Source organism: Nomascus leucogenys, chromosome 8 (genome assembly GCF_006542625.1).
Source record: "Nomascus leucogenys isolate Asia chromosome 8, Asia_NLE_v1, whole genome shotgun sequence".
Taxonomy (NCBI): domain Eukaryota; kingdom Metazoa; phylum Chordata; class Mammalia; order Primates; family Hylobatidae; genus Nomascus; species Nomascus leucogenys.
The window spans coordinates 27,362,755-27,434,140 of record NC_044388.1 but is presented as its reverse complement, the minus strand read 5'-3'; the positions used below and the strand labels follow the sequence as shown (position 1 = coordinate 27,434,140).

General features: G+C 48.2%; 1 protein-coding gene and 1 non-coding gene across 3 annotated transcripts; both read right to left on the bottom strand.

Moving 5' to 3' along the window:
- Window positions 1-2,180: 2,180 nt before the first annotated feature.
- Window positions 2,181-2,287, bottom strand: LOC115836431. The gene has a single exon (XR_004031515.1). It is a non-coding gene; the product is annotated as a U6 spliceosomal RNA (small nuclear RNA).
- Window positions 2,288-15,622: 13,335 nt separating this feature from the next.
- SLC39A14 (solute carrier family 39 member 14) lies at window positions 15,623-70,857 on the bottom strand. Of its 2 annotated transcripts, none has more exons than XM_012508566.2 (9): window positions 70,704-70,857; window positions 33,331-33,609; window positions 29,814-30,000; window positions 26,113-26,282; window positions 23,416-23,538; window positions 22,352-22,540; window positions 22,026-22,233; window positions 20,459-20,643; window positions 15,623-18,745 (listed from the first exon to the last, which is right to left on the bottom strand). In XM_012508566.2, exons 2-9 carry the CDS (start codon window positions 33,592-33,594, stop codon window positions 18,599-18,601), a joined length of 1,473 nt encoding a protein of 490 aa, XP_012364020.2. In that variant the 5' UTR covers window positions 33,595-33,609; window positions 70,704-70,857; the 3' UTR covers window positions 15,623-18,598. The 2 variants fall into 2 exon arrangements, with proteins under 2 accessions (XP_012364020.2, XP_030672811.1); XM_030816951.1 differs by lacking the exon at window positions 70,704-70,857 and adding an exon at window positions 45,354-45,540.
- Between the last annotated feature and the right edge of the window lie 529 nt (window positions 70,858-71,386).

Here is a 71,386-nt window from a genome sequence, read left to right as displayed (position 1 = left end):
ACACAGGGAACTTGTCTTGCTCTCTACGGGAATCCATCTCAACTGATTCTGTAATAGAATCAGCTATTCTCAGGGCATAAAGGCTGGGAGTGAATAGGGGCTAACCCTCCGCTGCATCAGCTTCTTAACTGGTCCCTGAGTCTTTGGTCTTGACCTCTTATCTTAATCCATTGTCCACACTGACCCCAGAATCAACTCTTTTTTTTTTTTTTTTTTTTTTTTTTGAGACAAGGTCTCACTCTGTCCCCCAGGCTGGAGTACAGTGGCATGATTACAGCTCACTGCAGCCTCAACCTCCCAGGCTCAAGCAATCCTTCCACCTTAGCCTCCTGAGTAGCTGAGACTACAGGTGTACACCACCACACCCAGCTATTTTTTTTAATTTTTTGTAGAGACTTGGTCTTGCAATGTTGCCCAGGCTGGGCTCCAACTCCTGGCCTCAAGCAGTGCTCCTGCCTCAGCCTCCCAAAGTACTGGGATTACAGGTGTGAGCCACCATGCCCAGCCCAGAGTCAACTTTGTACAGAAAATCTGACTATTGACTCTGCTCCTCATCTCCCTTCAGTGGCTCCCTGGCGCCCTTGGGATCGGGTTCAAACCCTTTAACCTGGCCCAACAGCTGCTTCCCAGCCTGACCCTGACTCACCTCTACAGCTTCTCTCTGTCCGTAGCCCCATGAGACCTTTCAGGCCGGCCACTTGAAACCATTTGCTATGTTTTTTCAGGGCTGCAGCCCTCTAAGGAAGGATGGGATGTGAAGAGCAAGGAAGAAGGAAGGTGTCCTAGGTTGGGCAAAGCTGTACAGAGGCATGGGGTTGGAATATAGTGGATATGTTCAGGGCTCCACTCCTTTGGATATTTGATCCTCGTAGCCTGGAAACACCCTTCCCTCTCTACTTTGACTCACAAGTTCAGCCATGGCCTTAAGATCCAGCCCTGTTATAATCACCTCTCTGAAGCCTTTCTTAATCCATCCAGGTAGAGGTAAAGCCTTCCTCTGTGGACCAAGAGCGTTTTGTAAACAAATCAACCACCTAATGCATGGTGGATATTATTTATTCACATGTGGCTGTTTTCCCCACCTAGACTATTAAGGCAGAGACTATATCCAGTTTCTTCTTTTTAAAAAATTGTCATTTATTTATGTATTTTGAGACAGGATCTTCTCTGTTGCCCAGGCTAGAGTGCAGTGGCACCGTCATAGCTCACTGCAGCCTCCATCTCCTGGCCTCTAGCAATCCTCCCACCTCAGCCTCCTGAGTAGCTGAGACTACAGACACACACCACTACACCCAGCTAATTTTTTAATTTCTTTTTTGTAGAGATGGTGCCTTGCTATGTTGCCCAGGCTGTCTGGAACTCCTGGCCTCAAGCAGTCCTCCCACATCGGCCTGCCTCCTAAAGTGCTGGGATTTACAGGCATGAGCCACTGCACCCAGCCTATATTTCCAGTTTCTAGCATGGCCCAGTAGCTGTTTGTGGATATAATGAATCGCTGATCACCTCCATTTCTTATATGTAGTAATTTAGTATGCCTCAGTAGCTAAAGTTTGATTCAAAAGATAACTGGCCAATTGGAGTATCTAAGAGGCCAAAGACCAAGGATTCATATGGACCAACATTATTATATTACAGGTGAGGGAAATGAGTCCAGAGGCATCCAGCCACTTACCCACTGTCACACAGGTAGTTGAAAGTACAGCTTGAACCCAACTCTGCTCTCAGGATTTTTTAAATTCTTTAAATACATTTTTTAAAAGTAACACATGCCCATGGTTTAACAAAATTAAAGGCTGGGCATGATGCTCATGCCTGTAATCCCAGCACTTTGGGAGGCCGAGGTGGGTGGATCACCTGAGGTCAGGAGTTCGAGGCCAGCCTGGCCAACATGGTGAGACACCCCCCCCATCTCTGCTAAAAATACAAAAAATTAGCCAGGCGTCGTGGCGCACACCTGTAGTCCCAGCTACTCAGGAGGCTGAGGCAGGAGAATTGCTTGAACCCAGGAGGTGGAGGTTGCAGTGAGCCAAGATTGCACCACTGCACTCCAGCCTGGGCGAGTGAGACTCTGTATCCAAAAAAAAGAAAAGAAAAGAAAAGAAAAAAATTAAATACTGCAAAAGCATGTACAAGAAAAGTAAATTCTCACTTCTTTCCCGGACCCTCAGTTTCCTTCTTTTTTTTTCTTTTAATGCTTCACAAATGTATGTGTCATCCTTGCACAGGAGCCATGCTAATCTTCTCTGTATCATTCCTATTTTAGTATGTGTGCTGTGGAAAAGAGCACCCAGCTTCCTTCCTATAAGCAGTTCATTTTTTTTTAGACATTAATTGTAAAATTCCATAGAATGGAATACTATTCAGCTAATAAAAGAGAAATAATTACTGCTACAGGCAACAGCATGAATGAACTTCTAAAATACATTACGTTGAGCAAAAGAAGCAAGCCACAAAATGATATCTACTATGTGATTTCATCTGTATAGGAAAAATGGTTACATGAAATATGATTGAATGGAACATCATGCAGTTAGGAAATATCATATTTTAAATTAGAAAAATATTTGATGACATGAGAAAAGCCTCAGGAGATACTGAAAAGTGAAAAAGCTAAAATATAACCATATATATACAGTATTGTCCCCATTTTTATTAACAAACATGGCTGGCTCAGTTACTCAGGAGGCTGAGGAGAATCGCTTCAACCCATGAGGCAGAGGTTGCAGTGAGCCAAGATGGCACCATTGCACTCCAGCCTGGGCAACAGAGCGAAATTGCATCTAAAAAAACAAAAACAAAAACATAAACATGGCCGGGTGCAGTGGCTCACGCCTGTAATCTCAGCACTTTGGAGGCCAAGGCGGGAAGATCACCTGAGCTCAGGAGGTCGAGACCAGCTTGGGCAATATGGTGAAACCCCGTCCTTATAAAAAATACAGAAAAATCAGCTGGGTGTGGTGGCATGGGCCTGTGGTCCCAGCTACTAGGGAGGCTGAGATGGGCAGATCGCTTGGGAGGCTGAGGTGGGCGGTCTCTGAGGTCGAGGCTGCAGTGAGCCAAGATCGTATCACTGCACTCCAGCCTTGGTGACAGAGTGAGACCCTGTCTCAGAAAAAAAAAAAAAGCAGAAAATAAAAGCCTTAAGCCAGGCATAGTGGTATTCACCTGTAGTCCCAGCTGCTTGGGAGGCTGAGGCAGGAGGATCTATTGAGCCCAGGAGTTTGAGGTCATATTACACTATTTTCTTGCCTGTGAATAGCCACTGCACTCCAGCCTGGACAACATAGCAAGACTTCATTTCTTTAAAAATAAAAGACCTAAAGAAAATATTAATATACTCATTAACAAGTATGAATTAGGTCTGGACTATGTGCCAGGCACTGTGTTAAGGATATAGAAACAAACCAAAACTGACATAATTCATACCCTCACTGAGCATAATCTATCAAGGAAAAAAATGTGAACAGTAGCCATCACTTGGTGGTGTAATAAAAAAAATTTTCTTTATCTTTCCAATTTTCTGTGGTGAGAAAGTATTGCTATATAAATAGGTGAAAATAAGGCCAGGTGCAGTGGCTTATGACTGTAATCCCAGCACTTTGGGAGGCTGAGGCACAAGGATTGCTTGTGCCCAGGAGTTCCAGACTGGCCTGGGCAATAACATAGGGAGACCCCGTCTTTACCAAAAATTTTGTTAAAAAATTAGCCAGGTGGCCGAGCACGATGGCTCATGCCTGTAATCCCAGCACTTTGGGAGGCTGAGGTGGGTGGATCACCTGAGGTCAGGAGTTCAAGACCAACTTGTCCAACATGGTAAAACCCTGTCTCTACCAAAAAAAAAAAAAAAAAAAAAAAAATTAGCCGGCTGTTGTGGCGGGTGCCTGTAATCCCAGCTACTTGGGAGGCTGAGACAGAAGAATCGCTTGAACCCAGGAGCCGGAGGTTGCAATGAGCTGAGATCATGCCATTGCACTCCAGCCTGGGCAACAAGATCGGGACTCCATCTCAAAAAAAAAAAAAAAAATTAGCTGGGCACGGTGGTGAACACCTGTGGTCCCAGCTACTCGGGAGGCCGAGGTAGGAGGATCACTTGGACAAAGGGAGTTGAGGCTGAAGTGAACCATGATCACACCACCACACTACAGCCTGGGTGGCAGAGCAAGACCCTGTTCTAAAAGAAAGAAAGAGAGAAAAAGAGAGAGAGAGAGAAGGGAGGGAGGGAGCAGAGAGAAAGAGAGAGAAAAAGAAAGAAGGAAGCAATTTTCTTTATCTTCACCTATTTATTTAAATGTTTATTTATTGAGACAGGGTCTTGCTCTGTCGCCCAAGTTGGAGTGCAGTGGCATGATCATAGCTCACTGCAGCCTCTATCTCCCCGGGATCAAGTGATCCTCCAACCTCAGCCTCCCAAGTAGCTGGGACCACAGGCATGCCCCTGCCATGTCCAGCTATTTTTTTCTTTTTTTAGAGATGGGGGTCTTCCTATGTTGCCCACTCTGGTCTGGAACTCCTGGACTAAAGCGATCCTCCCACCTTGGCCTCACAAAGTGTTGGGATTAGAGGCATGAGCTACTGTGCCGGCTGCTCTTTTCTTTTAATGGCCTAGTTCCAATAGAGTTAAACATTCATTGCTTTCTCAATGTCTTTTCTGATTAAAACAAAAAGAAACAAAACATCTAGAGCCACTCCATGAAAATTTAAAAAGAAGAAAGCTCTAATTGAGCTCCCTTCCCAAACAATTGTTTTCCATAACAAATTAGATTTAAGTTCATTGCTGGTGTGGCGGTGTTTTTAAACATTAACAATTCTCAGCAATCATTGGAGAGCCCAATTTCATTCAGCTGGTGGACCTCTCCACCTGGCCAGATGTCCACTTGGTGAATTTTATATCCCCCCACTTTTTTTTTACTTTCTGCATTGGTCAGAAGACATAAATATTTGAATAACCAAGATTCATGTTTAACTATCATTTCTACACATTTCTTCAAATCTGGGTTTCCTTCTTACAGGGCTTGTGAGCTTTGGTGTATTTCCTCATGAAACTCCCTAAGCACTTCCTAAACCTTAATTAATGACCAGCTCCTCTGAGACATAATTATGAACACTTTTAATTTAACAAAAGCACAGGGATTCCTTGTTTCCACTGTTTCTGTGAAAGTAATCTGGCGTCAGTTTCTATTTATATGAAGCCATTAAATGTTAAACTTCTGTGTTAAATGCAGTTAAGAGAACTGTAGAATGTTTTAAAAATGAGTAAAATGAGCATTTCTAAAATAGCTACACAAAACAAAAGGTATTTTATAATGTATAATCTGCAATTTTATATGAAAAGCACTACATAGGCCAGGCACGGTGGCTCATGCCTGTAATCCCAGCACTTTGGGAGGCTGAGGCGGGCGGATCACCTGAGGTCGGGAGTTTGAGACCAGACTGACCAACATGGAGAAACCCCATCTCTACTAAAAATACAAAATTAGCCGTGCGATGGTGGTGCATGCCTGTAATTCCAGCTACTGGGGAGGCTGAGGCAGGAGAATCGCTTGAACTTGGGAGGCGGAGGTTGCGGTGAGCCAAGATCGCACCATTGTACTCCAGCCTGGGCAACAAAGAGCGAAACTCCGTCTCAAAAAAAAAAGCACTACGTAAATCATTTATAACATGTACTATATCATATTTATATTTTATCATGCATTTTAATTCATATCTTTCTATGAGTGCATTTAGTTTTGATTAAATTACTTTGGAATGACCTGTCCCTCCCACGGTCTTATGATCTAAAAAGATGACCAAGTCGGCTGGGCGCAGTGGCTCACGCCTGTACTCCTAGCACTTTGGGAGGCTGAGGCAGGTGGATCATGAGGTCAGGCGATCGAGACTACCCTGGCTAACACAGTGAAACCCTGTCTCTACTAAAAATACAAAAAATTAGCCAGGTGTGGTGGCACGCGCCTGTAGTCCCAGCTACTCAGGAGGCTGAGGCAGGAGAATTGTTTGAACACAGGAGACGGAGGTTGCAGTGAGCCGAGATCGCGCCACTGCACTCCAGCCTGGGCAAGAGCGAGACTCCATCAAAAAAAAAAAAAAAAAAAGGAATTGGGAGTCCCAGACCGGCTGCGGGCAGCTCGCCCCTATAATCCGAGCAATTTGGGAGGCCAAGATGGGCGGATCACTTGAGGCCAGGAGCTAAAGACCAGCCTGGCCAACATCGTGAAACCTTATTTCTACCAAAAATACAACAATTAGCTGGGCGTGATGGCACAGGCTTGTAATCCCAACTACTCAGGAGGCTGAGACAAGAGAATGGCTTGAACCCAGGAGGTGAAGTTTGCAGCGAGCTGAGATCATGCCACTGCACTCCAGCCTGGACGACAGAGCAAGACCTTGTCTCCAAAAAGAAAAGAAAAAAAAGAGTTGGGAGTCCCAAAGCTGCCGTCACTTCCTGCTTGTGACTGTTGTTGTTTGTATCATTGCAGAACAGGAGAAAATGGTGGCAACCACTACATAACACAGTTGGTGGTTCCACAGGTAAGATACCAAGGTAAACAGCACTGGCATTCAAGTTGCTTGGGCCAAAAATTTAGAATCAGGAACGCCTTTCCACACACTGTATCCTGTCAACTTCCTCCCCCTACCGTCTATTTTCCTATACAGCAGATCTTTCTAAACTTAAAGCATAAAACTGATTTGTCATTCCTCTGGTTAAAACCCTCATGTGGTCTAAGGGCGGTGGCCCACGCCTGTAATCCCAGCACTCTGGGAGGCTGAGGCAGCAGGATTACTTGAGCCCAGGAGTTGGAGACCAGACTGGGCAACTTAATGAGACCCCGTCTCTAAAAAAAAAAATTAAAATAGCCAGGCTGGTTGAGGTGGGAGGAACTCTTGAGTCCAGGAGTTTGAAGCTGCAGTGACCTATGACCCCATCTCTAAAACAAACAAACAAAAACAAATGTCTTCTCCTTTCCTGAAGTGGTCTAACTCCTGTCAACTTTGAGCTCCTACCAAACTTCTTCCCCCATGTCTGCTGCAGTCCAGACAGACTGGCCTTGTTTCTGCTGTTTACACATACTGGCCTCAAATAGATGAAGCTTATTTCTGTCTCAGCATTCTTTCGTTGGCTGGCCCTTTGGCTTAGAACATTCTTCTACAGTCACAAAGCTCAACTCAAATGTCATCTGGTTAGAGCCCTTTCCTGATCACCTCTATCCCTGTCTGCCTATTCTCTACCTCACTACCCTGTGTTAATTTATCTGTAGGACTTGGTTTTTGTTTATTTCCCCTCACTCCTTAAGGGAAGGATCTTGTTCACTGCTATGTCATGCCATAGCTGGCAAAGTTGGAGCTCAACAATTTGTTGAATGAATGGATTTCATCTTACTCTTGTCTGCAGCAGAAGTTTTTCACCTGGGGCACAGGGTTTTCAAGAGATTATTCCCTTCTCGTCTACCTCCCATCCCCATGCTGCTCCCCATTATAAATGAAATTAAAGGTTTGAGTATATTCACACATGCTATGAGTGTGTATGAGCAATCATGTATTTTTCAGATTCTCAAAGGAATCCAAAGAACAAAATGTTAATTGCTACTAGTACAGAGCTTTAATTTATAAAACACTTTTGCATATTTAGTTCTCATTATGCTTATACCTACCTTATAAGGTAGGCAGTATAAAATTATAATTTCTACTTCATAAAAATATTGAGGTGCAGAGAGGTTAAACATGTTAGGGATCACACAGATAGTCAATGATGGAATTGACACAAATCCATTCTTATGGATGCAAAATCCTGTTTTTTTTTTTTTTTTTTTTGAGATGGAGTCTGGCTCTGTCGCCCAGGCTGGAGTGCAGTGGTTTGATCTCGGCTTACTGCAAGCTCTGCCTCCTGGGTTCACGCCATTCCCCTGCCTCAGCCTCCTGAGTAGCTGGGACCACAGGTGCCTGCCACCATGCCCAGCCAATTTTTTGTATTTTTAGTGGAGACGGGGTTTAACCGTCTTAGCCAGGATGGTCTCGATCTCCTGACCTCACGATCCACCAGCCTCGGCCTCCCAAAGTGCTGGGATTACAGGCGTGAGCCACCACGCCCGGCCATTCTGTGTTCTTTTTGAAGACAAAGACACAATGCAGAACTCTGGGGAAGTAGGTTGGCATTGATTCTTACCTTCGTTTGCTCAAAAATTTCCAAACATCAACACTTTTCCAAGGATTCTCCCATTTAAACTAGTTTGCAAGGCTGCTTTAAGTTTTTCAGTGAAAAAACAAAATCATCAGTTGGATCAAGGCAGTCTTCCATGCAGTCAGTCTCCATTTCAAACAAAATGTTAAAAGAACATATGAACCGGCCGAGCGCAGTGGCTCATGCCTGTAATCCCAGCACTTTGGGAGGCTGAGGCGGGCAGATCACAAGGTCAAGACATCGAGACCAGCCTGGCCAACATGGTGAAACTCCGTCTCTACTAAAAATACAAAAATTAGCTGGGTGTGGTGTCACGCGCCTGTAGTCCCAGCTACTCGGGAGGGTGAGGCAGGAGAATCGCTTGAACCCGGGAGGCGGAGGTTGCAGTGAGCCGAGATCGCACCACTGCACTACAGCCTGGGCAACGGAGTGAGACTCAGTCTCAAAAAAAAAAAAGAACATACAAACCAAGGAACACAAAATTATTTTCTACTAAGCTAAGTTCAGCATAATTAGAAAAACAGATTTGTAGGAATATACCTTAAAGCCAAGTAAAGATGATATTGAGATCTGTTTAGATTTTTATTTTATTTTATTTTTGAGACAGAGTTTCGCTCTTGTTGCTCAGGCTGGAGTGCAATGGTGCAATTTCAGCTCACTGCAACCTTTGCCTCCCGGGTTCAAGTGATTCTCCTGCCTCAGCCTCTCAAGTAACTGGGATTACAGGCATGCACCACCACACCCAGCTAATTTTGTATTTTTCGTAGAGACAGGGGTTTCCCCATGTTGGTCAGGCTGGTCTCGAACTCCTGACCTCAGGTGATCCGCCTGTCTCGGCCTCCCAAAGTGCTGGGATTACAGGCTTGAGCCACCGTGCCCGGCCTTATTTATTTATTTAGAGACGGAGTTTTACTCTTTTGCCCAGGCTGCAGTGCAGTGGTGTGATCTCGGCTCACGGCAACCTCTGTGCCCCTGTTCAAGCGATTCTGCCTCAGCCTCCTGAATAGCTGGGATTATAGGTGCCTGCCACCACGACTGGCTAATTTTTATGATTTTAGTAGAGACGGGGTTGTGTTATGTTTGCCAGGCTGATGTCCAACTCCTGACCTCAGGTGATCCACCCGCCTCAGTCTCCCAAAATGTTAGGATTATAGGCGTGAGCCACCGTACCAGGCCAGATTTTTATTTTTTGTAGATACAGGTCTCACTGTTGCCCAGGCTGGTCTCAAATACTGGCCTCAAGCAATCCTCCTGTCTCAACCTCCCAAAGCACTGGGATTGCAGGTGTGAGCCACCACACCCAGTCTATTTAGATTTTACCTGCCCTTTTAGTTAGACTATTTCACTGAATCATGCATACTGAAAAATCAGTATGATCCCTTTTTTTAAATCAGCTTTCCCAGAAAAGAAAAATGTAAATTCCATTTGCAAGAGGGGGAAAGAATCCTACAATATTTGCAGAATCACTAAATGCTTAAATTGTGTGAATTTGGCAGCGTAAGATATTTCACTTCAAGGGCCACATCTATAGAATACAACCAGACAATGGCTTCAAAAGAGCTTGTTTTTATAAACTTCAAGAAGTTATAGAGAAGATGCCACTTGAAAGAATTGCCTATTCTGGGAGGATACTCAAGATCAAAGAGTTTTTTTTTTTTCTTTACTAGCATTTATGATTAAAGACCTAATCCTTTATTTTAAGCAAGAAAATGATTCACGGGCCGGGCGCGGTGGCTCACGCTTGTTATCCCAGCACTTTGGGAGGCCGAGGCGGGTGGATCACGAGGTCAGGAGATCGCGCCCACGGTGAAACCCCATCTCTACTAAAAATACAAAAAATTAGCCGGGCTTGGTGGCGGGCGCCTGTAGTCCCAGCTACTCAGAGAGGCCGAGGCAGGAGAATGGCGTGAACCCAGGAGGCGGAGCTTGCAGTGAGCCGAGATCGCGCCACTGCACTCCAGCCTGGGCGACAGAGCGAGACTCCGTCTCAAAAAAAAAAAAAAAAGAAAAAAAAAAGAAAATGATTCCCTTTATTGAATTAGTTGTTTTCCTTCTTAAAACCCAAAGGTTGACATCAAATTTTGGGGTGAATGTCCTATTAATTAGCTTGGGTCATTCTTTGATTTTGATGCATTTAAAATGTTAGCCAAATGCAGGAAGACAAACCCTATTTTTTTCTTTTCGAGATGGAGTTTCGCTCTTGTTCTCTTGTTGCCCAGGCTGGAGTGCAATGGCGTGATCTCAGCTCACTGCAACCTCCTCCTCCCAGGTTCAAGCGATTCTCCTGCCTCACCCTCCCGAGTAGCTGGGATTACAGGTGTGTGCCACCACACCTGGCTAATTTTGTATTTTTGGTATAGACAGGGTTTCTCCATGTTGGTCAGACTGGTCTCGAACTCCCAACCTCAGGTGATCCACCTGTCTTGGCCTCCCAAAGTGCTGGGATTACAGGCATGAGCCACTGCACCTGGCCCCGACAAACCATATTCTAAGAAAGCACATTGATCGTGGTGGCTCACGCCTGTAATCCCAGCACTTTGGGAGGCCGTAGTGGGTGGATCACCTGAGGTCAGGAATTCAAGACCAGCCTGGCCAACATGGTGAAACCCCATCTCTATTAAAAACACAAAAATTAGCTGTGCATGGTGGCACATGCCTGAAATCCCAGCTACTTCGGAGGCTGAGGCAAGAGAATTGCTTGAAGCTGGGAGGCGGAGGTTGCAGTGAGCTGAGATCACACCACTGCACTCCAGCCTGGGCAACAGAGTGAGACTCCATCTCAAAAAAAAAAAAAAAAAGAAAAAAAAAAAGAGCATCTCATTTAGAATTACTTCATCAAAAATACTCCTTGTTCAGGAGCCTCCTCTGGGAGGTTCCTGATGGCTTTGTGTCACACGAATGGATTCGTGAAAACCTGTATGGATTATTGCCTGAGTTTATTCTTAGGGAACCTCAGGGTTCCACACATCTATAAGTAAACTGGTTGTAGAAAAACATCTAGAGTCCGGGTGCAATGGCTCACGCCTGTCATCCCAGCACTTTCGGAGGCCTAGTCAGGAGGATTGCTTGAGCCCTGGAGTTCGAGATCAGCCTGGGCAACTTAGTGAGACCTCCTTTCCACTAAAAATAAAAAAAATTAGCCAGGTGTGGTGGCGCATGCCTGTACCCCCAGCTAATTGGGAGCTGAGGTGGGAGAATCACTTGAGCCCAGGAGATTGAGGCTGCAGCCAGCCATGATTGAGAAACTGCACTCTAGCCTGAGTGACAGAGCAAGACCCTGTCTCAAAATAAAATTAAAAAAAAACAACAACAGAAAAAAACAAGCCGGGTGCGGTGGCTCATGCTTGTAATCCCAGCACTTTGGGAGGCCAGGGTGGGCGGATCACCTGAGGTCAGGAGTTTGAGACCAGCCTGACCCACATGGGGAAACCTCATCTCTACTAAAAGTACAAAATTAGCCGGGCTTGGTGGCGCATGCCTATAATCCCAGCTACTTGGGAAGGCTGAGACAGGAGAATTGCTTGAACCTGGGAGGTGGACGTTGTGGTGAGCCGAGATCGCACCATTGCACTCCAGGCTGGGCAACAAGAGCAAAACTCTGTCTCAAAAAAAAAAAAACAAAAACCATCTAGAGCCTAGCAGAACTTCTTGGCTTATGATTGCCAGGGTCAGAACACTTTGGGGTTATTCCTTAACCGTAATTGATGCTACCATCTTGGAATCTGACCCACTGCTGGATCAAGGATTGCTGTTATAAAGGATACTCTGTTAACTCCCTTCCTTCATTAAAAAACAAAAACAAAAACAAAAAACCCTGAAAAGATATCTGGCAAGAATAGACATCTGCTGAAAAGAAATACAACTGTTTTTTGGCTGGCAGTTCTTAGCATACTTAGCTGAAGGCTGATAAAGGACCTGTGGATCACTCCCAACCACTGATTTTTTTTCCACTATTAAAAAAAAAAAAAAAAAAAGGCCGGACACGGTGGCTCACGCCTGTAATCCCAGCACTTTGGGAGGCCGAGGCGGGCGGATCACGAGGTCAGGAGATCCAGACCATCCTGGCTAACACGGTGAAACCCCGTCTCTACTAAAAATACAAAAAATTAGCCAGGCGAGTTGGCGGGCACCTGTAGTCCCAGCTACTCGGGAGGCTGAGGCAGGAGAATAGCGTAAACCCCGGGCGGGGGGAGCCTGCAGTGAGCCGAGATCGCGCCACTGCACTCCAGCCTGGGCAACAGCGAGACTCTGTCTCAAAAAAAAAAAAAAAAAAAAAAAAAAATCGGTTGAAAGCCACCAATCACGAATGCAATGTTTTTCCACGCATCAAAAACACTATGTCCACATTTAGTGTGTTTGCTATTTCTTGAAGTGAGTTTTGCCCAAATCTGATCCAAGCATCACTGAATGGTAAAGTGCACAGAAGGAAGAAAGCAGGAGAGAACACTCATTATAGCATTTTTTGAACTTCAGTTATTTCACCTTCCACCAAAAATGTCCTAGATGGCTTAGCTGATTAAGAGTATTACAAAGAGATGGCTAAGGTCAAGGTTTTAATCTACTTAATGGCCTGTTTACTTTGCTTAGCTCTGTTCCATGCGGGCCACAAGTACACCTCTCTCAAACTTACATTTCTAAATAAAGGTGGACCGAGTAATAAAGCATAAGCGAAACCATCACCGATGACTGGAAGACACAACAGGAACTGCTTGCCATAGAAAGGGAGCATCTCCACCAACACAGAACTTAAAGACATTTCATTTAGTCTTTTTTTTTTTGAGATGGAGTCTCACTCTGTTGCCCACGCTGGAGTGCAGTAGCACGATCTCGGCTCACTGCAGTCTCTGCCCCGGGTTCAAGCGATTCTCCTGCGTCAGCCTCTTGAGTAACTGAGATTACAGGGGCACACCACCATGCCCGGCTAAATTTTCCATTTTTAGTAGAGATAGGGTTTCACACCATGTTGGCCAGGCTGGCCTCAAACTCCTGACCTCAAGTGATCCACCTGCCTTGGCCTCCCAAAGTGCTGGGATTACAGGTGTGAGCCATTGCACCTGGCTCATTTAGTCTTTTCATTCATTCTTTCCATATGGTCAGTGCTGACATGACAGAAAGAAACCAGATACGGCTTCCACCCAGAAGGAATTTGGTATGCAAAGAACAGCAATTACAATGCAAGTCCTGTAACTGAGGTATGCAGAGACAGACTCCTGGAAAGGCAGGAGGGGCTGTAGGCAGAAAAGGACATCGAGGTGTCAGGAGCTGAAGGGCAGTGTGAATGTCATTTTCAACAGCAAATGGCGTAGTAGTGAGGGAATGCAAATTAAACGACCAACACGAGCCACTTCATATATTATTCTTGTTTTAACAAAGGAAGGACTAACAGGCATTTGAAAATCTCTAATGGAGGTAGTCATAAGATTGAACCAACTTTTTATCTTACTGGTCATTTCTGTTGTCAAAGAAAAACAGATCCCTGACCCTACAACTAAATTGGAATGAGAATAGCTTTAGCATTTTAAGTCTCATTGACAGAGGACTGTTCCCTGTAAGATACAGAAATGTGGCTTAAACAAACTAAGCACATGTTACCAGTTTCAAGTTTATATAAGAGAAAACAGAGTGATAGAAAAGTCTTCTTGGAAACACCACAATTCTTTTATCATGCAACACAGTGAGATCACAGCCTCCGAAAGAGATAAACTAATCAATTTTGGCCAGGCTTGGTGATCTGCGCCTATAATCCCAGCACTTTGGGAGACCAAGAGTTCAAGGCTAGCTTGGGCAATGTAGCAAGATGTTTCTATAAAATAAAAAAATTAAAAAATTTATCAGGCACGGTAGTGCTCGCCTCTAGTCCCAGCTACTCAAAAGGTTAAGGCAGGAAGATTGCTTGAGCCTGGGAGTTCAAGCTCACTCTCTCTCTCTAGATAGATATAAAACTATATCTATAGATACAGTTATCGATCTATGTAGGAAGATAGATATATCTAGAGAGAGAGAGAGAGAGAAACCAATTAGTTTTAAAGTGAGTATAGGCCAGGCGCGGTGGCTCATGCCTATAATCCCAGCATTTTGGGAGGCTGAGGCAGGCTGATCACCTGAGGTCAGGAGTTCTGAGACCAGCCTGGCCAACATGGCACAACCCCATCTCTATTAAAACTTCAAAAATCATGGCCGGTGGCTCACGCCTGTAATCCCAGCACTTTGGGAGGCCAAGGCGGGGGGATCACGAGGTCAGGAGATCGAGACCATCCTGGCTAACACGGTGAAACCCTGTCTCTACTAAAAATACAAAAAATTAGCCGGACACGGTGGCAGGCACCTGTAGTCCCAGCTACTCGGGAGGCTGAGGCAGGAGAATGGCGTGAACTCAGGAGGCGGAGTTTGCAGTGAGCCAAGATGGCGCCACTGCGCTCCAGCCTGGGTGACAGAGCGAGACTCCGTCTCAAAAAAAAAACAAAACAAACAAACAAAAAAAAATTCAAAAATTAGCTGGGCATGGTACGGCATGCCTGTAGTCCCAGCTACTCAGGAAGTGAGGCATGAGAATCGCTTGAACCCAGGAAGCAGAGGCTGCAGTGAACGGAGATCGTGCCACTGCATTCCAGCCTGGGTGACAGAGTGAGACTGTCTCAAAGAAAGAAAAGAGAGTACAAAAGTTTGCTTCTTGGCCTGGCACAATGACTCAAGCCTGTAATCCCAAGACTTTGGGAGGCCAAGGTGGGCAGATCAGGAGTTCGAGACCAGCCTGGACAACATGGCGAAACCCCATCTCTACTAAAAATACAAAATTTAGCCAGGCGTGGTGGTGGGCACCTGTAATCCCAGCTACTCGGGAGGCTGAGGCAGGAGAATCTCTTGAACCTGGGAGGCGGAGGTTGCAGTGAGCTGAGATCGCACCACTGCACTCCAGCCTGGGCAACAAGAGCAAAACTCTGTCTCAATAACAACAACAACCGGCCGGGCGCGGTGGCTTAGGCTTGTAATCCCAGCACTTTGGGAGGCCGAGGTGGGCGGATCACGAGGTCAGGAGATCGAGACCATCCTGGCTAACACGGTGAAACCCCGTCTCTGCTAAAAATATAGAAAAAAAAAATTAGCCGGGCGTGGTGGCGGGCGCCTGTAGTCCCAGCTACTCGGAGAGGCTGAGGCAGGAGAATGGCGTGAACCCGGGAGGTGGAGCTTGCAGTGAGCCGAGATCGCGCCACTGCACTCCAGCCTGGGTGACAGAGCGTGACTCCGTCTCAAAACAACAACAACAACAACAACAACAACAACAACAACAACAACAACAACAACAACACCTCCTTCTAAAATCCCAGTCAAACGTTAAACCAGACCTGGTAAAACAAAACTTTGTACGTCAGTGAGACACCATCGCCACCTTGTGTTCAACAGCCTTCATTACATCCACATTTATTGCAAATGATCACATGTGGAATTCTCAACAATTACAGAATATAGCTTTATTTATAGAATCTTACAAATAAAACATTTACAGTCCACATAAGTTAATTTTCTTTTCTAATTTCTTCTCATACACCTGAGTTATTTAAAAAAATACTGTGATGGAACTGCAGAACTGTAAAGGGAAATATGAACAGTAAAATCCTAACCTCTCTTGCAAAAATCAGACAACTTTGTTTTAAAGCAGATGCCCAGCATATTGTCATCTCTTTGGAAGAGGACTTACTATACTCAGCTCTTATGCTACCCAAACAGAGAAGCCTTCTTTTTAAAACCCAAGGTTAAGGACCAGTGAAGAATAGCTCCAGTTTGACGCTAGACACAAAATACCTTTGGGGGCAAAGACAGGGGCAAGCTGCGTGCCGGTGGTGAGGTGAGAAGGAGCAGAACCCCTGTCCCTGTCTCACTGTTCCTGCACGTGACATACACTTTCCTTGCTAACTTATTAATAGGAGCTGGTGCATCTGGAAAACGAGGTTGAAGCTGCTAATGCCAGGGGTGAAAAAGTCCTCCCACTGACTTGCTACTCCTTAGACTTCTAATATGTACAAATGCTTGAAACAGCAAATTCAACACCTAAAAATCAAAAGACATTGCCAATTTTCGACTCATGAGGCAAAGCTGTTGCCACAATCAGTGGCGACTCAAGTCAGACGACGTGAGCGTCTCCACCCCTCCTAAGCTCCGACTAGGACTGACCTCTGTGCCAATTACGGTTTAAAGAGGATTTCCCTTTGTGGCAGCTGTCTATGGAAGGAAATTTCTTAAGGTAATATAGGTGTGCACAAAAAGGGAAAACACCCTATTTCATTTTTCAATTTGTTAAAGATTATAGTTTTGAGCTCCTCTCCTAAACTAGAAATCCACTAACTCTAACTTAGTATTCTACTCCAAGACAAAGGGTATTATGTTTAAGGAAAGATAGGATCTATTGGGAATGCTAAAATTATAAATTTAATACATCAATGCGAGTTAGGTTAAAGCAAAATCTTCCAGAGTCTTCAACTTTGAGTTATTTTCTGCTAGCTCCTGAAAGCAGCTTGAGAAAAATAAAACAGAAAAGACAAAGAACCGTTTAAAAACAGCAATAATAATGACAATATAAAAAGTTAGATTCCAACATTCAAGGAATTGGTTCTTTGGTAAAACTGGACCATAATCCTACCAGGAAATCCGTCCCGATATTTAATCTAGAATCTCCATCACTGAAATTTTCCCTCTTCAGCGTATTCTCAAATGTATTGAGGCCAACAGGCAAGATAAAAACAAAACTTAAAGTATCACCAGCAGTTTTCCTGCTCATGTTCTTTTCAAGAATATTCCTGGTTTGACAGATGTCTCCCAAGAAGAGAAAACAAAATGGATGCTGCTTGTGATTACTGAGAGTGGACAGTTTTTCTATGTAAGAGAAAAGCTCAGGCATTGGTAGTGAACCAGTACTCCTGTCAGCCAAGCACATGAATCGGTTTGCAAACACGGCCCCTGGGCTCCAGCTGTGGGCACCACTAAGAAAGGCTTCTGGAGAGACAGGCTCCCCAAAGTGGCTAAAGAATCTCACATTATCAATATGATAATAATAAATCAATTCACCTAGTGAACCTGGAGAAGAGCTCCCCTTGAAGCCAGAGCTCGGAGGCAAGGGCTCCACAGTGCCTGAGGCTGGCCTACGGTTTTGCAGACAAGTTATCTCCATCCATTTTCTGGAGAGAGTTAGAGCAATTCATATTCAGTTCAATGCAGGATTCAACTTTTTTGCAAGGAAGCAGTAACCTAGACGGGTCATTTAAAACCCATCTGTAGCATAATCATTAGGCCCGCCATTCTGCAAACATCTGCGATGCCCTAAGTGAAGTTTTTGCCCTTACATTTCAGAGACCCCCTATTAGTCATGCTTTGATTTATGGAAGCGGAAAATCCTAAATTTTGCCTGCACTGATTCCATTTCTGATTACCCTTGTCTAAGTACAGCATAAATGGCACCCCATTTCTACAAGTCAGCTTGCCACTCTGCAGATGTCTCAACCCGGGGGAGGATAGTTTGTGCAGTCTCCCCTCTAACACAGAGGTCTCAGATGTGCTCAGAATGTGCTTCTAGGAGGCAGCTACAAAGTCTCTTAGAAGATGGCAGTGGGGAAGAGGAGGTCAAAATCACAGCCAAACCAACTGTTTTCTTGCAGACAGCCTGAGCCTCCATTCTGTCAGTGTTAACCTGAAAGAGGAGGTCCAGGCAGCCACACCGCCACGTTAGCTCACTTGGACAGCCACGAAACACCAGGTGCTGTTACAAAATCAATACCCAGCATCTCAGTAGGAACAAGTGAGCATCCTGACGAGACACACAGCAGTGGTTCTACTTCCTCTCCTATTCAGGATGAACCTTGCCTCGCCTCTCACCCTGCTCATGTGTTCTGACTTCAGGTTCTCTTTGAGAGAAGTAATAGGCAATTAAACAGACTTTGAAAAAATGGGAAGGCTTCCTGTCTCCTGTCTCTTCTACTGGCCAGCTGGAGGTCCAAGGTGCCCAGCTAGAGTCATGGGCCCCACACTATGGATTCAACTCTTGATATTTCTAGCCAAGTTATAACCACTGGCTCTATTTTTGCATTGTTGGGTAAAGGATTCAAAACCTTTCAGCACTGGTTCCAAGAGGAGGCCAAGGTAATCAGAGAAAAAAGTCAGGCTTGTCTTGTAAGCTGCATTCAGATTCCAGAGTCACTGAGAGAAAAGGAGGTGAGGAGAGGGGAAGAGGCACTAGCTAGTGACTGGTTACCAGGGCAGCTTATTCCTAGGATAGAGCATTTTACAAACGGCTGACATTTGAATGCAGGAATACAGTCTGTGTCAGTTTTTCATAGAACGGCCTCTTCCGTGGTGCATTGTGGATGGTGAGTCCTCGGGCTGGCGATCGGGCAGCCCAGGGCCCGACTTCCAGTCCCACAGGCTCTTGGCAGGGCCCTACCCAATCTGGATCTGTCCTGAATACATGGTGAGGACCACCATGATGGTGAATCCAGTCAGGAGGCCCAGGTTCTGGATGACAAACGGAATCAAGACGCTGCCCTTCCTTTCATCCTCTTGACAGACCTCATTCATCTCAGGGAACTGGGAAAGAAGCAAGAAACAACAAAGCTGCAATTCCTTGCTTAATCTTGTAAGCCCAGGGCAATTCAGTGATGGAGATAAAGATCAGGTTGGTTGACAAAGAAAATTTACAGGGCCAGGTGCAGTGGCTCACTAGCGGTCAGGAGTTCGAGACCAGCCTGACCAACATGGTGAAACCCTGTCTCTACTAAAAATATAAAAATTAGCTGGGCGTGGTGGTGCAGGCCTGTAGTCCCAGCTACTTGGGAGGCTGAGGCAGGAGAATTGCTTGAACCTGGAAGGCAAGGCTGCAGTGAATGAAGATCACGTCACTGCACTCCTGCCTGGGCAACAGAGCGAGTCTCCATCTCCAAAACAAAACAAAACAAAAAAAGAAAATTAACAACAGCAGGTACCATGTCTTTACAACTGTCTAGGTAAAACAAAGTACTCAACATGTATGTGGCTCTGGATGAGTTTAGAGGCTGGCTAAAAATACATGTACTCTGATAAAAAATAAACTTTATATTATAGACTGTTTTTTTTCCCCTTTTTTGAGACAGGGTCTCGCTCTTGCCCAGGCTCGAGTGCAGTGGTGCGAACATAGCTCACTGCAGCCTCAAACTCCTGGGCTCGAGCAATTGTCCCACTTCAGCCTCCTGAGTAGCTCCACAGGTGCCTGCCACCATGCCTGGCCTTATTGTGGACTTTAAACACTTGAAGCGGTCTTTTTGTTACCAAGATGTTATTAACAAGCTAGATGCAGTGGCTCACACCTATAATCCCAGCACTTTGAGAGGTTGAGATGGGAGGATCCCTTGAGACCACAAGTTCAAGACCAGCCTAGGCAACATAGAGACCCCATTCTATAAAAATTCAAAAAATTAGCTGGGCATGGTGGCTGGAGCTTGTAGTCCTAGCTGCTTGGGAGACTGAGGGAGGAAGATCACTTCAGCTCTGGAGTTCAAGGTTGCAGTGACCTATGATCATATACTGCACTCCAGGCTAGGTGAGTGAGGCTCTGTCTAAAAAAAAAAATTAAAGAAAAAGACACACCCAATGCATTGAGATAAAAAAAGAAACAAACCAAAGTATTGCTATTATTGTTTTCGGGGTAATATGATTATGCATAATTTTCTTTCCTTCCTTCTGTCTTTTATCTATATACGGCCATTCCATAATAATTAATAAAGACCATAGATCAATTATAATCATTTTCTTTAATGACATATGCTAACAAAAACATAAACTTTTCCTCCTTTAAAATCTAATGCCCCCTTAAAAACTGCTGAATGGTAGGTACACCTTAAACAGATGAACTCTGTGGTATGTGAAAGAAAGCTAAGAAAGCTGTTATTAAAAACAAACTACCGGCCATGTGCGGTAGTTCATGCCTGTAATCCCAGCACTTTGGGATGCCAAGGCGGGTGGATCACCTGAGGCCGGGAGTTCGAGACTAGCCTGGCCAATATGGGGAAATCCCACCTCTACTAAAAATACAAAAATTAGCCAGGCGTGGTGGCGCACGTCTGTAATCCCAGCTACTCAGGAGGCTGAGGCAGGCAAATCACTTGAACCTGGGAGGCGGAGGTTGCAGTGAGCTGAGATCATGCCACTGCACTCCAGCCTGGGAGACAGAGTGAGACTCCATTTCAAAAAAATAAAAATAAAAAAAACTACCTACCTAACATCCCCTTAGCCACCCTCCCATCCAGTGAACTGTGGAACACTTACCATATCAGCCAGAGAAATATACAAGAACATTCCTCCAGCCAGCGCAAAAATCCAGTTGGCAGAGAAGTGGCTGCCGGCCAGGATGCCAAAGGCCAGACCCAGGTAGCAGCAGCAGGCAGAAAGGAAGTTAAAGAAGAGAGCCTGTTGGATGCTCATCCCAGCGTTGAGCAGGATGACAAAGTCTCCTACAGCAGGGAGAATGAAAAGGGGAGGGACAAGGAAGGAAGAGTAAGATGGGCATGGTGAACGCACACCTGTCATCCCAGCTACTCGGGAGGCTCAGCTGGGAGGATTGTTTGAGCTCAGGAGTTTGAATCCAGCCTGGCGACAAAGTAAGAGCCAGTCATACAAGGTCGTGGGAGACAGAGAGCACTGATGACATCAGACTGCTAAAAGTGTGGGTGAAAAAAAATCAAGACAGCCCTAGACTCAAGACAGAAGTGACAAGACAGGCCCTTGAACTTCCTGTTCAGGACCCGTCTCCATTTGCCAAACTGGCCGTATACCCAGCCTAGAGGCTGAAAATCTTTCTCAGGATTTTAAAAATAGATGACCAGCTGGCACTGGCCTCCTCATTTCTCTCTGGATTCATAGTGAAACAGAAGGAACCCCCTTCCTCACAACTACCATGGAAACAAAATCAAGACTGCAAGAAGTTAAGTGTCGAGACCGGGAGAAGTTAAGTGATTTGCCCAAAGTCACAAGTCAACATATGGCGAAGTCAGAACTTGACCCTAAGTCTTCCCTAAAGCCTCTGGAGTAATTACTGGCTTTTTACACGCTCCCTCTGGTCAAACTAAGTCCCTCCTACCCCCTGGTTCATCCACCTGCCAGGCACCTGAGCCTTTGGAAGATTAACAGGTTAGAAGAGAGAGCCTTTACTGAGTGCTCAGAATAGCACCTGGCACATGGGAAGTCCCTCTCACCCTCTGTTTTCCTTTAATCCTCACTGTAATTCTAAAAGGAGGTGCTCTTATTAACCCCACTGTATAGGTGAGAACTGAGCCAGTGCATATGGGGCTAAAAGGAAACAAACACCCCTGTAAAAACCCCATCATTTTGAATTATCTATTTAATCGTTAAGAAATGGTGATTAGGCCGGGTTCAGTGGCTCATGCCTGTAATCCCAGCACTTTGGGAGGCTGAGGCGGGCGGATCACGAGGTCAGGAGTTCAGGACCAGCCTAGCCAACGTAGTGAAACCCTGTCTCTACTAAAAATACAAAAAAAAAAAAAAAAAAAAAAATTAGCCGGGTGTGGTGGCAGGCGCCTGTAATCCCAGCTACTTGGGAGACTGAGGCAGGAGAATCGCTTGAACCCAGGAGGTGGAGGTTGCAGTGAGCCAAGATCACACCACTGTACTCCGGCCTGGGCAACAGTGCGAGACTCCGTCTCCAAAAAAAAAAAAAAAAAAAAGTGATTAGGGTCCATGGAGCTTTAGGAGTGTGTTAAATCACTTACAACAAGCACTGTGAAGACAGGGAGACGGGAGCAAGGAACTAGCAACAGGAAGGGGGCCTGCACCACCACCCGAGGGAGCACCAGTGGAACGGGGGACGCACGCTTACCCAGCTCATGTGGGAACTCCTCACAGAGGATGGCCACCGAGGTGCTGATGCCTTGGAAAACCGACACAGTGAAGGAAGCACCGATGGCCAGGCCGTCGATGAAATTGTGGAGGCCATCGCTCAGAGTGATCATCCAGGCCAGAGTGCCGATGTCAGAGTAGCGGACACCTTTCAGCCAGTAGCAAGCACTCTGGGAAGCCTGCAGGTCCTAGGAGAAAGCACACCCCCGGGGCCCGCAGAGTCAAAGGCTGGACCATGTGCCCTCAAGGTAAGCCTGAGTCAACCTCTCAGAGGCTCCACCAGCAAGCAGCTGGTGGCCCACTGACCTGCACAGAGAGCGAGCCCACAATGACCTTCTCGTCCACCATGGGCGCCTTGCCGTCCAGCTCGCTGTTGCAGTGCTGAGGAATCATGTGGTCCAGGTCCCCATTCTGCAGCTTCTCCATCACCCCCTCCTCCTGGTCTTTCTTGGAGGGAAGCGTCTCAGAGGCATAATGGCTGTGTCCATGATGATGCTGGAGGGGTGACAGGGAGGGATCAGCATGACATTCACCAAAACCACAAACCTGATTGAGCACCTGCTCCAAGGAAGCGCTTCACACACTGGAAGACCTCAGCCTTACCATCGAAGATGACACAAGCAGGTCACGTGCCCAGAAACGTAGCAAAAGCTATTATATAAAGCCATGGTCGGGCACGGTGGCTCACACCTCTAATCCCAGCACTGTGGGAGGCCGAGGTGGGAGGACTGCTTGAGCTGAGGAGTTTGAGAGCAGCCTGGGCAATGAAGCGAGACCCTGTTTCTAATATCTGTATATATAAATCTGCACCAAGTGCGAAGGACCTGGTGTCAGACAGATATCAAAGCTGTCTCCTCGGGGTACATGCTTATTCCAGCAAGGCAGCCACTGCTCAAATATTTAGAGCTCCTCTTTTGCAATGGCTAATCTCACTCAATTCAGCAGCTATTTAGGGAATAACTGCGTGCCAGCCACTAAAGATATCTTTTTGAAACTGTACTATAATAGTCCTGTTTCTCTGCAGCCTCATACTTCATACAGAATGAATGCATGTTGTCATGCTCTTCTCCCCATCCTGTAAAGATACAAATATATTAAGGAAATAATCCAGAACAAAACAAAGGGGATAAACTACTGCTTAGTAGAAGGCACTCTGGCCAGCTCTAGTTTCTGGTCTGGCCTCACTTCTGGCCAAATATCCTCAGGAGGTGAAATGGGATTGTCTCCTCAAGAAATTAGAGTTTCATGGAAATTGTGATATTGGGCTAAGACCATCACCACCACCACCACCACCACCACAATACATCGACATTTTTTTTAGATGGGTGCTTTCCCCAGAAGAGCTTTCTTCAGCAACAAATGGGCCTCACCTCATTTTTCTGCTTAAGAAGAATCTTCAAGATCTTCTCTGTGAAAAAGAAAAGATAAAAGCCCCCAAACACCACTGCAGACTTGGAGACATAATAATCTTCCAGAGGGTTGAAACCAAAAGCCTGTGGACCCAGGAAAAGAAAATGAGTTTTAAAGAAAATAAAGCATCTTTACTGGTCCCCCCTCTTATCTCTTAACTAGTTCCTTGACTCTAGGAAAAGAGAGAGGCATACTGGAGTAACTCTGCCATCTACCCATCCTCTTTCCAGCAAAAATCTAGTCCTTGGTGTTTCCCTGATGTGACATCACTAAACCTGCCAGGTTCTTCTCAAGCTTATTTGCTGATGCAAAAGACTGATCATCTGTAGAGTTTTAATCCCAGAAAGAAAAACCTCCGATATGGTTTTCCACTTTTGATTTCTCTTGGTGCTTTGCTATGAACGCATTCTCTGCCAGCAGATTTCATATTGAAGGAGTAGACACTTGTATTTATTTTCATCTTATCTAGTGTTCCTGGCTGACCTGCCTGTAAACACAAAGGGAGATGGCGTAATTATACTTTCTAAAACGGGAAATCCATTTCCCAGTTAAATAATAAGAATTGCTGCGTCTTCCTGACTGCAGACCTCCAAGTGACCACAGAACCAAGAAAGTGGACTGTGTTATTGCGAGCATCAATTTTTGGGTTTTGTTTTGAGTGCTTTCTGAAATTGTCACTTACCAAAGAGGGAGGGGAGAACCCACTGGGAAGAGGACAGGAGTAGAAATCAAGAGAATTCTGTCCTAGGTTAAGCTCCTGATTTATGGTGGGTTCTTGTGAACGCGTCTAATGACCTGGCCGGGCACGGTGGCTCATGCACTTTAGAGGACCGAGGTGGGTGGATCACTTCAGGCCAGGAGTTTTGAGACCAGCCTGGCCAACATGGCGAAACCCCAACTCTACTAAAAAAAAAAAAAATACAAAAATTATCTGGGCCTGGTGGCACACCTGTAATCCCAGCTACTTGGGAGTATGAGGCAGGAGAATGGCTTGAACCCAGGAGGCAGAGATTGCAGTGAGCCGAGATCACACCACTGCACTCCAGTCTGGGTGACAGAGTGAGACTGTCTCAAAAACAAAAAAAAAGTATCTAAAGACTTGCTCCTATTTTATTTTTAAAATTTTTTGTGGGTACATAGGAGGTATATATATTTACGGGGTTGTTCCTCCATTTTCTGATGGGAAATGGGCCTTGAATAAACTTCAGCCCTCTCATGAATTAGTCCAAAATCAAAGTTGATCCCAATTTCAAGCAACTCTGGGCTGTTTGTTGCCTTTCTGTTTTAAAGGGGCCAAGTTGAATCACCACCCTCCAGGGAAACAACACTTTCATGTTGACTTTCCAGGGGAGTCAAATCATCTTGGGGGAAAAGTGAAGTGAAAATAGGCAACTAACACTTCTCTGCAAAAAGCCACAAAGGATGGTGAATACAAAATCACGGGTTGAGCTTCAGAAATCCCAAAAGCTGGGTTCTCGGCTCAGGGATATGCGCTTTTGTGCAGGTCAGATTCCGACGTGGTAAACGTTACTTGTTCTATCGATGCCATGGAGTTAACCTAAGGATCCACTAGGAGGGAGCCAACTGACATTTCAGAAACCACCAAGTGTTGTAAGAGGCACATGCAGTCATCTCTGCTTCAACTGCGGTTCTGTCCAGGCCTGCGAGACCACCCACAGGGAGACGTCCTGTGCTTATTGTAATTAATGGGTCTGCTGAGGGGATTACACCAAATTAGATGAACCATCAGTTCCTTCTTTTGTGGCAAGTTTTCTCATGAACTTATTAGGCAAAGGTACCGTCAAGGTATATAAAACCAGACAGTGTTTGACTTGCATTGCCTTTGCCCCAAAACTCCCTATGGACAATCTTTTTACTGAGACCTATGGGTTCTGATGATGTGGGGGTTTGTTTGTCTGTTTGTTTTGAGATGGAGTCTCACTCCGTCACCCAGGCTGGAGTGCAGTGGTGCAATCTCGGCTCACTGCAACCTCCATCTCCTGGGTTCAGGTGATTCTTGTGCCTCCCCAATAGCTGAGATTACAGGCATGTGCTACCACGTCTGGCTAATTTTTGTATTTTTAGTACAGACAGGGTTTCACCATGTTGGCCAGGCTGGTCTTGAACTCCTGACCTCAAACGATCCACCTGCCTCAGCCTCCCAAAGTGCTGGGAATACAGGCGTGAGCCACTGCACCTGGCTGATGATGTGTTTTAAACTTCTCTGCACCTAAAGCCTCAATCTGAGCACCACAACTGAGCCAGAGTGAGCTCGCTACACTGCATCTTTTCACCCCACGTCAGACAGACTTTCCACACCAGGCACTCAGTGCTGCCGAAGACTCGCTCATTCCACCCTCACAACATTGTCCTGAGGCCGGTCTATTGCTTTCCCCATTTCACATCTGAAGAAACAGAGGCAGTGCGAGGTCAGTGGTGTGCCTAGGGTTACAGATCCTACTGATAGCAGAGCTGAGATTTGAACCCAGCTCTTCAGCCTATGCTAGGCTGCCTCTCCTAGTTCACGCCTAAGTTCTAGCTTCACTTTCCAAAAGCAAAGGGCCTCCAGGTGCCCTCTCTATGCCTTCTATCCAAACGGAGGTCCTCCCACTGTGCCCGCCGGCGTGCTCCGGGGTGAAGGCCCTGGCTTGCCATACCTCCGGGATGAGCTGGAAGAGGGCGTTGGAGTAGAGGGTTCCAATCGCCAGAGCTATGAAGTAGAGCAGCAGCCTCTTGTAAAAGGTCTTCTTCATGAAGGGCACCACGCTGGCCCCCAGGAGGGAGCAGAGGGAGATGACGGTCACACAGAGGAGACCGTATCCCCACACTGCCATGCGGAGGGAGGGCCAGCCCCACCCAGGACAGGGAGAGAAGGCACACGCCCCATTGCACAGCAACCACCATTTAGGGGGAAGAAGGTGGAGCAGATAGGGAGGTCGCAAGGAAAAGTTTGGTGGATATTAACGGAACAAAAAAGAAAAATCAGAGAGAGACAAGTAGGGAGGGAGAGAGAAATAGAAAATTTGTTAGTGATTCACATCTGATGAAATTTCCTTCAATCAGTTCAGAAGAAAGAGGAATTCAAGGTGGCCTTGGAACCCTGTGACTTCTGCCCCTGTGGCCACTGGTGGCCCCAAATCATTCCTGCCAGTGGTGTGACTGGCAGGGCAGGGTGCTGCCTCGTCACACACCCGAGGTCTGCCCAGACCTATCACAGATGCTGTCCAGGACACACTTTGGACTCGAGGGCTCTCTTTATAGGACATGCAAGCATGTGGAAAGAGGCTGATCACTCTGGGGCTGCGTTTGATTCTGCATGTCCAATTTATACAGCACAGGCTCGGGTGACACCATGACCACTTGGTTTGCTTTTGCAAGATACAACCAAGCCAGATGTGCAGGGCAGAAGGGATGGAGAACGATTAATTAATGCCCAATGCCCAGAAAATTCAGTGTCTTAACCTCTCAACTTCTTTGCTCATTTCCATGTGCTCTGAGAGGGGCTCAAGCATAGAGAACAGAGTTCCAGGAACACCCTGTCACAAAAATATTTCCTTGAACATTTCCCAGTTGTGACACTCCGTCCAGGCCCAAAAGAGGGCAAGACAGAACCAGACCAGGATGAGACACTCCCTGGCAGGCCACAGGGGCGGAGCACACACAAATACAGTATTTCCATTCCAGCAGGTCACAAGGCATTTCATTTCAAATCTTTAAAAAATTAATATATTCCATTGCTGGAGCTGAAAAAATAGCCCAAGTTGAGGCCTCCCCTGCAAAGTGTTTGTCAGATCCATGCAGAATTTTGAGATGGCACCAAGATGGTTCACATTCAACCAGGAAGAACAGGCAAGGCATGGCATCCCATCTGCTGTCTTTTCTGGGTGAGTCTTTTGACTGGTAAAGCCTGAGAAGCAGCTGACATGGGATCTTTGTGAAGGGCAGCATCCACGACTCCCTAATGGGGTCAACCACACGTCTGTGTATCCTCACCCCCCACAGCAGCATCCCTGCCTGAGCTAAAAAAGTGGGCAGACTGTCAACTTGGGTCTTATTTTTATAGCTCCTCTGTGATAACAATTAAACAACAAAATTAACATTTCAAAACAGTCAAGTCAAGGTACCAGGAAGTCAGTCCCATCAGGAAAAAGTCAAGATGCAAGGTACAAAGGGCTGAGTGCCCCTTCCATTTCTCTTGTCATTTTAATTTTGTTTGGTCTTAGTATTTGTTCTATGTTTGGCTCTCTATGCTAGAAATGATGGCCTGCTCAAAATTAAAGAACACTCGCTTTTTAGGCCAATTCTGCATATCACTTGGTAACCTCTTTTCCTTCCATCTCATTCCAGATGGATAAGCTCTTGGTGCCCAGACCTGAGTACTGCCAGGATTTCTCCTTAGAATACAGCGAGTACTTAGCACCAAAGGCATGGACGGCAGTCGGTAGCTGCAGCTTTCCTTTGATGCCCTATGTATCGGGCTTAAGAAGGGAGGGGACACTGTCAGGTCCCCAGGAGGAGGGAAATTGGAAGAACCTTGCATCTGACAGCATCTGCAGAGGCCAGAGGAGGGAGAGGTGGGCCCTGAGATCCAGAGTTAGAAGTCGTTTGTGGCTTTGATACGAGCGACAGGTTCATTTCTCAGGTGGCAGTCATTGGGTGCCTTGGAGCCCAGGGTAGGGGAGGAGGGGATTGGCTCAGCTGCGCCGCCCCAGGGAAACAGGACGCGCACGTTTCTGTTCTACTGCACCTCTGGGATGAGCTGGAATAACGCGTTAGACAGCAGCGTTCCAATGGACAGGGCGATGAAGTAAGTGAGCACACGGCTGAAAAACGCTTTCTCCGTGCAGGGCAGGACGAGGACTCCCAGGAGAGAGGCCAGGTTAATCAGTGACACACTGAGAAAACCAAAGCCCCATACTGTGGAGGAACAAGAACAGACGAGGGCCTCTATTACTGAGGGTGGGGACACTCCTGCTGCCCGGGGCGGGCCCGTTCTGAATTCAGGTGTGATGGGGCAGACCGAGATCCACCAACCCATTAGTAAACATTCGCTGAGTCCATCTCGCCAGATGCTGCAGAGAAGCCTAGGGAAACTCTATCAAAATTGCTATCCAAAAGAAACACCTTTTCCATGGAGAGACGGATGCAAACAGCATGGAAGCCTAAAAACCATACAAGTAGGCCAGGTGCGGTGGCGCACGCCTGTAATCCCAGCACCTTGGGAGGCTGAGGTAGGTGAATCACCTGAGGTCAGGAGTTCGAGACCGGCCTAACATGGTGAAACCCCATCTCTACTAAATACAAAAAATTAGCTGGGCGTGGTGGCGCATGCCTGAAATCCCAGCTACTCAGGAGGTTGAGGCAGGAGAATCGCTTGAACCCAGGAGGCGGTGGTTGCAGTGAGCTGAGATTGCACCACCATACTCCAGCCTGGGCAACAAGAGCGAAAGTCTGTCTCAAAACAAACAAAAAACAACAAAAAAAGCCATACAAGTAAATAATGACAGCATTGAAAACAGGGACTTGTAGTAACACAGACAGTATATTCCGGGTGCCGACACTCAGGCAGCACACGCCGGCCCTATGGGGCTTAGGGCTATCAGGGTGTACACTCACAGCTCGTGGCAAGTCCACTGTGGCTGTAGCAGGGATACCGGGATAGGGAGGGGAAGAAGGATTCAGGGGCCAAGTGCAGCCTCTGGGAGGTCTTAAAGGAAAAACTATAAAACCAAAGTAGGCCAAGTATGGTGGCTCATGCCTGTGATCCCAGCACTTTGGGAGGCCGAGGCAGGAGGATCACTCGAGCCCAGAAGTTTGAGACCAGCCTGGGTAACATAGTGAGACCCTGTCTCTACAAAAAAATTTAAAAATTAGCTGGGCATGGCAGTGCACGCCTGTAGTCCCAGCTACTCAGGAGGCTGAGGCAGGAGGGTCACTTCAGGCCAAAAGGTCAAGGCTGCAGTGAGCTATGATTGCACCACTAGACTCCAGCCTCGGAGACAGAGCGACATCCTATCTCAAAAAAAAAAAAAAAGATTAAAAAAACCAAAGGGTTGGGCCCCCGTGGTTCAACATAAAACAAAAAGCGGACCAAAAAAGGATCCATAGGCCGCTCAAAAAGTCCAACGCTCTGAACATTCGCGAGCTACAGCCCAGGAGTCTGACAATATGCTCGGCCATCCTTGCGAAATACAAAAATTATCCATCCAATCATCGCTCCCGCTCCTGACACTGACAACCTCATCCTGGTCATCAAGGGTAAGGCATTCAGTGAGGAGCAGCAGCAGCTCAGCCCAGGGGTCCTTGTGAGACGAGGGCAAGATGGGAGACGGGCTCCTGCCTTCCTGGCCTGGCTCACCTTCAACAGCGCTCGGCCGCCCCTCCTCCGTCTGCTCATTCTCCTCGTTTTCCTGGTTCTCCGAGGTGCAGGCCCGGGAATCCAGCTGCTGGAGGATGGTGGGGCAGAACTCCTGGAGCTCGCTGCTCCCAATCCGCGACTGTTCGCTGAAATTGTGGGCAGCGAAGAGGTCTCCAGAACTAAAGCACTGAAACACAGGAAGGGCAGGAAGCTGCTCAGACCCCAAAGGTCAGGCCTTGCCCTGCTAAAACAGCAACCTACTCAGCCTTCCCAGAGGAAAAAAAGAAGACAGAAATGTCCAAATTTCAGGGAATTTGTAGATTCATCTAGTCTAGGGTTGAGGGCAAGGTGTTCCCTAAACTTAAAAAACTAGTAACTAATCCTTATGGCTCAGCCAGCCAGGAAAGTTACACATCATAAGCACAACCGTCGGTAAATGAGTGCCTGAGAAACTTTGGGAATGACAAGATTCCAATCATTGTCACCAAAGTGGCCGGGCATGGTGGCTAACACTGTAATCCCAGCACTTTGGAAGGCCAAAGCTGGAGGATAACTTGAGGACAGAAATTGGAGACCAGCCTGGGCAACATGAGACCCCTTCTTTACAAAAAGTTGAAAAATTAGTGAGGTGTGGCGGCACATACCTGTTTTCTCAACTACTGAGGAGGCTGAGGCAGGGGGACTGCTAGAGCCCAGGAGTTGGAGGCTACAGTGAATGAGCTATGATCACACCACTGCTCTCCAACCTGGGTGACAGAGCAACGCCCTGTCTCTTAAAAAAAAAAAAAAAAAAAAAAAAGCAAAATATTGTCACTAGGGTATAGTTTCTAGAAAACACCATTCTGGGGCCAGGTGCGGTGGCTCTCGCCTGTAATCCCAGCACTTTGGGAGACTCAGATGGGCAGATCACTTGAGGTCAGGAGTTCAAAACCAGCCTGGCCAACATGGTGAAGCCCCATCTCTACTAAAAATACAAAAATTAGCCGGGCGTGGTAGCTCACGCCTGTAATCCCAGCTACTCGGGAGGCTGAGGCAGGAGAATCACTTGAACCCAGGAGGCGGAGGTTGCAGTGAGCCGAGATCACGCTACTGCACTCCAGCCTGGGCAGCAGAACGAGACTCCATCCTCCACAAAACAAAAGAGAAAGAAAACACCATTCTGTGTGTGTGCCTGAAGATACAAGCTTCTTACCAAATCTGGCTGCACATCACAATAGCCCAGGGAGCTATTATGTTAAAATGTGGGTTCCAGCTACTTCTCTGAAGCTGAAATGTCTAAGGCTGGGGCTCTGCCAAAACTGTGGTGCTGCCTGATCAGCCCCACACATCCTCAACCATAGGACTGCCCTCAGCCTGAAAGACTTATGTGTTCACCGAGGTTAGGGGAGGAAAACCTGAAGATTCAGGAAAGTGGGCCGTGGGGGGCCAGCAGCCGCCGCACAGTCACCTTGGGAGGTGGCAGGTAAGCGCTTCTCATGAACCGTTCCTGTGAAATCTGCAGCTCCACTTCTAATTATACTGTCTACACCTACATGCCAGGCCTTTTCTGAGTTCGGTCTCACATGGGCTTATCTCTGAGAGTCAGCCCTCTCGGTGTGCTGCCAAAATAAGTGCCTGGGCTTCTAAGGCTGAAGGCTGGACTCCCGCCACCCCGAGATGCTGCTGCTATCCTGGCGGGTCCTGAGGCTCATGCAGCTGCATCACTCCGCAGGGGCACGGGGGCGTGCTCCTCTCTGGCTCAGCGTCTGGTGTGCTCAGGTGTTCTGCATCCACGCCACGTGGTTCCCCCATCCCTTTTTTAAATTTTTATTTTTTGAGATGGAGTCTCGCTCTGTCTCCAGGCTGGAGTGCAGTGGCATAATCTCCGCTCACTGCGACCTCTGCCTCCTGGGTTCAAGCAATTCTCCTGCCTCAGCCTCTCGAGTAGCTGGGACTACAGGTATCTACCGCCATACCCAGATAATTTTTGTATTTTTAGCAGAGACGGAGTTTCACCGTGTTAGCCAGGATGGTCTCGATCTCCTGATCTCGTGATCCACCTGCCTCGGTCTCCCAAAGTGCTGGGGTTACAGGCGTCAGCCACCATGCCCAGCCCCGCCCACCCCCCAACTTTTGAGGCCTTCACCTCCGGGGTTCAAGTGATTCTCTCACCTCAGCCTCCGGAGTAGCTGGGATTAGAGGCACCTACTACCACACCGGGCTAATTTTTGTATTTTTAGTAGAGATGGGGTTTCACTCTGTTGGCCAGGCTAGTCTCAAACTCCTGATCTCAAGTGATCTGCCTGCCTAGGCCTCCCAAAGTGCTGGGATTACAGGCATGAGCCACCGTGCCCAGCACCCCCGTCCATTTTATCTCCACGCTGCACTCATCTTTCAACGGGCAGCTGGAGGACACCCCATGCTCGAGCCTTCCCTGATGACTGCAGCACACTCATCTCCCCCTCTCATTTCTGCATCCCACAATTACTGTCCAACCCACAAAATGCAATGCTTCATTTTAGTGCCTGCTGACTTTGTCCTCTGTTGGTTGAACTCCCCATCGTGACAGTCAACTCCCTAAATATGACTCATTTTTCTCTATTTCTCACAACACCAGCACAGGGAACAAAGTCGATATATAAAGATTTTGCTGGCTGACTTATATTTGGCTGCCACAAACAGCCCCAGAGTCTGATTAGCAGAGATGATATGGAAGAAAGAACACAGAATCCAAAGACCTGGCGTTCCAGCCCTGGTCTCTGCAGGGACTCACTGGGAGACCCTCGGTGTCCTCTCCTGTAAAATGCAGAGAATCTCACCTGCACCTGGGGGGCCTGCAGGCTCACCCGGGATGGTGTGTAATGGGCTCTGTCAATGGTAAACTCTATGAGAAATACTGTCCTGGGAGCCGTGTTTTCTCAGCATTTCTGAGTCAGTCAAGTGCGGCCCTGAGGAAGACTCTGGGGGCTGAGAACCCCACTTCCAGGCTACCTTTTGTTTTGTTTTGAGACAGAGTCTCGCTCTGTCGCCCAGGCTGGAGTGTGATGGCTCGATCTCGGCTCACTGCAACCTCCACCTCCTGGGTTCAAGCGATTCTCCTGCCTCAGCCTCCCAAGTGGCTGGGATCACAGGCACCCGCCACCATGCCTGGCTAATTCTTGTATTTCTAGTAGAGACGGGGTTTCACCATGTTGGCCAGGCTGGTCTAGAACCCCTGACCTCAGATAATCCACCTGCCTTGGCCTCCCAAAGTGCTGGGATTACAGGCGTGAGCCACTGTGCCCGGCCCCAGCCTGCCTTTTGTTAAGGGCTTCAGAACACCTATGCAGGGGGTCAGAAGGTGCTGCAGAAGACTCAGAATTTGCTGATTCAGACAAGGAGGGAGAAAGAATCAGCCTGTCCACTCTATCATTGAGACTTGTCTGCCTCATCCTACCTCTGCCAAGCTGCCAGGCTGTCGTGGGCCCAACTAGACAGGGAACCCTGAGAGGCCAGAGATGGGACTGAGCAGAGCTGCTGGCTCGCAGGGGAGCCTTACCGTGGAGAGGTTCCTGTGTCCCTGCACGTGCTGGGTGACATTACCCCGGCCCACTCCCACATCCAGGTGGTTGAGCAGGGCCTTCAGCTGCTGCAGAGTAAGGCTGTCACCCTCGCCATAGCGATGTATTAGATCCTGCAGGAAGGAGGCAGCGCTGATAGCCGGTGCGCCCGGGGATGAAGCGTGAGCCTCAGGGGTGGTTTTCCATAAGCCAAGCAGGGTCAGCAGGAGGCAGCTCTGGAAGGCCGGGTGCAGCAGCTTCATGGTGACTGAATAAGCCTGTGAGAGAAAAAGGGCAGGTGAAGCTGAGGCCTCTCCCTGTGTGCCGGCAACTGCACCCGGCCCGTCCGCCACACACTAAACACGGTGAGACTATCCCTCAGTCTCTGCCTCTCTGCTCCTTCTTGAATTAGCCTTTGAGAAAAACCCTTCTTTTGAAAGGACAGAATAAAAACAAATAAAAAGGACAAATTCAACAGTTTTGATTAGATTGAAAAATTTAAAAAAAAAAACAAAACAGCAATGCGGTTATGATTTTTTTTTTTTTTTTGAGACGGAGGTTCACTCGTTGCCCAGGCTGGAGTGCAGTGGCGCAATCTCAGCTCACTGCAACCTCCACCTCCTGGGTTCAAGTGATTCTCCTGCCTCAGGCCTCCCGAGTAGCTGGGATTACAGGTGCCCGCCACCACACCCAACTAATTTTTTTCTATATTTAGTAGAGATAGGGTTTCATCATGTTGGCCAGGCTGGTCTCGAACTCGTGACCTCAGGTGATCCACCCACCTCAGCCCCCCAAAGTGCTGGAATTACAGGCGTGAGCCACTGCACCCGGCCAGTTATGATTTTTTAGAAGTCCTTTTAGAGGTACTGAAATAACCATGGATTTGACATCTTATATCTGGGGTCTGCTTCAAAATAATAAAGAAGGCGGTATGAGCACAGGGGTGCGGATGAGACATGATCAGGCATGAGCTGATATTCATTGGAACTACGTGACAGGTAGATAGGAATTCATCAGATTTTCTGTCTAGTTTTTTTTTTTTTTTTTTTGAGGCAGTCTTTTTGTCTCCCAGGCTGAAGTGCAGTGGCGTGATCTCGGCTCACTGCAACCTCCACCTCCCGGGTTCAAGCAATTCTCCTGCCTCAGCCTCCTGAGGAGCTGGGATTACAGGAATGTGCCATCACGCCTGGCTAATTTTTGTATTTTTAGTAGAGATGGGGTTTCACCATGTTGGCCCGCTCGTCTCAAACTCCTGGGCTCAAGTGATCCACCCACCTCGGCCTCCCAAACTGCTGGGATTATAGGTGTCAGCCACTGTGCCTGGCCCTGTCTACTTTTATATATGTTTGAAATGCTCTGAAATAAAGCTATTAAAAAATAAACATCGGCTGGGCACTGTGGCTCATACCTGTAATCCCAGCACTTTGGGAGGCTGAGGTGGGTGGATCACAAGGTCAGGAGTTCGAGACCAGCTTAGCCAACATGGTGAAATCCCATCTCTACTAAAAATACAAAAAATTAGCCAGGCATGGTGGTGCACATCTGTAATCCCAGCTACTCAGGAGGCTGAGGCAGGAGAATCGCTTGAACCTGGGAGGCGGAGGTTGCAGTGAGCCAAGATCGCACTATTGCACTCCAGCCTGGGCAACACAGCAAGACTCCATCTCAAAATAAATAAATAAATAGGCCGGGCGCAGTGGCTCACGCCTGTAATCCCAGCACTTTGGGAGGCCGAGGCAGGCGGGTCACGAGGTCAGGAGATCGAGACCATCCTGGCTAACACAGTGAAACCCCGTCTCTACTAAAAATACAAAAAATTAGCCGGGTGTGGTGGCGGGTGCCTGTAGTCCCAGCTATTCGGGAGGCTGAGGCAGGAGTATGGCGTGAACCCTGTAGGCGGAGCCTGCAGTGAGCCGAGATCATGCCACTGCCCTCCAGCCTGGGCGACAGAGCGAGACTCTGTCTCAATAAATAAATAAATAAATAAATAAATAAACAAACACCATAATTAAAAGAGAAAAATTACAGACTGGCAAAAATATATACCATTTGACATGACATAGGTTTATTTCTATACTGTACAAATTAGTAAACAAACATAAAAAACACTTAGACTCTCTATAGTATTGAGAATATAAATTTAAAACTTGGCTGGTTCCATTTTGCTACTTATTAAAATAGCATCATAGTTTTTTTTTTTTTTTTTTTTTTTGAGATGGAGTCTCACTCTGTTGCCCAGGCTGGAGTGCAGTGGCGCCATCTCGGCTCACTGCAACCTCCACCTCCCGGGTTCAAGCAATTCTCCTGCCTCAGCCTCCCAAGTAGCTGGGATTATAGGTGCTGGCCACCATACCCGGCTAATTTTGTATTTTTAGTAGAGACGGGGTTTTACCATGTTGGTCAGGCTGGTCTCGAAATGCTGACCTCAGATGATCCGCCTGCCTCGGGCTCCCAAAGTACTGGGATTATGGGTGTAATGGGCACCCGGCCAGATTTTTTTTAAGATAAAACATTTCATGTTAGTGAGGCTAAGCAATAGAATAAGATACCACTGACTGCATAAATAATGGGACTCTTTTTTTTTTTTAGAGATGGAGTCTCGCTCTGTTGCCCAGGCTGGAGTGCAGTGGCACGATCTCGGCTCACTGCAAGCTCCACCTCCTGGGTTTGCACCATTTTCCTGCCTCAGCTTCCCTAGCAGCTGGGACTACAGGCAGCCACCACCATGCCTGGCTAATTTTGTTTTCGTATTTTTAGTAGAGACGGGGTTTCACTGTGTTAGCCAGGATGGTCTTGATCTCCTGACCTCATGACCCACACGCCTCTGCCTCCCAAAGTGCTGGGATTACAGGCGTGAGCCACCACGCCCGGCCTATAATGCGACTTTTGAAAAGTTATGTGATAAGGAAAATATATAAATCCCTCAATTAACAATTAATAATTAAATAATTAATTTGCTTTAATAGAAGTAATCCAAAAGTAAAAAGGCTATATGCAGAAAGATGTGTTATGGGTCAAGTAAATCATATCAGTTTCATGGAATATTATGCAGCTATAAATGAGTCATGGCATAATGACAAGTTAAAAAGCAGGGCAATTATGTGGCAGAGTTTAGAACTGAGAAAGAACACAGACAAATGAGGCCGGGCACAGTGGCTCACGCCTGTAATCCCAGCACTTCGGGAGACCGAGGCCAGCAGATCACTTGAGCTCAGGAGTTCGAGACCAGCCTGGCCAACATGGTGAAACCCCGTCTGTAGTAAAAATACAAAAATTAGCCAGGCACACACAATCCAAGCTACTCGGGAGGGTGAGGCAGGAGAGTCACTTGAACCCAGGAGGCAGAGCTTGCGGTGAGCCGAGACAGTGCCACTGCACTCCAGCCTGGGTGACACAGCAAGATTCCATCTCAAAAAAAAAAAAAAAAAAAAAGAAAAGAAAGAGAAGAGAAAGAGAAAGACAGAAAGAAAGAACACAGATAAATGAAAGCTTAAAGTAAGATTGATGACGATTTTTCTTTTGTTAACCATCTCCCTGAGTATGGTTATAATTTAATTAGTGATCTAAACAAATTATCAAGAGGGGAAAATGAGTCTCCTTGCTCCAGACCAAGAAGCAGCCAATCACTGCAGCCATTTCTTACCCAGGCACCCGGGGCTCGGGCACTAATCTCAGTACATCACATGCCCTGGGGCTTTGCTTATGACAGAGGAACAGCGGCAGAATGGCTGAGAGCAGGCTTGCCTGAATCCTGGCTCTGCCACTTACCAGCAGTGTGATCTTGGATAAATTATTTAACTCGAGTCAACATTCTAGAATCATTCAAAGCAGCGACGCAGCTTATCATGGCCTTCAGTGTCAGACAAACCTACCTTGAATTTCTGCACAGCTGCTTATAAGTAACTACAGACAAGCAACCTGGTCTCCCTCTACCCTCAGTTTTCTCATCTATAAAATTGGTATCCACCTCATTAGATTACTTTGAGGATCTAACAGCATAAGCTATGGCAAGGCCCTTGCCAAGTACCTGAACCATATAGAAAGCACTCAATAAAATTTAGCTATAATAATTATAAGACTTAAAATCAGCAGGGTTCCCAACTCTGACTCTCTCAGCCCAAACATCAGGCTGCTAATGAAACTGTCAGGAATATCCTGTGGCCAACTAAAGTATCTTAACTCCAGGCCCTGGGGCACACACATCACTTAAGTCCCCTACTGTGATATACCCAGAGACATTACATGCTTTAGGATCCACGTATGGGGCACGCACAGAATCTGGGGACATAAAATATCACTCTTCAGTGGAATATATACTTTGAGTCCACATGGATGGATCCGGCATCAGCCACAATGACGGTTTGTAAAAGTGCTACTTTGAGATTCACAACTCTCAAATCTCCACCAAGAGACAAATGTTAAATTTTGGCGAGCAGGGTGGATCTTAGGCAAAAATGACTAAAAACCTGTTGTACAAAGAAAGCGGTTATCCATCGGAGCAGACTGTGAACTGTCGATGGCAGGAGTTGTGCTGTCAAAACAAGGGGGAGGTCTGCCTGCATTTAGAAAAGAAAAGGCAAAGAGATGATGGACAGCAGCTAGCATTTACCGAGTGCAGACCTTGCTAAGCACTTGGCATTCCCCAGTTCCTTTAACAGAAGCTGGGAAACTTACTCCATGTAACAGACAAGGACACTGGGGTTCAGAGATTAGGAAACATGACCCACAGAAGCAAGCAACAAAGCCAGAAGCTGAACTGCTTTGTAAATCAAAGCCTGGTCTGAATGACATTAAATTCAGTGCTTTCTTAACCACCGTGCCCTCTGCACAAAGACATAAAAACACACGTCCTGGAACCCAGGGAGATCCACAAAGTCCTGCGTGTCTCTGTGCGGATCTTTCCCGATGTCTAACAGCCCCAACAAGCATCCAAATCTTGGCTTACAACGCCCTGCAATGCTATGAGGGGACAGCCCCAGGTAGCCTTTAGACGACACACTGTGTCACAGTGCTCATGCTCTGGGGCCGCTTCAACAAGATAAACCAACAGATGTTCCCCCCTCAGCTGCATTTCTCAAACTTATCCGCTGTAACTTCAAACCACTGAGCAAACAAACGCCAAAAGACTTCAGGTGTGAGAAACTCAGGGTGATTTTAGCAGCTTTGTCTGGCTGGCATTCACCTAGAGGTGAGCATTTACGAAGCATTTACTTTTCCCAGACCCAGTGGCCCCTCGCCCCCTCACGTGGCTGCTATGACAGCCTGGAGTGCTAGGGAAGAGGCACCTTCAGGTTGTACCATCAGAAGAATGAGCCCACAGGACCACCTTCGCTTCTCCCAGGTGACCTTTTCTCCCCCGCGGCACAGCTGCTCTTTCCTCCAGGACGTGCTGCACTGGGCATTGACGCCCACAAGACAGCATCCAGGCTCAGGTCTAGACCTGTCTCCATGAGGTGTGCAGATTCAGCGAGCACAGCCCTCCTGCCTGGCCAGCGCTTGAGACATGCACTCACCCACAAGGGTTGGGGAGGATCTAGGAGCTGCGAGTGACACTCAAGTCCAAGTGACCCCGGCCTTTTGGCAGGCATGAAAGGGGAGTTTTCTGCTCCAGTGGAGTTGTTTTCTTCTTAACTACAAGTTATTCTTAGCGGGGAAAAGGTTTGTAAAAGGTATTAGAGAGGAAAGAAAGAAGAGGGAAACACACACAGCTGTTGACGCTGCTGGGATGGGGAGGCCGGGCAGGGGTCCGCGCGCGTGGCCCCAGCTGCAGAAGGAAGCCCCACGCCAGGTTCCATTCCATGTGTGGCCCCTGGAGAGCCACTCCAGTCCCCCCAGGGTGTTGGGCCAGCTGCCCTCAAGTAAGGATGGACACCTTTCAGGGGCAGAAAGACAAGTGGGAAGGAGACAAAATGAAGTGTGCTGTGGCCTGGGAGCGCCCCCAGGCCATCTCTTCCTGCTGGAGAGAGGCTGGAGTCTCTCTGCCCCAGGGTGCACTTGCCTCAGGGTCAAATAAGTAAAATTATTTTAGTGCCCTCCTTCTGTGTCTAAGGCACCAGACCCAACCCTTGGGGAGGTGGGAGGGAGACACAGGAAAAAGCAAGACACCTGTTCTGGAACCCTCTATGGAAGCTCAGAAGTTGCCTTACCATCCGGAGGCCCACAATTGGAATTCCACCTACCGTCACCCTTCACTTGGTCCAGAAGTAGCTCTGCCTAGAAGCCACACTTCTGTCCTGCACAGACGCTCCTGTGATGTTCAGCATGCTGCATTTTTTTTTAGCCCACCTCCCTTCTCAGAGAGGAGCAAACATTCACTTCTGTGACACTGGGTCTACAGGCTGGGCATAGATATGAGAACAGGCAACAGAAACCAACAAGGCCTCGGAGCAGCCGGGCATCCACTTGTCCCCTCCCTTTCCTGACAACCCCCCACCGCACCCTGACTCTGCTGGCCAGGGAACCCACCACTCCCACTCTCAGATTTTGGGTGCAGAAACAAAACATGAAAACTAAGCTGAAATGCTCCAGAGAAAAACTTGCCCAACTCAGACGATTTCCGACGCCAAGAAGCTGTGTGTCTGCCCCCGACCCCTCGTGCCCACTGTGCCCCGCCAAGCACAGGCTGTGTGGGTGCACAGGACATCACCAGGGTGGGGCTCTTACACGGGGTCAGAGTCAGCTGCAGGCTCTGGGGTGGCAGTCGGTTTGAAGGCAGTCTAAACTGGGGTTTTATTAAGCACTTTACTTAAAATTATGAGAAGGCTGATGGTCCACACAAAGAAAGACCACAGGGTTGCAGGGGTGGGTGAGGGAGTGGAGGGAGTGGCCAAGTAGAAGCCAGGCTGATAGAAATTATGTTCCCCAGAGCTCTTGGTTCCACCATGGGCTGGCCTCAGTGAATCATCCTAAGACCTCCCCCCAGCTGTCTTCTCAAAGGATGTAAAATGAGCCGTCTGGTTCTCACATATTTCTCAGGGACAGAGAAAGGGGTCTCCGAGGGACCCGTGGTCCTGGCACATCACCCAGGCTTATGACCATCCACAAGACAGTAACTACAAAGGCAGCTCCCACCACTCCCTTGGGGTTCTCTCCCAGGAAAACAGCTCATTTCTGCATCAGCCCTTCAAGCAGACTGCGCTTTCTCCACTCTTCCATCCCTGCCCCACTCTAGGGCTATGACCGCTGAGCCTGATAGGAATGTATCTCCAGCTAGCAGATAACCATGGCTCAAGGTTAGCTCTCCGTGAGTCACACAATAGCAAAAGGCCCTGGGTGAGCCAAGAGCCATCTGGAGCCCAGGCGTAGGGAAAAACCCTGACAAGTTGCAGACAAAGGACAAAGCCAGGCCTCAGGGTGGAAGGAGGAGGTCTTAAGGAATAAAAAAAATCAAGGGCTACTTGTCTTGAGGACTGCAGGTGCTAGTGGCCTGGGAAGCGCTGTCTGGCAATGGAAGGGCCACGGACATGAATCTGAAGCCCAATTTTCGGTAGGACTACAAGCAACATATTATTACAATGAACCCATATCCTTAGTTTGAAAAGAAGAGAATAAACTTGCAGAGTTTAATGAGTATTATAAAAACAAGCATATTGAAACACTAAAGACTTAAGATGAAAAAATGAAATGGGAATGTAATTTTCCTACACCTGATAATTAACAAAATGAGTAAAACTTTTAAAAGCAAAAAAAAATAAAAATAAAAATAAAATTCACCAATGCAACCAAACAAGAAAACAGATCTAATCAGAGATATATTAACTTCAAAACCAGAGGCAAGGAAAAAATGAAGGAGGCACCACGCATGGCTCATGTTCTATTCCTGGCCCAACCGTGACAAACCAAATGAATGACAAGGGCAGAACCAGAATTCTCACTCACATCCCCAAATGTGGCAAGAGGAAGTCTTTTTCCTCTTCAGTTGAGTAGTAGGAGGAAAAGCTACTGGGGAAGAGCAAAAAAAAAACGGTGCACCTGGACCAAAAACAATGGGCCGACTCCCTTGGAAGGAAATAAGGGCTCCCAGGCCACTTTCTGAATTGAGGACATGATCCAATTCCAAATTCCAGTTAGTAGTCCTTCTCTCTCTCTCTCTCTTTATTTATTTATTTATTTATTTATTTATTTATTTATTTTTTAAGATGGTGTCTTGCTCTGTTGCCCAGGCTGGAGTGCAGTGGCGTGATCTTGGCTCACCGTAACCTCTGCCTCCCGGGTTCAAGCGATTCTCCTGCCTCAGCCTCCTGAGTGGCTGGAATTACATGCATGCACCACCACAGTCAGCTAATTTTTGTATTTTTAGTAGAGACAGTGTTTCACCATGTTGGCTAAGCTGGTCTCAAACTCCTGACCTCAGGTGACACACCTGTCTCGGCCTCCCAAAGTGCTGGGATTACAGGCGGAAACCACCATGCCTGGCCAAGTGTGCCTTCTCTTCTAACAGAAAAGGAATACAACTCCCAAGGAAGTGAGCTGAGCCACACTGCAGGGACTACATCCCTGAATAGAGGACAGACCCATCTCACCACACAGTTAGCATTCCTTCAGGCTACAGAAAACAGGTCATAAATACCCAGCCCCATAGCACTCCTGGAGCTGAGAGGCGGGGACAAAGCTGGAGAGGAAAGTTCCTTTCTTATTTTAGAGCCAACAGAACATGTGAGCAGAACTGCACTCACATGAGGAAGAGGAAAAGAAACAGCAGGCAAAGCAAGCCACAGACAGGTAAACCACAACTCCAGAGAAAGCTGTTCCTCACCACTGCTCCACACCGAGGAATAACCTCATTAAAACATCAGTTCCACGAGACGAGAGCTCAAAGATGAGATTATAACCAACATGAGACCAAAAGAGGATGCAGGCTTACTAAAAAAGAGGAATAAAACCTCACTGAAGAACCAATACATTATGACAAATACAGAAGAAAATTCTGCCGGTTATTTAACCCATTTATGCCTGAGGTTGCAATTTTTTGAATTTTTGCAATCAGACCTTGGCGATGACCTTGAGCAGGATATAAATTAACTCCAATATGCTTGGTGTTCAAAAAATGGAACACTAGGCATAAACGACTCAAGGAAAGTTTGAGATAATCACAGTGAATGCAGACGGACAAGACAACTTAAACCAAAAACAGTGAGAAGACAAAGAGACTAACAAAAGGATAACTGGTGTTCCCAGAGAGGGGAACCCAAGAATGAAATGGAAGATGTGTTCTAAGATAAAACACAAGATTTTCCTGGCTGGGCGCAGTGGCTCACCTGAGGTCAGGAGTTCGAGACCAAACTGGTCAATATGGCGAAACCCCAACTCTACTAAAAATATAAAAATTAGTCAGGTGTGGTGGCGCACACCTGTAGTCTCAGCTACTCGGGAGGCTGGGGCAGGGGAATCGCTTGAACCCGGGAGGTGAAGGTTGCAGTGAGCCAATATTGCACCACTGCACTCCAGGCTGGCGACAGAGCGAGACCCTGTCTCAAAAAAAAAAAAAAAAGAAAAAGAAAATTGAGAAACATACTAAAACTTCTTTTAAACGGGAAAAAATTCAAACTGCCTTCTTCCTTCCCATAGCACCATTCAGTGTCAGAAGAAAATGCAAGAATGTCAGAAAGTCTCCACAATTCAGAGCAAAAGAAACTATGAGCCAAGAATATGATCCCCAGCCAACACATCACACAATTTGGTAAAGACAGTAGGCAGAAATTCTTGGGCATAAAAGAAGTCAGAAAATATAGTCCCCTTCCTAGGGGGGAAATATGACTTAACAATGAAATGCATGTAATTAATACAGAAATGGAAATACGGAGAGCTCAGGAATGCAGAACGCATGGTAAGAGGACTGATGGTGAGCATTAAAACCCTTCCTATAAGAAATAATAAAAAATCGGCCAGGCGCGGTGGCTCACGCCTGCAATCCCAGCACTTTGGGCAGCCGAGGCGGGCGGATCACAAGGTCAGGAGATCGAGACCATCCTGGCTAACACGGTGAAACCCCGTCTCTCCTAAAAATACAAAAAATTAGCCGGGCGTGGTGGTGGGCACCTGTAGTACCAGCTACTTGGGAGGTTGAGGCAGGAGAATGGCGTGAACTTGGGAGGTGGAGCTTGCAGTGAGCCGAGATCACCGCACTCCAGCCTGGGTGACAGAGCAAGATTCCATCTCAAAAAAAAAAAAAAAAAAAAAGACATAATAAAAAATCATTACAGGGCTGGGCGCGGTGGCTCACACCTATAATCCCAGCACTTTGGGAGGCTGAGGCAGGTGGATCACGAGGTCAAGAGATAGAGACAATCCTGGCCAACATGGTGAAATCCCGCTTCTACTAAAAATACAAAAATTAGCTGGGTGTGGTGGTGCACGCCTGTAGTCCCAGCTGCTCGGGAGGCTGGGGCAGGAGAATCACTTGAACCCCGGAGGCAGAAGTTGCAGTGAGCCAAGATCACGCCAGTATACTTCAGCCTGGCAACACAGTGAGACTCTGTCTCAAAAAAAAAAAAAAAAAAAAAAAAAAAAAAAAGCACCCCTTCAGGTAAGAAATAATAAAAAATCATTACAGGGCTGGGGGCGGTGGCCCATGTCTGTAATCCCAGCACTCTGGGAGGCCAAGGCAGGTAGATTGCTTGAGCTCAGGAGTTCAAGACCAGCCAAGGCAACAAGGTGAAACCCTGTCTCCACAAAAAATGCAAAAATTAGTCAGGTGTGGTGATGCATGCCTGTAGTCCCCGCTGCTGAGGAGGCCTGAGGTGGGAGGACTGCTTGAGCCCAGGAGTTTGAGGCTGCAGTGAGCTATGACTGTGCCACTGCACTCCAGCCTGGGTGACAGAGAAAGACCTTGTCTCAAAAAATCATCAAAATAACATAAATCAATTAAAAAAATACATTTGGCTACAGAAACTGCCACATGTTTTACAAATGCTTGATTAATACACTCTGGATATTCATGGTCAAACTAACAACGATACAGTCATCTGTGTAAGTCCCAGTTTACGAAATCTGAAAACCAATCCTCTGCCAGCTTGGTCATCAAGTGAATACTGCCCTACAGGCTTCTCTGGGGGTAGAAAGAGCTTTGAGAAAAACCATCCAGCCCATGGCCCACCCCACTCACCCAAGGAACACTGTGTGAGAAGCCACTCTCCCCTCAGACAAGCTGACCTACGCTGACACCTTCACTCAAGCAACAGCAAATCTCACAGTTGGAAAACCAACCCTCGCTTGGCCCTGCCCAGGAGCTTAATCGGCCCATTCTCCCCCTGCCTCCTCTTGCCCTCCCACCTACTGCTCTCCTCCATACCCTAAAAGGATGCATTATCTTCTTCCAGCTCCTGCTCCCAGGACCTTTGCCTCAAGCCCTGGCACAGTCAAAGCCCACCCAGGGTGGGAAATTTCCAGACAGTGCAGGAGGGCGGCCAGCAGAGCCCACTCACTCTAATTGTGAAACCTCGCGCTGCTAGGAGGGGCAGGATGGGAAAACTAAGAAAAATAGTAATAAAAACTCTGGTGACCCAGAAGCAGGGAACAAAATTAGAACCTTGAGCCTGCTGTTCACCAACTAATATTTACTGAGCCCCCATTGTGTGTGCCAGCGCCTGCGGGAGGAGGTTATGAGGCAGAGACGGGTGGTCAGGGCCCCAGGCAGCCGGCACAGACAAACAGGGAATGGCTTATTTAGCCCCACGCTGAGCATGGAGTGAGTGTAATGACAGCCAGGCCCAGGCGCTGGAGCCAGGAGGAGGGAGGGAGGGAGGGAGGGAGCACATTTGCCAGGCTTGCTCCAGCCCAGCTGGAGCCGGAGCAAAGGGGACTTCCCAAAGCAACTGAGTCAGGTGGGCAGGGACCCGGGAGGGGCCCACAGTGGCCAGCCGGTGTTTTCCCCACCCGAGGCCAGGGCCAGAGTCACCTCACTTCTCATCATTCACCCATCAACACTTCCCAGACAGTTGCAAAATTCTCCCTGTCATCCAAGTTCACTCCCATTTGTCAGACCATGAGGCCGGGCATGTGGCTTTGGAAACGCGGTACTCACATCCATCACTTACGTCACCCCCATGAAGCAGAACTTCCCGGCTTGTTATTCAGAATCTGATAAATAAATAGAAAGCATGATCTAGTGGCCAAATCACTGGACAACACGATGTGCCACACGCCCTGGGTTCAACTTTGGGGCCTGCCAGGAACTTCCCAAGTGTGTCCAGCACAATTAAACTGTGAAAGCACCGAGCTCGCAGAGGCACTCTGATCAAGACAGAGCTTAAAGGCTGCACAGCACACCACTGAGGCCAGCACCTTACTAGTTCCCTATCTTCTGGGTTCTCAGGACAACCCCTTTACTTAGTCCTGAATTCTGGTTCTGTTCAATTACCTCCCTGTCCAGGAAGCCGTCATGGATCACTTTTCCAGCACTTTTCTCTGGCTGTTATGGACTCCTCATTACCTTGTCTCCCAGGGAGCCTCCCCAGCTAGGTTTGTATTCCTTGAAGATAACTTCCTGAAATGCATCCTTCCCTCCTATTTCTTCTATGTCCTCCTCTCCTCCCTGCCTGCAACACAGTGCCTGGGACAGTGCTGGGCACATAATGGGCTAGAGGCAGAGAAGTTTTGCCTCCCTTCTAACTGAAGTCTGCCTGCATCGCCCCTGCAGCCTGATAAAAACAGGGAGCTCTGGCCAGGAGCGGTGGCTCATGCCCGTAATTCCAGCACTTTGGGAAGCCGAGGCGGGCAGATCACGAGGTCAGGAGTTCAAGACCACCCTGGCCAAAGTGGTGAAACCCCGTCTCTACTAAAAATACAAAAATTAGCGGGGCATGGTGGCGGGTACCTGTAATCCCAGCTACTCGGAAGGCTGAGGCAGAGAATTGCTTGAACCCGGGAGGCAGAAGTTGCAGTGAGCCGAGATCGCGCCACTGCACTCCAGCCTGGGTGACAGAGCAAGACTCCATCTCAAAAGAAAAAAAAAAAAAAAAGAACAGGGAGCTCAGAACCACTTTTCAAAGACATTCTATCCTCCTCGGCCCACAGACCAACTTTAACCCAGATCATCTGAAGTCAGGTGTCAGGACCACCCATTATGCACTTCTCTAGAGTAAACAAGTCCCTGACCTTGAATTTCATTTACATTAATTGAACTAAAAGCTAGCGTATTACCTACTGGCTTTGAAAACTCACTCCAAGAGTTTATCCATTCAACAAATACTCACTGCTTACCAATTATGTGCCAGAAGTCATGCTAGATATTGGGGATGCAAAGGACCTAAGCACCTGCCCTCAACAAAGTAGGGAAAGCAAACAATTCAACAAGGAACCTAACCTGAATGATGATGACAAGGGGGAATGTATAGATCAGGGTGCAGTTAGGCTATTTCGGCAGAAAGGGGTTTTGTACAGGATATTAAATGGCCTAGAGGCTCCTTCGAAGAGCTGAATTAACAAGACTCTAGGCTAAGCTCCCAGGAGCTACCTATTTGCAAAGATCATGTTGCAGAGCTGGGATGCCATGGAGCTGCTGCCTGTGCTCCCACCAGGTAGCTAAGGCACAAGAAGCCGCCTGCTCCAGAACCATACTGTCCTTGCCATGAGCCACACCAGGGAAATGCATGTCCCAGGATCCACCCTCCGGAAGGTGTCCAGGCTCTCCCTGCAGGACTGTTACACACTTAAGACTGGTTCAAGGGCTGGATGTGGTGGCTCACCCCTATAATCCCAGCAGTGTGAGAGGCTGAGGTGGGAGGATTGCTTGAACCCAGGAGTTTGAGGCTGCAACAAGCTATGATTGCACCACTGCACTCCAGCCTGCATAAGAGCGAGACCCTGTTAAAAAAAAAAAAAAAAAAGTTAAAAATTTTAAAAAGCCTTTCAGCTGGAACCACCATCTTCCAGCAATTTGCCCAAATGACGAACACAAAGGGGAAGAGGAGAGGTGCCTTCTAGAAAACATGGAGTTGTAGGCCAGGCACGGTGGCTCACGCCTGTAATCCCAGCACTTTGGGAGGCCAAGGTGGGCAGATCACTTGAGGCTAGGAGCTTAAGACCAGCCAACATGGAAAAACCCCATCTCTACTAAAAGTACAAAAATTAGCCAGGCATGGTGGTGCATGCCTGTAGTCCCAGCTATTCGGGAGGCTGAGGCAGGAGATTCACTTGAACTCAGGAGGCGGAGGTTGCAGTGGGCCAAGATTGCACCACTGCACTCCAGCCTGGGCGACAGAGCAAGACTCTGTCTCAAAAAAAAAAAAAAAAAGTATGCTCTAGTGTCAAAAAGAAAGGAAACATGGAGTTGTTCCTTTGACCACATACAAGGGAATCTATAAGGTGATACTGTAGACATTAGACCTCAAGGGAATGGGTACTGTTCAAAAAAGGAATAACCCACAAATGTTACCATGGCAGAACCGGAGGCGTCTGCAGTGTTCCCCACCATGCTGTAAACATGCTGCATAGCTGTAAACAAACAAGGGCAAGATTCTGGCCAAGAGAATTAATGTGCGTATTGAGCACAGTGAGCGCTCTAAGAGCCAAGACTGCTTCCTGGAACGCGTGCAGGAAAATGACCAGAAAAAGAAGGAAGCCCAAGAGAAAGGTACCTGGGTTCAACTGCAGGGCCAGCCTGCCCCACCCAGAGGAGGGCACTGTGAGGACCAAGGGTAGGGACCTGAGCTGCTGGAACCTCTTCCCTGTGAATTCACGGCGTAACAGGTATAAAAACCAAAAGACCTCTAGACTGTAAAAATAAAGCAAAATAGTAAAATAAATACTAATAAATGCTAACTCCCAACTCTCTGGCAGCAATACCCTGGGCAAAATGTGCCTCCAAGGGCCTCTCACAAGAAGCCCGTGCACGCCCTACCTCTCAAAATGACTGACAGCCCTCCTAAGCCTCTCACCTCGCCACCCCGGGGAGGGGAGGTGGGCCCTTGGCAGACCTTTAGCCTTTGTGTTCTGCTCACGTCTATCTGCTGGCCCATGACAAGCACTTGTGCAGCAGTAGCGAGGCATGCTTGGATGGGCAGCAAGTGGACCCCAGAAGCCAAGCCCCAGTGGCGACCCCACTGCTGGGCCTGCAGCCAAGACCACCTGCCCCCAGCCTACCCCACCTCCCCTGGGTCCTCCTGTACCACTACCTCCCCCTGCGCGATCTCCTAGCCCTCAAGCCCGCTCACGCCCGACTCCTCCTCAAAGACCCCGCCCATGCCAGTCTGCAGCTGCGATGCGGAGTCTTGTGTGGTAATTTCTCCAGGAAAGGGGTTCTCAAAGTGCGGTTGCTGGAACAGCAGCATCACTGACACCTGGGAACTTGCTGGAAGTGCAGACTCTTAGCACTTCCCCCCACAACCCACTAAATCAGACACTGGGGTTGGACCAGCAACTTGGGTCTGACTAAGTGCTCAGGTGATCACAATGCACTGAAGTCGGAGGGCCACCAGTCTCACAGGCAGAGCCAGCGCCTTTTCATTCCATCTCCAGATCTCTTAACCAAAGCAGGTAAGAAGGGTCACTGCTCAGCGCCGGCCCCTTCCAGCCCAGCCCCTGTGTCGTCCCTGCTCAAGAGGGCACAACAAGGACGCCAGCAAGGAAGGCAGGGGCTGCATCTTGAACTTTTGATTTCTCAGTAACTGTAAATACTTATCAACAGATTAATAAAAAAGCCTCATTCTCATGAGAGGGTTACTGAAAGAAAGAAAGGAAAAGCCCATATTTCCAAATTGGGTGAGCAAGGTAGACGAGTGAATCATAATTCCTCCATTTTCCCTCGGGCTGTCCAAACCTCCCACACAGCACATTCTTCTGGCTCAAGGTCACTGGCAGCCACCATCCCATTACTGAAGTTAAGGCCTTCCCACATCCTCTGCTTTCTCCCTGTGGGGCTCACCACGGAACCCAGAGCATCTCCCTAAGATTCCAGGCTCCTGAACAGAAAGAAACACTCCAGCCCCTGCTGTTCCCTCCTGGCCACGCAGCCCCTCCCCTCCAGAACCTCCTGCCCCCACTTCATCACCGCCCCTCCCCACCCAAAGCACAATCTCCCAACACTCCCTTCCCTCTAGCAATGTGCTATGGCCCTTCTGCCTGGGAGTCAGGGGTCTCTCCAACTGGGGTCCTACCCACTGTCACCCTCACCTGCCATTGCTCTCTTGCCCTGGGCTGCATCTGAAATGTTCTACCCCTCCATCCCTACACGTTTCTATCCCCACACCCCTCCCCACCACAGGACTAGGAAGTCCCATCCATGTCAGCGGTTTGCATGCACCCCATGCACTCTCTCCACGAGGTGTGAAGGGCCTGGATGAAGAAAACAGGGTGTACTGCAGGACATGGCACCACCTCAGATCCACCCCAATCCTCCAGCACCAATCCCATCCCCATCTAGGAAACATTCTCACCTCCTGCTTAGTTTCAATGTCGTACGGTCCCAGAAGGACAGGCCTTATATTTTAGGCTTTTTTGGTTGTTTCCTAACAGTCCTGAGGGGTTGGTGGGATCTTAATAAGCACCTGCTGCTTAAATGTGTACATGCACACACTCCCCGTGCAAACACATATATAAACAGACAGACATATCCTCACCCCCGCCCCCAGACATGAACAGGCATGCGCCACCACACCCGGCTAAATTTTTTATTTTTAGTAGAGACGGGGTTTCTCCATGTTGGTCAAGCTGGTCTCAAACTCCCGACCTCAGGTGATCTGCCCACCTTGGCCTCCCAAAGTGCTGGGATTACAGGCATGAGCCAATGCTCCCGGCTACAGGTGTCTTCTTAAAGCTCCCTGTCAGAGACACAAAGGAAGCAGGAGGAGCCTGGCCCAGGGTTCTGCAGAGAGGCTGCCTAGGGCACGCGCACAGATGGGTTCCAGGACAGAGGCTTCTGGCTCATATCACACTCAGCTCTCACTCAGGGCCAGACGATCCAACACCCGCTCACACAAGGCCCCCTATCCTCAGGTTTAAAAACTTCAAGGCGGGGGGGTATGGTGGTACTTTCCAGATAATATGGCACAAAAGAAGTGATTTCCCTGACAACATAACCACTTACGTATTTCCACTTGCCCTTTCACTCCTCCACGTCCTGCAAACTGCCTGCCTGCCTGTTAACAAGGGATCAAAATTCTTTTTTTTTTTTTTTTGAGACGGAGTCTCGCTCTGTCGCCCAGGCTGGAGTGCAGTGGCACAATCTCGGCTCACTGCAAGCTCCGCCTCCCAGGTTCACACCATTCTCCTGCCTCAGCCTCTCCAAGTAGCTGGGACCACAGGTGCCCGCCACCACGCCCGGCTAATTTTTTTGTATTTTTAGTAGAGACAGGGTTTCACCGTGGTCTCGATCTCCTGACCTCGTGATCCGCCCGCCTCGGCCTCCCAAAGTGCTGGGATTACAAGCATGAGCCACTGCGCCCGGCCAAGGGATCAAAATTCTAACCAGACTTAAAGGCTTACACTTTCCAGCTAACACCAACCCCAGGGAGCAATCGATTGCCACAAAGTGTTTCTGCTTTTAGCTTGCAACTCGGACAGGCTCCTGTCTGGGTGACTTTCAACCCCGAGGACGTCTTATGGCAGCACTATTCACAGTAACAAAACACCAGGGCCAACCCAAAAGCCCATCAGCAAGAGAGTGGATGAGTGAACTGCAACATGACTTTAACACCAACTGGACATTCCAAGTTTTTAATAACTACTGCCTTTTTTTTTTTTTTTTTTAAGAAAGGGTCTCACTCTGTTACCTAAGCTGGAGGGCAGTGGCATGATCACAGCTCACTGCAGCCTTGACCTCCCGGACCCAAGCGATCCTCCCACCTCAGCCTCACAAGCAGCTAGGACCAGACGTTCACACCACCATGCCTGGCTACTTTTTTAATTGTTTTGTAGAGACAGGGTCTCACCCTATTGCCCTGCCTGGTCTTGAACTCCTTGGCTCAGAGATCCTCCCACCCCAGCCTCCCAAAGTGCTGGGATTACAAGAATGAGCCACCGCAATCAGCCAACAATAGCCTTTTGAATGCTGCTCATTCTTCAAGGCCCCCTCCAGGAAAATTTGGAAGGACTCTCTGAATCTGAAGACACTGCATTGTAAACTCCCTGAGGACAAGAGATCATCCAAGTCTTCCTTGCAAAGTGGATGGAGTACAAGGAATTTGAGTGGAGGAAATGTTGAAATAAAATAAAATCTCTTACCTGGGCTTCCAGCTTCCTCTCAGTACCTAGCTCTGTTCTGTCAGAATCCCCTACTCCCCTCTTTTAAGTTTAATATATGCACATATCTAGTGCCTAAATCTTAAGTTTACAGCTTAATGAAAGAGTCATCTGGGCTGGGCACGGTGGCTCACACCTATAATCCTAGCACTTTGGGAGGCCGAGGCAGGTGGATCACCTGAGGTGAGAAGTTCGAGACCAGCCTGGCTAACATGGCAAAACCCCGTCTCTACTAAAAATACAAAAATTAGCCAGGCGTGGTGGCACATGCCTGTAATGCCAGCTACTCGGAAGGCTGAGGCAGGAGAATCCCTTGAACCCGGGAGGCGGAGGTTGCAGTGAGCCGAGATCATGCCATTGCACTCCAGCCTGGGCAACAGAGCAAAACTCCATTTCAAAAAAAAAAAAAAGTCATCCTTCTAAAGTACAAATCGGTCAGGCGCAGTGGCTCATTACTGTAATCCCAGCACTTTGGGAGGCTGAGGCAAGTGGATCACCTGAGATCAGGAGTTCGGGACCAGCCTGGCCAACATATAGTGAAACCCCGTCTCTACCAAAAAAATACAAAAAATTAGCCGGGTGTAGTGGTGCACACCTGTAGTTCCAACTACTTGGGAAGCTGAGGCAGGAGAATCACATTAATCCAGGAGGCAGAGGTTGCAGTCAGCCAAGATTGAGCCACTGCACTCCAGCCTAGGCGAGAGTGAGGCTCTGTCTCTCAAAAAAATAAAATAAAGTACAAATTGATCACATCACTTTCCTTGCTTCAATCCCTCCAATGTCTTCCTAGTATATGAAGAATAAAATCTTTTTCATTCTAATTTCTTTTTTAACTTTTTTCAAGACAGGGGTCTTGCTATGTTGCCCAGGCTGCTCCTGAACTCCTGGCCTCAAACAATCCCCCCACCTCATCCTCCCAAAGTGCTAGGATTATGGGTGTGAGCCACCACACCCAGCCACATGGAATAAAATCTAAGCTCCTCTTCCTGGTCTATAAACCACTGTGTCAACTGGCCTTTGCCCATCCTGCTGACCATATAACTGGCTCATCTCACTCACTGGGCTCCAGCCACCCAGGCCCTTCTTCCCATCCCTTTAACACATCAAGCTCATTCTGACCTCAGAGCCTTTGAACCTGCTGTTCCCTCTGCCTAGAATGCTCTTCCCCTAGATCTTCCTAACAGGTCTCAGTTCAAGCGTCACCTCTTCAATGTGGACAAAAAAGCCCACTCCCAGGCATTGAGAACCCTAATGCCCTATTAGTCTTTTTTCATTATCCATCTCCTTCTAACTAGACTGTCAGCTCCAGGAGGGCAGAGACTGGAGGGCCGGGTAGTACCTGGTGTCCATCCCCAAACAACACCCACTGAAAGCATATTACTTTCCCACTGCCCATTCATGAGGCGCTACACATTTCAGTTTTACTGTTCTTTGGTCTTTATGCTCGGGTGAACTACAAGCAACCTTGGGGAGAGGGCAGGGACCCCCCTCTCCCGCAGTTGTTTCAACAGAACTGAAGACCCTGGAGAGCCAGAGAAGCCAGCCTGGAATGCAGACGTAAAACATAAGGTGGAGTTTTTTTTTTTTTTTTTTTTTTTTGAGACAAGAGTCTCACTCTGTTGCCCAGGCTACAGTGCAGTGGTGCGATCTCAGCTCACTGCAACCTCCGCCTCTCGGGTTCAAGCAATTCTCCTGTCTCAGCCTCCCGAATAGCTGGTACTACAGGCGCCTGCTCCCATGCCAGGCTAATTTTTGTATTTTTAGTAGAGACGGGGTTTCACCTTGTTGGTGAGGCTGGTCTCAAACTCCTGACCTCAGGTGATCCACCTGCCTTGGCCTCCCAAAGTGCTGGGATTACAGGCATGAGCTACCGTGCCCGGCCAAGATTTTTTTTATTTTTTATTTTTTATTTTTAAGACAGTCTCACTCTGTTGCCCAGGCTAGAGTGCAGTGGTACAATCTTGGCTCACTGCAACCTCCGCCTCCCAGGTTCAAGCGATCCTTCCACTTCAGCCTGGCGAGCAGCTGGATTACAGGCGCCCACCACCACGCCTGGCTAATTTTTGTATTTTTTGTAGAGACAGGGTTTAGCCATGTTGGCCAGGCTGGTCTCGAACTCCTGACCTCAAGTGATCTGTCGACCTTGGCCTCTCAAAGTGCTGGGATTACAGGTGTCAGCCACTGCGCCCGCCAGAGTTTTTTTTTTTTTTTAAACATAAAGTGAGGTGGGGTGGGGGACACAAAGGCAGGCAGTGAGAGAGAGGCCTGGGCAGGCAGCCTCCGTTTCCACATCTCTGAGAAGGTCAACCAGCTGATAATCCCACCAAAAATAACATTTCCACTCTTCCCTGTGGCAGAGGAAGAAAAAGGAAAGTCCACAAGTGCAGGCTGTTTCTAGAATTTCTCAGTGGCTCATGGAAATTTTGAGTTTCCCTGCCATCACACACATCCTGAAACGCTGGGGGAGGGGGCCCAGTGCTGCCAAGAGGGAGTGATGCCAGAGTCACCATGGCCACAGCCGGGAGCCGGCCAGCAGAGCCACTGCACACACCAGTTTACCCGCGGCCAAGGCTTCTGCCGTGGGAGGCACCACAGAGCGTCTGCTGGGTGTTAGGGGGTGGCCGAGGAGCTGAGAACAGGAACTGAGACGTGGAATTTCTGTTCTGAGAGCTGGCACTTGGTCAGCAGCCTGGGCCTGGGGGAGTGGGTGACTTTGTACTTTTTGCATCTTTCTGGGAAGGGAGATGGGAACAGCGTGGCTTGCTGCCCAGGGACCTGGTATCCTGAGAATTACGCAGCCCATCAGACGGAAAATAGCCAGCCCTGGAGAAACGGTCAGCATTGGAATTGGAATACAGATACGCCAATCGGAGTCACATGGGCATGGGATGACAGGGCACAGGACGCGCTCTCAGTGAGCAGGAGAGAAGGGCGGAGGCAGGGAGGAATTCCAGGGCTCAAAGCCTTGTCCTCTCTGTTTCCTGATAGGGAAAGCAGGGCCAGCCTCCCTGCAGGCCAGCTCGGCTCCACCTGGCCCCAAGCCTCAAGTACGTTGTGCTCTAAGAAAACAAGCGCCCAGTCCCTGGGGCCTGGCCGGGGCCCTCTGCTTCCAGGAAAGGACAGAGAGTGCAAACTGTTCAATCTTACAGGGCTCTTTCAAATAACAAGATACACACCCCATACCCCACCCCACTTGCTCCCACACAAATACAACTTTTAGGGCTTCCAGTAAAATAAGTGAAACAATATAGCTGGTCCAGGTCTGTCCCTCCAGGACAGCAGCCCAGTTATCCCTGTGCGGGTGGATGAGGCGCTTCTGGTGAGCTGGCTGCCTCCTCCTCTCCTCGTTCCTTGTTCCCCAGGAGGGAACAAAGGATCAGAAGGGATCTTCCAAGAATGAAAGGAATCCTGAGATGCAAGGACAAAATTGGCTGGGAGGCAGTCCCTGCCCTCAGGGGTTACAGTCAACAAATATTTATTAGGAACTTACTATATGATTTGCTGAAGCTACCCTCCTGAGCAGAGGCAGTGGTCCTTTCTGGCTCATACCATACCACACCCAGCTTTCCACCAAAGCCAGCAGAAGACCTGCATGGACAAGGATCCCTATCCTCAGGCTAAAAGAAAAACACCGCCACCCGCTGCAGTGACTCACGCCTGTAATCCCAACACTTTGGGAGGCCGATGCGGGTGGATGGCTTGAGCCCAGGAGTTTGAGACTAGCCTGGCCAACATAGTGAAACCCTGCCTCTACCAAAAAAAAAAAAATTAGCCGGGCATGGTAGCATGCCTCTGTGGTTCCAACTATTAAGGAGGCTGAGGCAGGAGGATTGCTTGAGCCTGGGAGGCAGAGGCTATGGTGAGGTGAGATCACGACACTGCACTCCAACATGGGTGGCAGAGTAAGCCTCTGTCTCAAAAAGGAACAAAACGAAATCCTCAAGGTTGTAAGTTTTATTCTTTTTTTTTTTTTTTTTTTTAAATAGAGTCAGGGTCTCACTTCTGTGGCACAGGCTGTAGTGCAGTGCCCTGATCATAGCTCCCTACAGCCTTCAACTCCTGGGCTCAAGGGATCCTTCCACCTCACAAGTAGCTAGGACTATAGGCACATGCCACCAAGCCTGATGGGCTAATTTTTACCTTTTTTTTGTAGAGATGGGTCTTGCTGCATTGCCCGAGCTAGCCTCAAACTCCAAAACTCAAGCAATCCTCCCCAGTCTCATCTGTCCAAGTAGCTGGGACCACAGGCACATACCACTGTGCCTGACCAAGATTTAACTAGTTCCATACTCCCACTACCTGTGTATGAGTGCCTATTTCATAGGATTCTCACCAACACTGAGTATTAAATTATTCCATCTTTATAATTTGATAGGTTAAAAAGTACTTATTTTTCTAATTATTTTAATCTGCATTTCTTTATCAATGTTTTAGGTTTACTTTTATATTTCTAGTCCCTTTTACAAATTGCCTGTTACTCTTCTTTGCCCGTTTTTTTTGAGACAGTCTCACTCTGTTGCCCAGGCTGGAGTGCAGTGGCATGATCGCGGCTCACTGCAACCTCCCCCTCCCGGGTTTATGCGATTCTCCTGCCTCAGCCTCCCAAGTAGCTGGGATTACAGGCCCGTGTCACCACGATCAGCTAATTTTTGTATTTTTAATAGAGTCGGGGTTTCACCATGTCAGCCAGGCTGGTCTCGAACTCCTGATCTCAGGTGATCCACCTGCCTCGGTTTCCCAAAGTGGGGGGATTACAGACATGAGCCACTGCGCCCAGCCTTCCTTGCCCATTTTTGCTGATATATTCGTTTTTTTTTATTGGTTTATTATATGGCAAGATATTAACCTTTTGTCATGTGTTACAAATATTCTTCCTAATTAGTTGTTTGCCTTTTAATTTTGTTAACTGGTATTGACACAATTTTTAAAGAGGTAAAGTCAAACATATCATACTTTTCCTTTTTAAAGTTTCTGCTTTTAGTAACATGCTTGGAAAATCCTCTCTTGCCCTGAAAGTATAGGCATATACAGCCACGTTTTCTTTTTTTTTTTTTTTTGAGACGGAGTCTCACTCTGTCGCCCAGGCTGGAGTGCAGTGGCGAAATCTCGGCTCACTGCAAGCTCCGCCTCCTGGGTTCATGCCATTCTCCCGCCTCAGCCTCTCCAAGTAGCTGGGACTACAGGCGCCCGCCACCACGCCCGGCTAATTTTTTGAATTTTTTTAGTAGAGACGGGGTTTCACCGTGGTCTCGATCTCCTGACCTCGTGATCCACCCGCCTCGGCCTCCCAAAGTGCTGGGATTACAAGCGTAAGCCACCATGCACGGCATGTTTTCTTGCATTTAAAAAAATTTAGGGGCCGGGCGCTGTGGCTCACACCTGTAATCCCAGCACTTTGGGAGGCTGAGGCGGGCGGATCACAAGGTCAGGAGATCGAGACCATCCTGTCTAACTCAGTGAAACCCTGTCTCTACTAAAAATACAAAACATTAGCCGGGCCTGGTGGGGGGCGCCTATAATCCCAGCTACTTGGGAGGCTGAGGCAGGAGAATGGTGTGAACCTGGGAGGCGGAGCTTGCAGTGAGCCTAGTCCCACTGCACTCCAGTCTGGGTGACAGAGCGAGACTCTGTCTAGGGGAGAAAAAAAAAGTGTAGGGCCGGGTGCAGTGGCTCATGCCTGTAATCCCAGCACATTGGGAGGCCGAGGCGGGTGGATCACAAGGTTAGGAGTTCGAACCCAGCCTGGCCAGCATGGCGAAACCCCGTCTCTACTAAAAACACAAAAATTAGCTGGGCATGGTGGCACTCGCCTGTAGTCCCAGCTACTTGGGAGGCTGAGGCAGGAAAATCGCTTGAACCCAGGAGACGGAAGTTGTGGTGAGCCAAGACTGCGCCACTGCACTCTAGCCTGGGCAACAGAGCAAGACTCTGTATATAAAAAAAAAAAATTTAGAGGCCGGGCATGGTGGCTCACTCCCATAATTCCAGCACTTTGGGAGGCCAAGGGGGTGGATTGTGTGAGCCCAGGAGTTTGAGACTAGCGTGGGCAACATGGCAAAACCCTGTCTCTACTAAAAATACAATAATTAACTGGGCATGGTGGTACATGCCTGTAGTCCCAGCTACTTGGAAGGCTGAAGTGGAAGGATCACTTGAACCCGGGAGGTCAAGTCAGTAGTGAGCCATTATGGAGCCACTGCACTCCAGCCTGGGTGACACAGTGAGACCCCATCCCAGGGGGTTAAAAAAAAAAACAGGAATGGAAAGGCTTACTGATAAGTTGGGTGGGGGGTAGGGTGCTGCAGGGAGGGATGGTGCTTTTTGCTCCCTTTTTAAGGATCTTCACTTGGAGGTATTAAACAGATTCCAGTCTTGGACTGCATCTGTGCGTGGGTCCCTAACCCAGTGGCACCACTGAGGCCTCATCTCGGTCCTGAATCAGAACTTTCCGGGTGAGGCCCAGGCCACCTCGGGCTAGAGAGGGGCTGATGGATCAGCCCCTCTCTAGCCCCAGGAATTGGCCTGACACTTCAAGACTGCTGGACGAAACACTGCTGTCCCTTCTAAGTATGACACTCTGCAATTACTTAAGCTCTCTGACCTCAGTTTTCCCTCTTTGCCACAGGGGTACCACAATCTGTCCCCTGCCCATCCTACAGGACAGTGTCACACTCAACCAGAGCTCTCTGTACAGAGGCAAGTTGCTGGTACAGTCATCCCTTGCCGTCACCAGGGGACTGGTTCCAAGACACTCTCTCCGCCTCCAGGATACCAAAATCTACAATTGCTCAAGTCCCTGATATAAAATAGCATAGTATTTGCATATAACCTACGCACTTCCTCCCTATAGACTTTAATCCATCTCTAGGTTACTTATAGTATCGAATATAATGTAAATGGCATGTAATAATTTTCACACTGTGTTTTTTTATTTGTATTCTTTTTAACCATTATATTGTTAGTGTTGTTTCTTTTCTTTTCTTTTCTTTTGAGATGGAGTCTCGCTCTGTCGCCAGGCTGCAACGCAGTGGCACAACCTTGGCTCACTGCAACCTCTGCCTCCCGGGTTCAAGCGATTCTCCTGCCTCAGCCTCCTGAGTAGCTGGGATTACAGGTGCACCTCACCACCCCCAGCTAATTTTTGTATTTTTAGCACAGATGGGGCTTCACCATGTTGGCCGGGATGGTCTCGATCTCTTGACCTCGTGATCCACCCGCCTCGGCCTCCCAAAGTGCTGGGATTACAGGCGTAAGCCACTACGCCCAGCCAGTTTTGTTTCTTTTCTCAAATATTTTCCATCCATGGTTGATTGAATCCACAGAGACAGAGACTGCGAGCTGACTGTACTGCAAAGTGTCTGGATCTTAAGGACACAGGGCCTCTAGGCCAGCCTTCGACCCACCTGGTTTTCAGATCTGTGTCACCCATGAGGGGAGCAGACGGTCTGAGGATGGGCCCCAGCCTCCAGAGCAGCCAAGCCTGCCTTCTCTCCTAGGTCTAAAAATAAACCTCTTTTCTTTGGCAGCTCCGCGAACCAGAGTTTAGTAAGCAACACTTCCCACAACCCTGAATCTAGTGGGGTGAATACCATCCCCGCAAATAACTGTCCACCTGAAATCTCAGAAAGTGACTTTATTTGGAAATAGAGATTTTGCAGATAAAATCAGTTAAGGATGTCATGATGAAATTGTCCTGGATTTAGGATGGGCCCTAAATCCAATGACCTATGTCTTTATAAGAGAAAGGAGAGGGAGATTTGGACATGCAGACACACACCAACAGGGGAAGGCCGCGTGAAAATAGAGGCAGAGATGGGAGTGCTGCAGCCACAAGCCAAGGAATGCCAGGAGCCACCAAAAGCTGGGAAAAGAAGGAAGCATTCTCCCCTAGAGCTGTCAGAAGGAGTATGGTCCTGGTGACACCTGCATTTCACACTGCTGGCCTCCAGACCTATAAGAATATATTTCTGTCGTTTTTAAGCCACCAAGTTTCTGGTAACTTGTCAGGGGAACCATGGGACACAGATCCACGGGTAAATACTTTGGTGCCAGAATTAAGACCTGATCCTGTTGAGCTGCAGCTGGCAGAACGCTAAGATGACTCCAGTGGCCCTCACTGCTGTGTGTGGGCGGGACCCATGAATATGAGACGTCACTCCTGGGATTATGGCACATTATGTGGCAAAAGTGAGCCTGCAGGTATTTGCCAACCACATCAGTTGACCTGAGACAGGGAAATTACCCTGAGTGGGCCAGAACGAAGCTGGTGAGCCCTTACAAGGATGGCTCCTCTTGGCAAAAAGAGCTGAAGCATGAGCAGGACTCAATGTGGGAGGGAGACTGTATCACGGGGGATGGAGGAGACCAGGTGGAAAGGAAATACGGGGGCCTCTAGGAACTGAGAGTGGCCCCTGGCTGGCAGCCAGCAATGGAAAATAGGGGCGAGGGGGCAGGGGACCTCAGTCCTATAGCCACAAGGAGCTGAATTTTCCACAACCATCTGAGCCTGGCAGAGGCCCTGAAAACCCAGCTGACACCCTAAGTTTAGTCTTCTAGGACCCCCAGCAATGAAGCCAGTCATGCAGTGCTCAGCCTTCTGGCGTACAGGATTGTGAAATGATAAATGGGTGTTGTTTTAAGCCACTAAGTGTGTCATACTAATACACCTGCCTGCTCTGATAGACCTCCACTCCCCAGAGCAGTCAAGTGACAAGTTCTGGTCACAGGTGGCAGGGCCAGGCAGTATGGGTCTCTGCACTCAGTCCTATTCCAGTTTACTTCCAATTAATCCGTTCTACTGACACATGCCTACCAAGAGCAGGTGGTATGGAAATGAGTGGTAGTGGTTTCTGGTCTTGGACCGGGCAGGCTTTAGAGCTTCTAACATTAGGCTACAGTTCTCATCTCACAAAGAATTCTAAAGCTAGGAACTGGATAGGAGTATTGTTCAAGACAAATACAATTGGCAGGAGAGTTATGAACTGTAGAGAGGGAGAGTGTAGCCGAGTAGGTACAGATCCAAATGGGGTATTCAGCAGGTAAGATGCTCATCAAGCATTCAGTACATCCTAGTGCAGCTCTGGGTGCAGAATCACAGAGTATTTAAAATCAGAAACACTCGCCTCTGCCTCCAGATGTTATCATCTGAAAGGTGAGTTGAGTCAAATAATCTATAGTCCACATGTGGAAATGTGTGTTAATCAGGGCCACGATAACAGGAGCAAAACCAGTGGAAAATAACCTTCACCCCAACTAAGAAAATGACTAAGAGGGTTTTTCACTGTTGGAGAAAGAAGTCATAATAAAAAGGGAAAGACTAAAATAAAACGAACTTTGTGAGGTTAGATCAGAATAAGAGGTATCAGTACAAACTCACATTTTTTAGCATACATATATACAGATAGGTGCTGAATTATCTGTTTCCTAGCTTTGTCTGCTGAGAGGACCTAGAAGCAATGACAACTCCTGTAGCAATGAACATACCTAGCAACCAGACCTTGGTTTCTAAACAGCATTCTCCAATAAAGGAAACCAGCACTCTGTGGAGAGGTGCCTGACTCTAGGGCTGGGGCAGCGAAGTTACAAGATGAGCCTGGAATATTTTGTAGTAAAGGAAATTAAGGAAACACTGAAAAAAAAAAAAAAAAAAAAAGACAGTGGCTTACCAGAAGAACACAGGAGACAACCGGAAAGAGCTCCCGAAATGGTCAAAGCTAGAACAATTTGAGCCTCAAAAAATATTATTCAACTTTAACCCATAGAACAAAATCTGATTATGAATAACCAAATGCATAAATAAATGGGGAAGCAAGGCCAGCTCTTGCTTACAAAGAATTCCAATAAATACATGTACAAGAGGGAAACAGAGAATCATTAGGCAAACATCACAGTCATCATTATTGCAAGCAGGGTCTACAGATGGATGCTAAAATTAGGGGATGAAAGTACAAGGAGAAATAGGATTTGCATAGTCTTAAAGTATCTCCTGAAACTACAAAGGGAAAGAAAGATAACTTTTTCAGTTTATCCATTCAGTTTTTTTTTTTTTTTTTTTGAGACATTGTCCCACTCTGTCGCCCAGGCTGGAGTGCAGTGGCTCCATCTCAGCTCACTGCAGCCTCCGCCTCCCAGGTTCAAGCGATTTTCCTGTCTCAGCCTCCTGAGTAGCTGCAATTACAGGTGCATGTCACCATGCCTGGCTAATTTTTGTATTTTTAGTAGAGATGGGATTTCACCATGTTGGCCAGGCTGGTCTTGAACTCCCGACGTCGGCCTTTGCCTGCCTCGGCCTCCCAAAATGCTAGGATTATAGGTGTGAGCCACCATGCCTGGCCCCATTCAGTTTTTGTAAAACAACAACAACAACAACAACAAAAAACCCACCGTTTTTCAGTGTGGAAATCAAGCAGACACCAACCAAGTAATCTAGATAAATATCACCAGTAAAAAAATACTCTGACATGGCCAAGTGCAGTGGCTCACGCCTATAATCCCAACACTTTGGGAGGCTGAGGTGGGTGGATTACTTGAGCTCAGGAGTTCAAGACCAGCCTGGACAACATGGTGAAACCCTGTCTCTACTGAAAATACAAAAAAACAAACAAAAAAAAACACACACAAAAAAATTAGCCGGACATGGTGGCACATGTCTGTAATCCCAGCTACTTGGGAGGCTGAGGCAGAAGAATCACTTGAAACTGGGAGGTGGAGGCTGCAGTGAGCCGAGATCACACCACTGCCCTCCAGCCTGGGCACAGAGTGAGACCCTGTTTCAAAAAAAAAAACAAAAAAACAAAAAACCGTGACATGATGAATACCTCTAAAGGATGCAACATCACTTTGCGTTCCAACTTTCTAGCAAGAAAAGAGGGAGAGACTGCCACAGATTGCAGCAGACTAAGGAGAAATAACTAGTGTGGGATCCCAGATCAGATCCTGGAAACAGCAAATGGACATTAGTGAAAATATTTGTGACATTTAAACAAGGCCTGCAGTTTAGTTAACAGTGTTATGCCAATGTTGATTTCCTGCTCCTGATTATATAATTATACTCTGGGGTGAGGAATATAAAGGAATTCTGCTATATTTTTGCAACTCTTCTGTACATCTAAAATTAGTTCAAAATAAAAGTTTAAAATAAAAGGAAATGGTTAAGCAAACTAAGATACAGCCATGGCCGGGCGCAGTGGCTCATGCCTGTAATCCCAGCACTTTGGGAAGCCAAGGCGGGTAGATCACCTGAGGTCGAGTTTGGGACCAGTCTGGTCAACATGGCGAAACCCCGCCTCTACTGAAAACACAAAAATTAGCCGGGCATGGTGGTGCATGCCTGTAATCCCAGCTATTATTAGGGGGCGCTGAGGCAGGAGAATTGCTTGAACCTGGGAGGCGGAGGTTGCAGTGAGCCGAGATTGTGCCACTGCACTCCAGCCTGGGCAACAGAGTGAGACTCCATCTCAAAAAAAAAAAAAAGAAAAAGAAAAAAAAAGATACAGCCATAAGACAGAATAAATGCTTAGGGAGAAATTTTGATGTCAAGGTAAGATGGGTGTAGATAGCCAATTGTATCCCCTCCCCCACAAAAAAAACAACTGTAAGGAAATATGCCAATATGTAAACAGAGACTGCAGCAGGATTATCCATTTTCCCCCAAATACTTCTTTGCACTTTACAATATACATGCATTACTTTTGATAATCAGAAGGAAATAAAGTTGACAAAAATACCAAACAATTGTTTGGGGGAATTCTGTGTATAGTTAATCACATCTATTACAGTTTCTGGGAGAGACTTTTAAGGGCTGTGTTCAGACTGGAAAGGAGACTGCTAGATGCTTCTGAGGGCTAAGGAAGGCGGCAGAGGCTGGAGGAAGTGGACTGGTACAGAGGACATGGACGTGGGGCCATGGAGTTGCTCCAGATAAGAGCAGGCTGGCCCGGCGCGGTGGCTCACGCCTGTAATCCCAGCACTCTGAGAGGCCAAGGTGGGTGGATCACTTGAGGTCAGGAGTTCGAGACCAGCCTGACCAACACGGTGGAACCCCATCTCTACTAAAAACACAAAAATTAGCCAGGCGTGATGGTGTGCACCTGGATGGAGTCCCAGCTACCTGGGAGGCTGAGATGGGAAAATTGCTTGAGCTCAGGAGGGGAGGTTTCAGTGAGCTGAGATCATACCCACTGCACTCTAGCCTGGGCAACAGAGTGAGACCCTGTCTCAAAAAAAAAAAAAAAAAAAAAGAGCAGCCTGGCAGGCTGCACCCCAAGACAGAGGGCTGCTGGCAAGTCTCTGATATGGAAACAGCTCTGAGTTCCAAGAGAACACTCATACCTTAGACCCCCGAGCCATTCAAGACTCCTAGAACCAACATACATTTCCAGCCACCTCACTTGCTGCTCCCTCTAATCGGCCACTCACTCTGGGCCATGTGCACCATCCCACCGGCATTCACAGGGCTCTCCTGACCAGGACCCTGCTCTCTCTCCCCCTTCCTAGCTTTCGAGAGGGTGGCTCAGTCCCTCCCCAGGAAGCCTGCTCTGTCACCTCCTGCCACTCCCTCCGCTGGCCTCACCAAGTACCTCTCCTCTGTTCCACCTGCTGCAGCTTCAGGAAAGCCATCCCGCATCTGACTTTCCACACATGCACAGCTCCTCACACATTTCACAGGCATCTCGGGAATGGAGATGGTACTCAGCAGCTCTCTTAGCTGACCGCCACTGGACTGCTCAAGGCCCCCAGGTCTCCAGTCCCTCCCTGCAGCCAATAGGCCCCTCGCCAGGTGGCCAACCTCCCCCCTACCCCACCACCTGCTGTCACCATTGAGGGTTCCCGTGCCAACAGCTGTGCCTATTCCCAAACCTCTTTATGCAGGTTCTATTTATTTAAATGGTTATGATTTATTTAAATAACAACTGAGGGCTGGGCACGGTGGCTCACGCCTTTAATCCCAGCACTTCGGGAGGCCAAGACCGGTGGATCACTTGAGCTCAGGAGTTCGAGACCAGCCTGGCCACCATGGTGAAACCCCATCTCCACTAAAAATACAAAAAATTAGCTGGGCGCAGTGGTGCGTGCCTGTATCCCAGCTACTTGAGAGGCTGAGGCAGAAGAATCACTTGAACCTGGGAGGTATAGGCTGCAGTGAGATTGCGCCACTGCACTACAGCCTGGGTGACAGAGAGAGACTCCGCCTCGGAAAAAAAAAAAAAACGAGAAAACAAAAACAAAAACAGAAAACCCTGAAGAATAAATGCAAAGAAAAATGTCTGATTTCTGAGAAATTTAAGCTAAGTGATCTCGAACACTAATTCTGAAATTACTGTCATATGACACCTGGGATCCCTGAAGTAAAAGACTATTTTTATTCTAATATACAAAAATTAAAAGCTTTTCACTCTTACTTTTCAGAAGCTACATGAAATGTGACATGTACCTGTGACATCTTGAGTTTTTGAGAAATTTCTAAGGTAGAAGTTTAGGGTATAATATATAGGTGGTCTCAGAGATTAGCTCAGTTTGTTCTCAACTTTTAACTGACTTCTTAACAGCAAATTTAAGTTACACCTATTATAATCTGTGATCTCATTATCATCCAATAAAGAATTATTTTAAAATCCTGAAATTTCTAAAAATATGCTAACAAGGCCATTCTTTTGACTACTTTATTTTGGAAAATATATTTTTCATGAAACCTTTTTTTTTTTTTTGAGACGGAGTCTCGCTTTGTCACCAGGCTAGAGTGCAGTGGCGTGATCTTGGCTCACTGCAACCTCTGCCTCCCAAGTTCAAGCAATTCTCCTGCCTCAGCCTCTAGAGTAGCTGGGACTACAGGTGTGCGCCACCACACCCAGCTAATTTTTTGTATTTTTAGTAGAGACGGGGTTTCACCATGTTGGCCAGGATGGTCGGGATCTCTTGACCTTGTGATCCGCCTGCCTCGGCCTCCCAACGTGCTGTGATTACAGGTGTGAGTCACTGCGCCCATTCAAAACATTTTTTTTTTAATGTTAACGTGTAATCGCCTTATTTTTGCTTTTTAAATGAATAAATAACTATTTTAAAATTTCTCAGTTTTGAGGCTGAGGCAGAAGGATCACTTGAAGCCAGGGTTTAAGACTAGCTTGGGTAACATAGTGAGACCATGTCTCAAAAAAAAATTTTACTTAGTTTTAATTTTTAATATACTATCAATACAGATAGCCACATATACAAAAGACAATGTAAGGGGTCCTAGCATCAAAAAGTTTGAGAATTACTCATCTAGAAAGACCTGTTGCAAATGGAAAATAAAAAGTTGAAATTAAACTAGGTATGTACATAAAAGCAGTAACTGGATTCCGAACATGGCTGTTTTGCAAATATCTCTTGTCTTCGCTTCATTTTTTTATTTAGTGAAAGCTAATTAACAGATTTAACCTTTTACCCAGCGATCCCACTTCACAGATATATTCTGCAAACATAAGTGTGGACAGGGTGATATGTGTGTTGGTTAAAAAAGATGATACTTCCATACTATGGAATACTACACAGCTATGACAGAGAATGCTAAAAGCATTCTATGTGCTGATATGGAAAAGATCTTAATATAGTTGCTAGGTGAAAAAAGCAAGGTGCTGAATGATGTTTAAAATGCTACCTTGGAGCATTTATTGAAAAGCTGGGGAAGACAAGGTTTTGCTGCTTTTTACCATTTTGATTTTTCAACTATGTGAATACAGAGCCTAGTAGGAAAAAAAATTAATAAAATGAAGGAAATGAGAAATTACAGGTAATACATTTAAGTATGATTTTTATATATAAACAATTTCTAAGTAGTCTAAATAAAGGATCTAAAGACTCAAAGGAAAGGGCTTGGCCCTAAATCAAAGTTTTGGTGAATAAAAATACATACATGTTTTAAAGATAAAATAAAGGGGCCGGGTGCAAGTGGCTCACGCCTGTAATCCCAGCACTTTGGGAGGCCGAGGCGGGTGGATCACGAGGTCAGGAGTTCCAGACCAGCCTGGCCAACATGGTGAAACCCCGTCTCTACTAAAAATACAAAAATTAGCCGGGCGTGATGGCAGGCGCCTGTGATCCCAGCTACTCGGGAGGCTGAGGCAGAGAACTGCTTGAACCCAGGAGGCAGAGGTTGCAGTGAGCCGAGATCGCGCCACTGCACTCCAGCCTGGGAGACAGAGTGAGACTCCATCTCGAAAATAAATAAATAAATAAAAATTATTTAAGACATGTATTTTTTTTTTAGATTTCCAACTTTTATCTGATTTTTTTTATTAACTACTAATACTGAGTGCGCTGCCTAAGAGGGCCATTAGGAACTCGGTGGTAATAAATGTAGGGCAGTCACCTTCTCATTCCACCAAGCCCCAAGATTCTCTGGGGTCTGCCCTTGAAGGGAGGTTAGGAGTTCTAACAACAGTCCGATCTCCAGTTGCCAAGGCGGAGAATTCGGTTTCCCATGGCCGGGCACTCTGGGCTCCCTTGGGCAGGCCAATTCTGTGGCTTCCCCGGCATCTTTTCCTTGTGCAGGTCAGAGGGCCCAGCCTCTGCGTCTCTGCCTCTGCCAGGCCCAACTAGGGGCCCCCTGAGAGGTTTAATGCCCGTGGTAGTGCAGGAGGGGAACAAGATAGTGGGGCTTCGTGACCCTGTGTTCTAGGGCCTGCCCTCCTGTCCCCTAGGTGGGCATGAGGCCCTGGCTGGCGAGAGTCGATGGGGCAGACTCTGGACTCCTTATCTCCTTGCATTCCACCAGCTCAGCCCGCCAGCCTGGAGGTCAGAGAAGCCCCACTGCAGACACCCGGTGAGTTCCGGCTGAGCTGAGCAGCAGGCTCCTTCCCTGCTCACTCCCCAGCCTCCCATGTCTCCAGGAAGTCTGGAAAGAGAAAGAGACTCCTCCAGAAGAAACTAACACCCCCTCCCTCAATAAGCACAGGGACAAATGGCCCCTTCCTCTTCTAGTTTCCAAGCAAAGACTGGAGGTGTCACCAATTTCGTAATCACATTTAGGATCAAAAATAGAACCCTTCTTTGGTCTTCTCCATCAAGTCTCTTGGCCACTGGCAACCATGTGACTCAGGAACACCAATTCACCTCCCTGGATCCAGTTTCTTTCACTGTAAAATAAAGGGGCTGGACTCCAAGATCACCAAAGTCACCCGGTCAACATTCCATGGTTCTGGGGCTCAACAACATGGCGGAACATTACCTTGGCCAGGTCAGGTGCAGGCAGGCTATTATCCTGACATAGTGGGGAGAGAGAGGTCCTGGTTCCCAGGCACGCACAATCTATTCACAACACTACTGTGTAAACCCCACAATTCCGCAAATATTGGACAGGGATTGAGTTTCCTCTTGGAATAGTGCAGGGTGTGAGCAGGTAAGGAAGGAGGAAGAAGGTAAGCAGGGTTTAAAAACAGAACCAGTCCTGTGAGTGATATATACCCTACACACACGCACACACACGTGCACACACATGCGCACACACATGCACACACACACAAGCACACACGCACCACCCAGGCACACACAGGCATTGTTACTCCTTCCTGGCTACCATCAGCCCAGAGAAGGAGCATTTCTTCCCTGAAGAAATCAGAGTAGCTCCCAGAACTAAAGGTAGAAAAAAGTTTGTTTTCCCTAAGATTGCCCAATTGATCTGTGGGACAATCCCTGGCAGGCCACAGAAAAGTGGCCTTCCCAGAAGGGCAGGGAAATTGCATCCATGTTGCCAAGGAAGAGATGAATCAACCCTATGCCTGGGCTCACACCATTCCTACAACCCAACCCAACTATCAGCCTCTGGGACCCCTAAATAACCCACTCCACCCTACAAAAATTATGACGATGAGAATGATGACAACAAGCCCTCTACTATGTTCCAGGCAAAATCATGACATCCTGCAAGCCGGCGAGAACAGAAGTTAAGAATTTCTCACTGCTGGAGAGTGACGGGACCAGGATTTGAACAGAGACCCACCTATCTCAAAAGGCTAGAATTATTCCAGCCTTTCAAGGATGCCCGCTCTCTGAACTGAATTGTGCACAGCACGGAGGCTTCTCTTGTGTTGCTATCTCGTTCTTCATCCATGCATGCTGTTTCTCCCCAAGAGTCTGCACTGGAAGGGTGGAGGCCAGGCCTTCTGCGTGCACCCGCCATGGTGGCCACTGCAGAGCCCAGCACAGACCAGGCAATGTACATCCACAGGCTAAGAGTCTCAGAGCCCAAAATTCTTACTCTGGCCTAAATTACAAGGCCAGTGATGCAGCTGCCCCAGCCTCCAAGTCCTCAGGTCAGTGAGTTCCTCTAGCCTCTGCACTGGCTGGCCAGCTGTCAGTCAACACCTGGATCGTTATCTCCCACTCAGCACTGCCCTCCCCCAAGGCCCCAGAGGCCAGATAAGTAACAAATGATAAATTAAGCAAGAACTTGCTTTTGGCCTGGCCCTTTGGGAAGAGACATTATCCAGAGGACCCGCTTCCACTGTCTGGTGCCCTCTAGTCTTACCTGCAAACCAATCCCAGCAAGAGGACCACTAGCCTATCTCCCGGCTACCACACAGGTGATGGGAAACTCACCTCTCTGAGCCTCTACCAGGAAAAAGAACATGTGGCTTTTAATTCCAGCGGCTAAGTTATGATTCTGGACATCCCTTCTCTTGCTTTACCAAGGGTGCATATCCTTGGCGTAGCTCCGTGGGGCTCTGGGGTCAGGACTTCCCTTTTCAGGAGCTGCGTCCCGGGGGATATGCATCCAAGGATGTATATGGACAAGTTCTTGTCGATATTTAGGACTTGTGTTTTAAGAGGTAAGGATAGGCCAGGCACGGTGGCTCACGCCTGTAATCCCAGCACTCTGGGAGGCTGAGGCGGGCAGATCGCGAGGTCAGGAGATCGAGACCATCCTGGTTAACACGGTGAAACCCCGTCTCTACTAAAAATACAAAAAATTAGCCGGGCATGGTGGCAGGCGCCTGTAGTCCCAGCTACTCGGGAGGCTGAGGCAGGAGAGTCGCTTGAACCCGGGAGCCGGAGGTTGCAGTGAGCCGAGATCACGCCACTGCACTCTAGCCTGGGCAACAGAGCGAGACTCCGTCTCAAAAAAAAAAAAAAAAAAAAAAAGAGGTAAGGATTACGGAATTGTATATGCTGTGGATAAGGAGATCTAGTCTGACCGTGGTACTGACCTGACCCTCCCAAGGTCACAGGGCCGGTTAAGAGCAGAGCAGGGACAGAGGCCAGGGCTAACTCCCAGGCCACTCCTTGGCAGGAGCACAGCCGTCCCAATGGCCTGGGGCTCCTAGGTGAGGGCCACTAAAGACATAAAGCCAAACCAGGCTTGCTCCAGGAAGAAGGGTCAGGTCAAAGCTGCTCCTACCCCCACGCTTCCATTCGGGTCACAAGAGAGCACTTAGCCACTCCCCAAATTGTGTCCGGAGTCCTCCTGTACAGCCGAGCCCTTTAACTGTGTAGAGAAGCCTGTTTTTGGAACCCAGGCCGTGGCAAGCACCGGATCCTCAAAAGTGAACCCCCAGTCCAGAGCTGAGGAAATTTTCCCGGCTCAACTGGACCTCAGGATCAGATGATGAAACTGCTCGGATGGCGACTTTGTCCCACTGCCCTCACCCACCAAGAGGGGGCAGCCTGAACCCGACCACCTAACTTGGTCATTAAGGACCAAAAATAGCCAGAAAGCCATCCTCGTGGGCAAGCCAGGTTGGAGATTCGCTCAGCCGGAAGATTGGGTACATGTATCTTCAGAGGGGAGATGGGCCGGCGGGGCACGGGGACGCAGCTCCTGAAAAGCAAAGTCCAGACCCCAGAGCCCCATAGAGCCGCCCCAAGAGCCGCCCCTCGGATTGGCCACCTACTGTCTGCGTTCTGCGTCCGTGTCCGCGCGGGGGCTCCGGGAGCCTGGCTCAGCCTTCGGCGCGGCGACCCACGCTCTGGACACCCTTCTGCGGCTCTAGCATCCCGCACCCTCCAGGCGGACGGGCCGCGCCTTGACCTCTCCCCTCGCCAGCGCGGCACCGCGGCCAGGTGCAGCCTCCACCCAGCCGTCCGGGCGTGCGCCGGTGCCCGGGAGCGGTGCCCGGTCCTCGGCGCAGGGCTGTCCCCGCCCCCACCCGCTGCCCCAGCCTGGGGTGCGCGGCTCCTCCGCCGCTGCCCATCCCGCGGCCCTTGGCGTCCCCGCCCTCACCTGGCGCTCGGAGGCGGCCCCGGCCCCGCGCAGCCTCACCGCAAGGTCGCAGGCGACCGGCGGCAGCAGAAGCAGCTCAGCCGGTGCGTCCGCGTAGACACGCGCGCCGACCCCCCTCACTGCCTCTGGGCCCCGGCACCGCGCGCATGCCCGGCTATATACCCGGCGCGTCAGCGGCCGGGCCCGCCCCCGGCCCGCCCCGCTCGCCCCGGGGCTGCCACGTGGGGCCGGCAGGCTGGGGACCTGGCCAGCCTGCGCCCTCCTGCGCCTCGCGGCCCTGGCTGTGGTCGGCGTCCGCTCCCACCCTTCATCCGGCCGTGACTCCCGAGGACCCGCAGGCTCCTCCTGCCTCCGGAAACCTCCCGTGAAGACCTGCTCCCCGGGCGCGGGAAGCTCTCACCGCCTAGCCTCCACCCCACACCCCCTGGAGGAGAGTCCTACCCACTCTATTTGAATATGATTTTACCACTTCTGGTTCACCCAAAAAGCTTTTCTCTTCCCTCCCCAGTTCGGAAAGGTACTTCAGAAGGGGACGCGCCCTTAGATGGTGTTTCTTCTGCATATTTCCACCAGCCAAAAGAACCAAAATTTCCTGGTCGAGTTCCAAATAAACCATATTATATTCACTTTTCAGACTTGATGCCGCACCGCTTCCACAATGATCAGACGCCTAAAGAACCCTA

Coding starts and splice junctions, on each gene's coding strand:
- SLC39A14 (XM_030816951.1), bottom strand. Junction 20,644..22,025: donor GGAGTTCCCACATGAGCTGG/GTAAGCGTGCGT, acceptor TCCCTGCTGTAG/GAGACTTTGTCATCCTGCTC. Junction 18,746..20,458: donor ATATTTCTCTGGCTGATATG/GTAAGTGTTCCA, acceptor CTTCTTTCCCAG/TTCCCTGAGATGAATGAGGT.